The sequence below is a fragment of the Fistularia commersonii genome, chromosome 16 (assembly GCF_037954325.1).
Source record: "Fistularia commersonii isolate RoL2024-O1a breed Wild chromosome 16, RoL_Fcom_v1.0, whole genome shotgun sequence".
Classification (NCBI taxonomy): Eukaryota; Metazoa; Chordata; class Actinopteri; order Syngnathiformes; family Fistulariidae; genus Fistularia; species Fistularia commersonii.
The window spans coordinates 11,779,431-11,839,541 of NC_141299.1; the positions used below are offsets into that span (position 1 = coordinate 11,779,431).

General features: G+C 41.1%; 2 protein-coding genes and 1 long non-coding RNA gene across 6 annotated transcripts; 1 reads left to right on the plus strand and 2 right to left on the minus strand.

Moving 5' to 3' along the window:
* Positions 1-138: 138 nt before the first annotated feature.
* ncln (nicalin) lies at positions 139-12,376 on the minus strand. Of its 4 annotated transcripts, none has more exons than XM_086162263.1 (16): positions 12,111-12,376; positions 11,063-11,253; positions 6,813-6,957; positions 6,286-6,380; positions 6,060-6,140; positions 5,822-5,925; positions 5,170-5,258; positions 4,817-4,956; positions 4,487-4,665; positions 4,045-4,132; positions 3,918-3,956; positions 2,823-2,986; positions 2,684-2,737; positions 2,449-2,527; positions 1,827-1,890; positions 139-1,728 (listed from the first exon to the last, which is right to left on the minus strand). In XM_086162263.1, the coding sequence occupies exons 1-15, from the start codon at positions 12,283-12,285 to the stop codon at positions 1,828-1,830; spliced, it is 1,686 nt and encodes a 561-aa protein (XP_086018389.1). In that variant the 5' UTR covers positions 12,286-12,376; the 3' UTR covers positions 139-1,728; position 1,827. The 4 variants fall into 4 exon arrangements, with proteins under 4 accessions (XP_086018389.1, XP_086018386.1, XP_086018387.1 ...); XM_086162260.1 differs by having other exon boundaries at positions 4,439-4,665; XM_086162261.1 differs by having other exon boundaries at positions 139-1,731; positions 4,439-4,665.
* Positions 12,377-30,059: 17,683 nt separating this feature from the next.
* Positions 30,060-44,116, plus strand: LOC147225946 (uncharacterized). The gene is made up of 3 exons (XR_015107299.1): positions 30,060-30,192; positions 30,578-31,855; positions 38,458-44,116. It is a non-coding gene; the product is annotated as an uncharacterized LOC147225946 (long non-coding RNA).
* Positions 44,117-54,240: 10,124 nt separating this feature from the next.
* s1pr4 (sphingosine-1-phosphate receptor 4) lies at positions 54,241-55,617 on the minus strand. Its single transcript, XM_086162266.1, has one exon. The coding sequence runs from the start codon at positions 55,615-55,617 to the stop codon at positions 54,385-54,387; it is 1,233 nt and encodes a 410-aa protein (XP_086018392.1). The 3' UTR covers positions 54,241-54,384.
* Between the last annotated feature and the right edge of the window lie 4,494 nt (positions 55,618-60,111).

Sequence of the window (60,111 nt, forward strand, 5' to 3'; positions counted from 1 at the left end):
CCATTTTGTTCACTTTAAATTTGACCACTTGAGAAGGATATGTACTTTCTCTTTTATAATATGATTCTGCCAATGTTTAGTATAATTTTTTTTCCCCATAAAATAAAACATGTCAGTAAATGAGAAAATGACACCTGATTTTGTTTTGTCATTTATTTTCAATTATAGTTTATTTTCATTGCAAAGATCAAGTGTTGTGAAACAGTTTAGGCTGGAGGAGAGTTCATTCCAGTGCACAAATGAAATCCAGCCGTTTCAATAAATTAAAAAATTAATGTTCCACAAAATCTCGCTTGTGTTGCTAAATAAAACAGTTGCCATCGAGACGAGGGGGGGGAGCTGGGACACAGAAGTCATGCACGAACAATTAGAACAGAAAAACGGTAAAAAAAGACATCGTGTATCCGCAGGGTGAGAAAAGGCTTCACAAATGGATGAATTCACACAACTTCAGACAAAAATGTCTGATGTGTTTAAGATTTTCTCAAATATCCAGGTTACGTTCCAAGTATTGGTGTAAGTTTTATAGACCGCGAGGATTCACTGCTTTTATTGAGTAAAATCCCATTTCTTGGCAAAAGGGCGCATTCGACACGCTTGGACTGATAAGAAAGAGTGAAGGTGTCGCTTTATCTGGACATGATGTGTTGGACGTGGACTCTCTCACATACACGCTGATCACATTGGAATATGGAGAAGTCAGATAGGTGTACTTTGTTTTTAAGCCGCTGAGGGTTTTTATAAAAAAGACTTGTAAAAGTAAGACAACGAAGCAAAAGTTACAAAAACCAAACAGTAGAAAAATGTTAAGTGGAGGGATACATTTCTACAGCCATCTATATTCAATGGGGAGAAACTGGAGGATCACAGAAAATTCTTTGAAAATGCTTTTTTTTTTCCTTATTCAACCAAACAATTAATAAATTCTATTCCAAAGAAGATTATATCATAATGCTACTTCACATTTTATAGAAACGGGCTGTTTATTTTGTAAACAATTATGTTGGAAGGGTCCTTTTGACAATAGGTTTCTCTCCAAGCATGTTTTAATACAGTGCACACACGAACGCGAGTGTATTAAAAAGATCCTGTCGACAGATGATGTTTCCTGTGTTTACTGATCATGGAGTGTTCCTTTTGTTCTCATGGCTGCGCTTAGGTTATCTTTTTGTATTATTTAAATAATTTTGAGGCTTCGCAGTCAGAGGTTGAAATCTCCAGCCAATTGTTGTGGAGACAATTCTATTAAATGACCAAAAATAAATAGACCTCTTGGCGGTGCTAGAGGGAGGGAACCTAAGGGAACCCTTAGGGTCTTATTTTCCCTTTTGTTGTTCATCTTATATCCAGAGCCAATGAGGTGGATCAGCTTTTTTCAAAAGTACATCTGTGCATGGCCGACATAGAGAGACAGAATTATTCCGGCCAGCAGGAAACCCTTTTCAGACGTAATGTGTATTAAGACAGAGTAACAGTAATGATCGAAGAATTAACTTGAGGAGGAACGAAGAGTACAGCGACGTCACGACCTCTAACCTACACCTGAGGGACAGACACGGTTTCAATCAATCACCACGGTCAAAAGTTCCAACACCAGAAATGGTCTTTGCTTCTTTGTTCATGATAAAAGGGAGGCCAAGTGTGATTCCTGATTATTCTGGTCCGTGAGACCAGGTGGTTGGAGTTGGCAGCAACACAGGATCCGACAGTCGTTTGCAGTTTAAACACCTGCTGGTTTGAAAACCGTCATTAGTGTCAGAACATGCATTTTGGAAGGACAGAGGAAAAAACAGTGGCATCTGGCAAAAAAAAAAAAAAAGGTACACCTTAGTGGGTCTTTGTCTTGGGTTGGATGATTCTACGAACGACACTGTAGAGAACCCCAAAGTTCTGTAAGGAGAGAACAGAGGACAATATGTGACCCCTGAAACATCTGGACACACAAACACAGGCACTTTTTTTTTTTTTTTTTAAATCTACCCTTCTCTGTATTTGAAATTAACAAAATGAAACCATGCACACACGCTCTGATGAACTGCAAATATGTTGGATAAAATATGAGTGACATTAAAAACCTCATCAGATACAATTCTGCACAACTTAAGAAAAACAAGATCCGGATTTTGGATGAAGATAAAAAACAGTCCATTTCAACAACTTGTTCTAAAATGCCATTTATATAACAATAATATCTGGCAAGACAGATACCAACTAATAGTAAGAGGGCACGTTTAGTATTTTCTTCATTGTCAGATTTGTTTTGCGAGCAAGGACATGTTATATAAAGATGAAATAACAAAACAGATGATCGGATATGCATCTACTCTGTGTTTCCAGCCTTTGTGCTCTCGCAGATATGACTAACCTCCTTATTTAACTGCACTGAAGGCGCATATTCGACCGCAGACACAAATTTGGATAAATAAGGGTCATGAATCCGGTGCCTACCTGGATGGCCAGATACATCATCCCCAAATAGGCTGCGATGCAGACGGCCAGCAGCAGGTCAAAAATAGCCGGCTTCACCCTGCCAGAGACAGAACCATCATAAAAGGATTCAGAATTGGATAGCGATGGATCACATCTGTGCCATCAGTAGTAGCTGCGAGATGCAGAATTTCCACATCGGCGTGGTGAAGGCATCCCCTTTTTTCTCTGAACGGAGGGGCTGATTAAATGGTACCTGTAGGCGTTCATGGTCTGCTTGAGCTGGTCATAGAATACGAATTCTGGGTCCCTGAAGAGCAAAACATGAACAGCTGTCAAAACACAAATTCACAACCACTGATTTTTACAACTGTTGAGCAGCGATTCATCTTCACCTTTTGTCTGCTTTAACATAATGTTTCTTAACATCCTTCAGGTAGCGTCCGAGGTGATACTCCAAGGTGGACACCACACTGCTGTCTTTGTCCACCAGCTGAGCGGCACGGGGCTGGGCTGTCAGCCACTCTACCGTCGCTGATAAATGCTCCTCTTGTACCTGCTGGAGACAGTCAAAAATACCTGAAATGTTCTCATAGGGGACAATTCCTTCGGGTGAGTGTGGAGAATAACATCATGTGTCTTCTTGTAGCAACACAAGCTATCATTTTAGATACATCTGGCTTTCAGATGGGATTTGGTCGGGAGCATTTGGTGCGAAGATCCAAAAATCTTGCATTTAGTCCCGATCAAGTCTGACCCATTGATAACTTGTGGCCATCTGAAGTAACCAGATATTAATGCTGATTGATTTTACACTAGACAGCAAGTTGGCATGACTTGAGTGGGGTGCTACTATAGTAGGCAGGTCTACATACCATAATTTCTGGGCTACTGAGCACACCTGAATATAAGCCACACCAGTAAACAATAAAAAAAAAAAAAAAAACACAGGTACACATATAGGCCGCACTTGTCTATAACCCACAGGTGTCCATGTTGAAACATGAGATATTTACACAAAAACAACATTTATTTTAAACTTTTAATTAAATTCATATGGGTAGCATCCATATATACCTACTGGCAATGCTTTTTTTCCAAACAGTGCCTATAACATTGCTGATAGAAAGATTAATGACAAATAACACAAGGAAAAGTCCGTTCATCCATCCATTTTCTATTACTCCAGCTGATCGCTATCTTTGTCATCCTCCAGCGCACTAAAACCATTAAAGTTGTCTTCTTCAGTGGAGGACTTGAACAGCCTCCTTTCAAGTTAACTTCATTGGTCCGATGCGACAAGGCTAAATGTTTTGAAGCTTGTTGACCCAAAAAAATCCATAAATTAGCCGCCTCATTGTTTAAGCTTTTGAGTTCAAAGCGAGTGAAATAAATAGCGGCTTATAGTCCGGAAATTACAGTGCTTGAGTACTGCAAGAAACAGAAAGTGACATTTGCTGGAAAATTGGGGAAAAAAAAAAAAGACCTACCATTTGGTTAGTGAAGATCTGAAGTTCCCCAGGGGCCCCCTGCGCAGGAAGAAACAAGAAAATCTGTTAGTTTAGAGCATGGAAATAGGGATTTGTCTTAACGTGTGTGTGTGTGTGTGTGTGTAACCTTTTCTGTGAGGTTGTAGATGACTCTGGCCAGAGCCTCGGCCACCACCTTGGTGTTCCTGCTCAGCCTTTTCACATCTACATGAGGCCTGGAAGACACAAATGAGGGTCTGCAGCTTGAGAGAGAGCATGTCAAATGAATTTCAGATAATGGGGGTAAGTCATTTTAAACCATTGGGATGGGACATTTCCAAAGATGTTGCGTGAAGCCCCCCAACTTAGCAGAAGAACCCCAATTAAACACAAAATGACCTCATAAATCAGATACAGATAAACGGTCTATCGACAAACAGACAATCGGTAGATGGAAAATATCCGCCATTCAAGCTTCTTTCATTCTCTATAGACGAGACAAACTCTTATGGTGATTCAGAGACTTGCAGTAATGAACCCACCCAGCAGGGGGCTCTCCCGCTCCGTGGCGGGAGGAGTGGGACACTGACCGCACGTCCATGATGCTGGAGCGCTGAGCCAGCCGGTGCGACGGCAGGTGGGATAGCGTGAAGGCCGGCAGCCGGCGAATCCCAAAGCGCTCGTGCTCCCAGGCCAGCATATCGTCGGCCAGATTGATTTTCTTATGAACCATGGAGAACTTGATGTCTGGACGCTGACTTGTAACAACCTGGTCAAGGGCAGGGGGACAGAGGAGGTCTGAGACCTGGTGCAGCAGTGTTCACTCAAAAACGGTTGTTGGAAGCGCTATGGGATTGTAAACCAGTTAAGGAATCAATAAAGTATTTGTTTACATAAAAAATGGCAGCCAGGGTTCTTACCATCTCTAGCTCTTTGAGCAGCGAATACTGAGGAGTTCCTTCTTTGGGAGGTTTGGACACATGGAGGTGCAGAGAGTCTCCGTTCCCCAAAGTGTCCAAACACAACACAAAGGCTACGTTGTCTTGAAGGAGGCTGGAGTCTGTGGAAAAATAATTTCATTGATTTTTTTTTAAAGCAACAGTTTCAGGTTTAGATGTTGAGAAGAAAGCATTGCAAGTGAGGGAAAGGGACAAACATCTATGTCTGTATCTCATTAATAGAAAGACAAAATTTGTTGAAGGAGGATGGCTAAGATGTTTCCACCTCCCAGTTTAAAAAGAAAAAGCACTGCTGACAGGTGGCTGATCTCTACCTGTGTGGTCCAGATTGTCCTCTAGCCATCGTTTGGTGCCTTGGTAGTTGAACTTTCCTCCACCGGACACGAAGAAAAGCAGATTGTACCTGAAACACGCATTGCTTGAGTCAAAACAGGGACGCTGTTGACTGATCCGAACGTTGGGAAATGAGTGCTGTATTCCAATAAGGAGAATTAGCCGAACCCAATTGACAAATTGGGTGTAATTTTGGATTCTTTAACCAAAATCCATTCAATCACACAGCGCATTTGCAGTTAAGTCCATTTTCTTTGCCTTTCTGGCAGGAACTGATTCCTTCCAGTTAGAAACATTTTTATGCAAAGATGATGCTTTTATTAAGATTGTTCTGTGCAGTAAGTTTTAAAAGACAAAATTATTAGATTTGTGGGCAAATAATAATGTAATTCGTGAAAACGATATGCACCAGGACACTTTAAACTAGTTACACAACAGAAAGCTATGTTTTTTTAGACCAGATAAACCCCTGATTTTTGTGCAAAATAGTTCTACTATTTCATTGGATATCAAATGCTTGTGTATCTCCGAGTGCGACTTTCAGCACCAGTGTGATGTTGTTATTAATTTTACAGTTCAAATATGTCCTGACAGCTGTTTTTTGGCTCAGAGGAATTTGTCATCATGACTCACCCTGCGTGCGTCCTCTTGTAGGTGTAGAGTTTTGAGAAGAGACGAGCCAGCTCCAGTAACATGGACACTCCGCTACCATTGGAGTCTGCGCCATAGGATAACCACTGTACACAGGCGCACACACACACACACACACAAACGCATGCACACACCTCGGATTACGAACGGTGCATTTTTAAAAAATATTTTCACAGTGCCAGGAAACATTTTTTAAGAGATATGAGGCGAGGGAACGTACAGGGGCGATGCCGAAGGAGTCGTAATGAGCCACCACAACAATAGTTGGCAGATCCTCTCCTCCGACACCGGCTAGGCGTCCCTGGAACACAACCGTCCAATTACATTAAACCGCACAGCAGTGAAGTTATAAACAACAATGAAGTCTCGGGGAATACATTAGTCGCACTAAATTTCAGAGGACACACGAGATATATATTTAAAATGTCGACAAAGTGCAGTCTCACCTCCAAACTGGTGATGGCCCAGTCATTAATGGCTTTGCTCTGAGCTCCACTGGTGACCATCTGGAAGCCGTTTGCCGTGGCTGTGTGCAGGAGAACTGAAATACCAAACGATCACTTATTAAAATTGTAAATGTTTAACCTACACAATTGACTGGGGTATTGTATCAGCTTGTCAACCACGACGCTGGTATAATACAGTTAAAACAAAAGAATTCGTGGAGGGAGCCGACCAGGAAGTCTGCATGATATTTAGGTTAATCTGCAGAGACTGCAGTCAATTATAAATGAACCTGCAAAACGTGAATTTTTCTCTTGTTTAAGAGAACTAATCCCGGACGCACGCATATGTGCAAAATCATGTTCAATCTGTACGGTAAATCTTAGGGTGATATTCTTAGGCAGGACACAGCGTGGCTACGGGAGGAGAGACCAGAAAGGCAGATGGAACTTAGCCGAGTGATCACTGCTGCTAATTTCTCTCCGCAGAAGCGGACAGCTGGTCCAGTTTGGATAGAAGGGGTTTATACCTTCAGCTGCCGATAAGGATCCCTGGGAGGAGGAGGAAGTCAAGGTTTGGGTATAGATGGACAGCAACTCATCATCTTCCATCGCAAAGTAAACAGGGACGATAGTCTCCGTAGCCAACATCTCTGGCTCCAGCTCCATGAACTGCTATACGACAAACATACAACATGTTAAACAAGAATACATGTGATAATGTGTAGCATTTGAATCAAACAACCTCAGTTATGTTCACCTGCAGTAATAGTCCTCACCTAATAGAGCACTGATGATCATGTTGAATCTTAAAATGGTCAAGTTTGGTTGCGTCCATATGTTAAACACGGCATGATACATTTGCAAAAATGGATGAACAAAATCTGCTCACAGAATAACCTAGATTAGTAGTGTCTGCTTTCAAAAAGCATCAATGTTTGAAGTGTGCAATGATGTTCCAGCAGCAGAAATAACAGATTCCAGTGAATCACAAACTGGGTGGCGTGCCAGGCCTCAACCGAGCCCCAGTGGGCCAAGCAGGGTTTCTTTTTTTAACCACCTTCTTAAAACTAACCAGAGAACAAATGGAAAAAAAAAAAAGAACATTAATGGTTTCAAAGGGCCATTTATGTTAGCCAAGCCTCGGATTGACGAAGCACAGACCTTTAAACTTTCATCCACCACAACAACTAATTATTTTTTCTAGCAGAGGCGACAGAGCTTCTGGATTCCATCCTGAGCTGATGATCATCATAAGGAAAGAAAAGGGCTGGATGAGACAGAGCAGGTAAGTTAAGATAAATCTAAATGCTTTACTGGAGAATTGGATTTGGGTTTTGGCCTTGTCAAGCAGGGATATACCGCAATTACAATACTCTTCGTGTTTGACCTGAAGCTGCTTTTAATAGATTCACATCACATATCTTTTATGTTTGTTTTGTCGATTCTAAAACAACATCAAACAAATGTGACCAAAAGGGATTCTAAAAAGCCATCTCACAGCATGTAAAGACCCAAGCCAAATCAAGTTTTATTTAAGTAGTGCCAAATCACAACAGAGTTTGTTTCATGACACCAAACATTACAAGAGATGCCCTAGATAATCACTCACTCTTTACATGAGTGGACAGAGATAAAACAAGCAACACAGCACCAGATTAATTTAACAAGCCTTGGTGTCATTTTTTTTAATTTAATTTAATGAATGAGTTTTTATTGTTTTCACACAATTGGACCTGTTTTAAATAATTCCAACATTCAAGTTTTGTTGTAAGAATCGGCAGATATTTTAAAAGACTTTTTTTTTAATTCTTATGTAGAAAACCTTTGATATTAACTTTAACTTTTGTCATTGAAAACCGCATTCTAAGAAATGCATGCATTTCTGCCTATGCCATAAATAATTTCAAATGTCTTTCCTAATTGGGTTAAATATAACATCTGATAACTGTTTTATTTTCAAATAGCATTCGTTCTGAGTAACACCACCGAGTGTGTGTTAAAGCTTTTTGAAATATTCTGTTTTCAGACTGTCCATGGTCTCTTTGATGCTGCAAAGAGCCTATTGCTGCGATTGCTATCGAAAATGATTGCTATCATTATCCAATGGAAACTATGACAAATAAATTTTAGGCTAAAATCATATCTTGCAACATTTGGTAATGCACATCTGACTTTGTAAGCTGAGTATCCATGTTCAACTATAAATTTTAAAAAAGTTGTTTGGATGTGCTCTTATACATTCGCAGACATCAGAGTGTGAGCCAGTGGTGGTTAAAAATAGAGCCAGGTGGGTTTAAACAGAGGAGGAATCTCTGACACAACCCTAGCAACTGAAAACAGCCAGACTCACTGGCTGATGTTGAGCGAATTGCACTGAGAACCGGAGTTACATTTCTTAACATGTGATCAGAATTATGAAGACATAACTCGCAATGTTTGGGGGAAACAAACTAATGCAACTAAGTGACTAACTGATTTTGCTTTCCTCAAAGACGCCTGTTCCCATTAAGATGCGAGAGGTCTAATAAGTCACAACATGTGCAAAATACTTCATGGAGATAATCCTAAACGTCTAGAGTATTGGCGGTACTACACTGTATGGCGTAAATGAAAGGATTTGCAACAGTTATTTCAGTAAACGCACCTTTGTTTTCAGCCAAAACCTGAGTGGAATATATCTTTATAAAGTCACCTAGGTCAAAGAGAACAGTTTGTAACATTACCTAGTGATAGAAACATCACTTGCCTCTCCTTTTTCCGAACCAGCTTCTGAGTTGTTGTATAAGGCTCTTTACCTAAGTAACTGAACTAATAAAAGCCCGGGGTTGGAAAAACATGAGAGTGATTGAGAGACAGCACTGAGTACAGGGCTTGAGCCTATTCACAGTTCATCAGTGAGCAGCCCATCAATCAAGGAGGCAAAAGTGGTGCAGAGAACAGATTCAGCCATGTAAGTCATGTGAAATCAGATTGCTACACAGCACCTCATGCACTTGAGGGGCTGAAAGCAAAATGAAAATGATTAATGCACTCAACAACTGATGTCTTTGGAAAATGTTCCATCCGAGTGCCTTTACAAAAACAATAAGAGGTTGGAAATTGAACACTGACAGCCCTTGACTGGGCAAAAGAGCAGAAGTACCAAACAACCGGACTATTTCCTCTGAAATGAAAGCACCAAACTCAAGGGCAAGACAGAAGCAGATTTCCAACTCCACACACTGCTTCTGGACACTCCACATTAAATCCAAGGTTTGGAAGTTATTTATCTGTAGTTTAAAACATTGTCCAGAATCATTTCTGAGTGCCCTGAACATATGTTAAATGTTTTTCTTCACATTTCAAGTTGATACCATTTAATTTACAATTTAACATGTTAATTTTGAGGAAGCTTTCAGTAGGCAGTTTTTAAACAAAAATGGTAACTTGATAATGGCTGTCACCCTCCTTTACACACTGGAAATAGCTATCAGTTCTTAGAAGGAAAACATGTTTTTTCAAAATACAATGCTTAAACTCATTTTGAAATTATGTCTTCTTAACGTTTCCCAGCTTATTACATTCACTGTAAAAATAATGTGAAAGGTGTGTGAAATGTGAGAGAAGGTGAAAGTCAGCAAAACTAGGCAATTAATGTCACAAATGTAAGGATTATTGCTGCACACTTGATATGGATCACAGAAAGCCTAAAATTCAGAAATGAAATGTTGTTCAGAGTATCAATTGGCCTTTAGCCCAGGAGATCACGGTGCAGAATCTTATACAGTATTTTTTAACGACTATAAGGCGGACACAAAAGTCTTAGATTTTCTTCAAAATGTGCGGCGCGCCCTATAGTGCAGTGCGCCCTGTGTGTGTTGCTGTAAGGCGGACGTAGTAGAGAACACCATGAGAACGTTAAAGGGGGAAGTGTGGGCGTTGATTGTACATAAAAGTACGGGTATGTGCGTTATGTAGAGCATCGTTGTTTTAGCAACCCTGAAAACATGGCCAACAAACACATCCCGCCCAGCCACATCACTAACATGGACGAGGTGCCGCTCACTTTCGACATCCCGGTGAGTCACACTGTGGAGAAGAAGGGGACCAGCACAATAGCGATACACACAATGGGGTACGAAGTCTTCTTGGAGACCACAGTTTCTCTAAGAGTGGAAGGCAGCGCCGGGCAAGTTACGCCACAATTTGCGAATGGATTGTAGATGCTCGGGCTAACGTGTCTGCTGGGACTGTTGTTCGAGCTTTCGAAAAAGCCGGCATCATTTCCAAGGAGCCGCACGGCACGGAAAGTGACTCTGACAGTATAGAAAGTAAACCTGACATGTTTGATGGAGATTTAGCACAGCTGTTCAAATCAGAAACAGAGGATGAGGACTTTGATGGGTTTGATCGATGACAATTACCGTTAAAAAAATGTGAACACTAAACTCAGTTTTGCTCCCGCTCTATTTTTAAATACGCACACTTGTATGCTTGTGTGTGTGTTGTTGTTGTAAGGCGGACGTAGTAGAGGACATCATGAGAACGTTAAAGGGGGAAGTGTGGGCGTGGATTGTATATGAAACCCACGCCCTATAAGCAGATGCGCCTTATGTGTGTGTTAAATACAATAATGGCACACATAACTGAGACTGCGCCTTTTAGTACGGTGCGCCTTGAAAATACGGTAAATGCACTGAAAAGGTTCTGCAGGGCATCACTGCATTCCATTTGAACACACAATTAGTTCAGAGCACAGAGTTGTAAAATAGACACTTTGTAAAATGTAAGTGTTTACCTGCACTATGTCCTGAGGCATAGCTGACATGTTCTTAGGAAGGATGATGACCACAGCCCCCGCTGACTGGCGCAGAGCTTTCTGATACTTGTCATAAGAGAAGTCTGCTAAACGCATGATGACACAGCGACGACTTAGTACTTCTGCCTCCACAGTACGAGCCTCTGTGTTCAAGATGGCATTCCTGGTACCTGAGGACATCAGGCACAAGGTTCTTCAATCAAATCTCCAGGATGGAATTCTGACAAAACTTACAATACATTTGAACGCAATTGAAACTAATTCTCAGTAATCATAAACACTGGTGTTGGGATGAGGTTGAGATTTCACTTGTGGCTTTAAGTCACTGTTATAGATTGAGGTTAAGCTATATCCGAAATTGCCTTGACCCTTGGTTTCTCCCTTCAGGCCCCTTAAAACGAGTAGCTCTGTTGCAGTTAGCCTCCCACGTTTGTTGGGCCATTGGCTGTTGAATTTGATAACAATCGTATGGATTAATGGAGCACACGGTTACAACAGTCACTACGGTGACTAAGAACGGAGGAGAGGAATCAACGGTCGGAAGATTGTTCATTTCTTCAGTCTGAATGATGGGAAAGAGGCAGGTAAATTCACCTGCACTCAATAATGTCAGATGCTTTCACAATTCTGACCAGCTGTTTAAGCAGTGGTATGAATGGTCGATGCTTTCATCGCTCAACAGTAATAACGATAAAACTACCCGGTTGCTTAGCACTGTTTATGGCATGTTAATGACACAGTAACAGTGATACAATTTGAGTGATCATCTCTGGTGTAATTAATATCAGAAAAATGTGTCCTAAATAAAGGGGAGCTGTATCTTGCAAACTAGCAAGATATAAGCTACATTAGCAGCTAGCTAGTCAATGCTACCCTTCGGGCTGTCATTGAGACGCTACTTTACATGAAAATTCAAGTCAGCACGCTCCGACATCAGTTCCAGTCCGAGCTGAAGGTTGCTTACATATATACCACAATATTGGCATTTATCAGACTGTGACAATAAACTAGGAGTACAAAAAATTACCGTATGGCTGTCCTTGCAGATCGTACTGCTGCATGCGGTACACCGTGAACTCATGTGCCGCCTCGGCCGGGAGCGGTGAGACAAGAATCAGCACCGCGGGGATGAACACGATAAAGGTTAAAGGAAAAGAAGATTTAAACATGTTGTCGAACACTTCGCTTGCTTCTTCAAACATTTTGGCGTTGGTTTGTAACACACTACGGACAGGAGAATAATATTTCCAAGCCCGACTGCTCTTAGCATCTGACAGGGAGCAGCGTAGCCGGAGCTTCTGTCAGTGAATTTTGATCAGGCAAACGGATCTGTGTGATTTACAATGAGAATTACCGGTGAAAAAGAAAATTTAAAAAATGAGAATTACAAGTGACTCATTTTCTTTAATAATTTAAATAGATAATTAGCATCGTTAGTCATTGGCTTATGTTGCATTTTCTTCGGATATTTAAATTGGAAATTGACGGAGAATCGGGGTCCTTCTGGCATATTCAAGGATAGTCGTCACTTGTAGTGTAGGTCGAAAAATCTTGCTGCGGTAACTGGAGTTGGCCAGTTTGGCGAAAGTAAATGTCCTAAAAAAAGTAAATGAAGTGTCTTTGCCACGGTAAGACTGCTCATGGAGTTTCATCACCTGGGGGACTGGCAATATCCAGATATCTCACAGTCACTGGTTTTCTGAGTCTGCCTGCTTACCCGCAGTTTGAATACACTCCGCTAAATAAAGGGGTACATATCGTTCTTTCGACTTAACTTGGAATTTGATAACGAATTTAATTATTTAAATTCGAATCCCCAAACTGTTTATTAATCTTTTTTTTTTCTCAAGTCAGGCTTCTTATTTTGATCCTTTAAAACATCCGTAAACGATGGGGTTAAGATAACGAGAGATTAGCGTGCCACATAAAAAGCGGTTTCTGACCAATTTAAAAAAGACATAGATCCATCCATCCATTATTTTTTTTTAATTGTATTATCATATGCAGTTTTGCAAATCATAACTGTGATTGTAATTGTCATGACCTGACGATTTTGATCAGGCAGAAGAAAGTCAGCACTTAGTCCGCTTTAGGCGTCGAACCAGCAATCTCAATTTTAACCACTAGGGGGCGCCAGATCCCCGAAAACAACTGTTGACCAAGTCATCTGCTCTGGTCTGGAGAGCAAACACCTTCAGACCATATGGGGGAAAAAAACGTTCAGACCATATGAAATGTTTTTAAATTTCAAATTTAAGACCACCAGTCATTGTCCTTTGGAACTATAATTCTTATCTACATTATATATATACACACACTCAGTATATATATTACTATATTGTAGTGTTTTAGTCAGGGAACTGACTACCACTGACCTACATCTCTGATGGGAAATAAGTTAAATGAGACTTTGAAATGAATCAAATGTCAGCAATAAAATAAAAAAAGAGGCCCAATTGATTTAAGCCCCCCAGCCTCATAAAAATTAGTTTAGCTGGAGGACTTTATCATCAGTTGGACACCACTTTTGCTGTGATCCTAGCCTTAAAAATCAATGCAACTCCTGATGGTATTGTTGCGTTTTAGTCAAGGAAAACATCTGGTTGAAGGTAAAACGCCCGGTTAATAAGCAATAGCTGTTATTGGCCCCAGCCACTCCACAGCCTACAATAAAAGCCTGCAATACAACTAACTGTTCCCGCTTAATTCCAGGTATAAAAAAAAAAAAAAGAATTCCTTGCACCCCAAACTACACCCAAAAAATTCCCAGCAACCCCAAAATCACACAGAAAACAAGCATCAACATAAACCCCAACTTTCGCTACAATATGCATTGTGTATCAATATACATTATCTATCCATCTATCTATCTATCTATCTATCTATCTATCTATCTATCTATCTATCTATCTATCTATCTATCTATAGATATAGATATGTATGTACATATAATATAAATACATAATTCTATATGATGTTCATAAACGCAATGTCAATCTTGTAAATGCTTAATTTTACATATTTTTCATGTTATATTTCTATATCTGTATTGATTTATCACAATGTCTTTTCTCTTGTTTTTGGACTCTTTTGCATCCAGATTTGACACTTCATGCTCACAGATGGATCCCCTAAAGATGAGTGCAGGTAATAAGCTGATGTCCCCTGTTTGTTTTATGTAGTTACAGTTTCTTTTCTGTGTTAGTCTTCAGGGCATCTATCAGTCAGTGGGACATGTCACATTTTCCGCATGCCTGATAACGAAACAGTATTAGATAACAGTTGTTAATTCATCTTCGTATCAAGGGGAAAGAAAATGTATTATCTTGAGATCATTTTAATTGTCTTGAGAACATTTTAATGTGATATGTCACATTTTTCTCATGCTTGGCAAAGAAAATTAATAGATAATATTAGATGAATAAAATCTGTTAATTCATCTATGTATCGCAAGAAAACAATATGTGTTGTCTGTAATAAAATCCTCATTCATTTCTCTTTACAAACACTTATCAGTGACATAGCGAGTATCTGTGCTGCAGTTTTTCTCCTTGATATCAAAAATAATTAGAATGAAGGAAACATTATGACATGTGTATGTTAAAACATTTTTCTACTATCACATTATTATGCTCTCATGTCACTTCATTGTCAACAATAATCTCAACTTGAGTTATATGTTGGGATAAAAGGCAACCAGTACACATCCATACCAGAGCAGGAGCTGCTTTCAACCAAAAACCGATTTCCCCCTGGGTGATCAATAAAGTATTCCGATTCTGATTCGGACACAATATATTCAATACATTCTTTATGTAGTCCAGTATTACTAGTTAAATGTAACTTTCGGAATAGAAAATTCATGCTGACAAAGAAAGTAGGATTCACAGCAAGTCTGAACATTCAGTACTTCATCTACCTCTGATTAGATATGACAATAAAATCAGTGGGAGTTGCCATTTGGGTTTGATGCTAGCCTTAAATGATACAGCTAAGTTCAGCATGGTCTCTTGGTAAACTATTTTAATATTACGGAATTTTTAAATGTGTAAAAATGAATATTTCAAATGGTAGCCATATACATTTATAACTCATCACTTTCCAATACATTCAAGTATTTCTTATGATTTCTTCATGGTTATTAACATACACTCATAAAAATCAAATAATATCAAAGTGAACCTTATGTGTTGTTAAAAAAAAAAAAGTGCCACTAACCAACAGTTTCAGCAATTTCAGGACAGAATCTGGTCTGATCATGATCTTGGAGAGAAGATCATAAGATTACCCAAAAATCGATTTCTTTTCCTGACCCGACAAGGCCTTTTGATGTTTTATATCATAAAAAGAAACAGTAATAAAAATTAAAAGCCCAGGTCCATTTGGGAAGAGCTGAAAATCATATTCTCTCCCTCCTCCCATGTCTCTCTCTGTCCTGGGGCTGCTCTGCTAAGTGGGAGATTAATGCTGATATGATGTCCTTCTATCCCACTTAATGGACCTTGGCGTCATTGTTTCCTGCAGTATGAGTAATCCCTGCTCAAGCTGGTGAGAGGGTCAGCACCAGCAAACAAAGCACAAAACCAATTTGATGTGGACGTTAAGCCTGTCAATTGTAATCATTTCACTTTACCGGGGAATGATCCTTCGGAGATCCCCCCGGATGACCCTTCGAACTCGCAGTTACCGCCAAGAACGAATGTGCGGTGGAAGGAAGTGATATTCTCGCACACAGGCATGTAGGAGTCCACTTACATCAGTCTTAATTCCTCAAAAGTCATATATGCTCTTGTGAAAACCACATATTACCACACAAGTTTCACTTGAATGTCATGCACAATTGTGCATTCTTGCCAGACATATCGACGCACACCGGACTTGACTTTGCTTAAAAAAAAAAAAAGATAGGATACATGGATGTGAATGCAGACACATACAATGTATGAGCTGTTCAGTGTCCTCATTTCTTTCCTGGGAATGTCCTGATTCAGGCCAGTCTTTTCTTCTGACCCTTGGCCACTGAAAAACACTTTCTCTGTGCGACCACACAAAAGGTGCAGTCAATGTGTGCGGGGGTAAGTACCGTGGATTAACAAGAGATTAACTTCGTAGTAGTAAGCAATTTCTGTGTAGCATGCCTATGTAAATGCGCCCCCACCTCATTGCCCCTGTGAAATTCTCAGTGGATGCTGTCATTTTCTCACTGTGGTTACAGGTTGCTCAAACACTGGCCACACTTAAGTGTTTAAACCACTCAATGACAAGTTAGGAGACCCAAAAATACCAATGATGTACTGCTCTGGGGCCTGTGAACTGCGTTCGGACACCACAATCAGCACACAGTGGCAGCGACTGTAAGACCCGTCGCCAAACTGCTGTCTGTAACGCAAGCACTTGCTGAAAGAGATGCAAGAGAGAATTGGTGGACAGAAGAGAGCATGGTCATGACCTGAGAGTGAACCCAGTTGACTATTTTATCAGCTGCTGCTCAGCATTAAATTGCCTTATTTAGTCATTATTTACACACAAAGAAAGGGTGGGTGATTTTTTTTTTTTTTGTTGTAGTTCACAAAACACTACTGAATTGCACTTTTTGTGAGTCGCTTTGGATAAAAGCTTCTGCCAAATTACTGTAATGTAATGTAACCACTGGAGGGTTATTGATATAGCCAACCGACTCCACATTTTAGCAGAAATGCCAACTACAGGTTATTTGGATAAGTGCACCTATGCAGATACCATGCCCACGCCGATCTTGTGTGACCACGTTAGCAGTGTGCCTTAAAAATAGTGTTCAAATTTCACATGTCAGGATTTTTGGAGACTTGAAAATCCAGAAATGCTTTTGGTTGAGCTATTTCTTTTAAAGCGGCATGAGATCCTGCTGTATTTTTTCTTTTATGAGACCCCTTTTGAATATGTTCACGGTGCACACACTGGCCACAGAATTACAGAGAATTATAAGCCAACATAATGCATTTCTCATATGAGTGCAATTGCCACTTATCATTGGTATTAATAGGGATAATACTGCCATGCTTCCTGTTTTATTGCATGTCTGTATTCACTTGAACTCTCACTTTTTTAAAATGGAGATTATTAAAATTCAGAAGAAACAGTCACACACATACTAACTTATTGGTTGTATTAGATTGCTAGCACATACAAATCCAGTAACAGCAGAACCCAGAAACCATTTGTGATGAAAGAAGCTATGAATATGGACAGGGGTTGATTATTGATGGACACAACTGCTGTCCTTTCAAAGTAGAATTAAGCAATTTTAATATATTAAAGTGGAAATAAACCTTTCGTTTCCAATATGTAAATTGTAAACTGAAGTTTTGGCATGCTTAGCTGCCTAATCTCAATTTGAATGATGTATAGTGGCAAGGAGTTGAATTTACAAGGTTATTTAGGATCTCACTTATTCTAAATTGTCATTTTTTTCGATAATTTTGATAAAAATTCATGCACATATCAGGTAAAAGAAAAAAAGGAATATGTCAATCTGAAAAGAAGCAAAAAATCTTCGAACCAAAGTCCAATACGCTGTGCGGTCAAATGCCTGATATCTGGACAACAGATTATGGCATGCGAGTGCACGCGCACACACACACAAACACAGGCACGCACACTAAAAGGAAATCTCTTTTTTTCTGCGTCGCATTTCATGAATTCTTAGATGACGGTGAAACCGGAGAAACGTATCTTAGGGTCTGAACTGAACATGGTTGTTGCGCACGACCTGGTAATGATGCGTCTGGTGCGTGTGCGGAGATGGGATTTCTGCTCCTCAATACAAAATATAGTCGATCCTTTCCTTTCCTCTCCTCCTAATTTACAGTGATTTGTGGCCACGGGCCTTGTAGAGGCAATATTTCTCTGGCTTCTTTACATACCAAGCAATTGATTTACCAATCACTTTCATTACGGCCAGTGGAAATAAGACAAAGAAAAAGGGAGGAGATAGCGTATGACAGCTGAACTGCCGTGAGGCTATTTGGTTGCGTGGGGCAACAGTCAGATAATGGATGACGAGGCCTCTTGGAGCCAGCCGTTCCATTAGGTTTTGTTAATGCGGTCATAGGAGGTTGGCGTGGCTCATCCGCCTTCAAATCCACTTTCAAAGACACTCACTCATTATGGCCAGTGTATTTGACCCCGCTCTCCCTCTCTCTCTCTCTCTCTCTCTCTCTCATACTTTTGTTTTCTCCATCTTATTTTGTGTTAGCATCCATATGATCTTCCCCACCCCTTTTATGCATGCACTTTCCACAGGACTTATTTTTCACTTTTTTTTTTTTTTTTTTTTTTTTACAATTCTTTGAAGGCATTGAGCTCATGTATTTCTTAGAGGAGTAAGTGTTTTCCATTGTTTCACTGCAGCCGTTGCGCAAAAAGTCATTGGTACATACTGTGTCCCGAGTTACACGAGAGGTAGAGTCGCACTGCAATGCGAAACCTATTTTTAAATGCATTATAAGTCAGTGTTGCATGTGTGGCAAAAACCGGGAACTTGAATCTGGTGAAAGCGCAGACAGTGTCAGGAATGTGTGAACTTTACATCAAGTGGGCGGAACAGACAGAAAATCATGAATGGGGATGTTTGTCTGCATGTATGCAATCATGCAGTTCATTGCCATCTATCTATCTGTCTATCTGTCTATGTTTGTCTATCTAGTCAGATGCCAAATTCCTGACCATGTTCTTGTTATTTATTTCATTCAGTTTTCATTTTATAATTTTTTTCCCACTGTACACTGATGACAATTTCTCCTGTATTTTTGAGAAAACTGAATAAACTGAAATACAAATGTTTTGGCTAGAAAGCTTGTACGAAAAGAAAAAAAAAGAGGAAGTGCACTTGGATTGAATAATAACAGCAAGATGGGGAGCAATAAAACCAAAACAATGAACTCAAAGATAGGAAACATTTTGTTGAGAAGAAGGGAAATGTAGGAAAGAGAACTGAAATATTGCGTGATTCTCATGAAAAAAGGGGTAGAAAAGATACCGTGCTGAATTCATCAATCTGAACATGTGGTTTATTTGATTTAAAAATCATTAAGGTTTATCCCGCTAATGTGATTTATTAATGCAAACATTGTGTCATTTACAGATTGTAAAGTCCTCAGGGTTAAACTGTTTTGTGAATTGACATTTACTCGACTTAAATGTTAAAAATTGACCTTTGGGTGTATATCTATGTTTTGTAGCAACAGTTTATCCCAAAAGTTTCCACATCACTCCAAAAGTGATGTTTACACTTTGAGTCAACGCTGGCTCTGACCTTCTGCATGTCGTTCCTTCGCCAACTTGTGTTTTTACATCCACACGAAAGTGACCGTGATTTCCCCCTGGATCGAGGAGGCTTTTGGTTCCTCATCTTCACCTCCCCGTCTTGTTGTCCTCTGCCAGTTCATCACAATGGGTGTCTGTGCCTGCTCGGCTCCCTTTGACCTTCTCACTCACCCAGGCATGCTCGCTGTCTCTCCACTTGTCGAGCGTGAAGTTTCCTCCCTGCCGGCATAATAAATACAAAAACAAATTGCAGCAGGTTAGAAGTATGCAGCGTGGGCAGGAGCTGTTAATGTAATGAACTTCGCTTCATGGAAATACAAGGCAATTAAACTCCCACCGTGCCTCCCTCTGGCCCTGGCAGGCAGACTGAAGGGGGTTGTTAGGGACCCTGGCGGGAGAGAGAGAAAGGGAGCAAAGGGGGAGAGAGAGAGAAATGGGGAATTGACAGAGAGAATAGAGGCATTTAGCAAGGCCACAGGAGTGGGAAGTATGCACACTGATTGGGCTTAAATGCCAATTTGTCATGAGGCGGCCACGTCCAGAGGTCACGGCGGGCCGTTTGGAGCACTGTCCGACTATTGCTCACCCTCCGACTGTTTGTTTTTGTTGTTTGCCAGCCTGATTGGCCTGATTGCCGACTGATTGTTAGACGCGTTCATGTCGGATCAGGGCAGGTTTCAGTGTTGTGTGCGTGTGAGTGATCGTTTATTTAGACCACATCTACCAGATCATTATTATTACTCCGGGAGGCAAACAGAAATGTCAGCCGAAAAGGTCTCCCCATGGTAACAGAAGAAGAAAAAATATTTACTGTGCTATTTCCCCATCACCTTTTTTTTTTTGCCAGATCACAAAGATACATGCAAATACAACAAATTTATGACCTTCAGTGGCAGTTTGAGACGTTAACATCATGTCTTACTTTCGTTGGGTTAAATGAAGCAGGTCTCAAGAACTATGAATATAAATCACAACTTGAGAGCTAACAACTGGACATCATAGTCAGAAAATAAAAAAATGATGAATGTTGAAGTGCGTACCGGTCTGATTATATTAGAAAACCACTTGATAGCTTTGTTGCTGCTTTCAAGCCTGAAAGGAAAGCCTCTCCTGCAGTTACTCGCCTGCACTTACAGCAGTTAGCGAGCCACTCAGCTTTACAGAATCCCGCTAAACCAGAGGAAACGCAGCTCCCGTCTGTCAAGAAATGAGATTTAATTGTCGATCGCGGCTTTGGTGACTGGATTTTTCGACTGACCCTTCCAACAAGCAGCAGATTCGACCGCCATCCTTAGTCTGTTTGCTAACAGGGTGTCTCGAGCTTTCTCTTTGGCGGCGAATCCATGTTCATGACGATAATATGTATAGAGTTAACGGTTAATATGCTTTTTTTTTCATCCAGAACTGCTAAGAAAGATTCAAAGGCAATCAGTAAAAGAGTGTAGCATTGCTCTCCGCAGGCAGCAGAACCTGGGTAAGAAGCCAGACACAACCATGTGATCTGATCCTGCCAGGGAGGCCCGATCCCCAGGCTTTGGCCACATCTGGTTTGTACCTGCTTGTGCGGGAGTAATGATGATTCTGAGCAGAGTGCTGGGGGCTTCCTTGCCTGCCATTCATTCACCCCGATGGAGGGCAACCCCCTCTCCCCCGCCCTCCCCCGAGCTATTTGGTCTCTCATTCTATATTACTGTTTTTTGTTTATTTTCTCCTCATGTCAGATTCATTGTTTGTTATGAATATAAATATTGGCAGGCATTTGCCAGATGCATGAAATGAGGGGAAGAAATGATTGAAATTCTAGCGAAACTCCAGGAAGTAATCTGGACTTGGGTCGTGCAGGAGAGCAGGGATGGACTCGTTTGCTTCTTTGCACTAGAATGGTGCGCAATGAGGCCTCCTTACCGTGTGGCTCCGCCCTGTTTTTATTCCATGTACGTGCACGAGCACGGCTTATCAATTTAGATACTTAGGAGATATCAGCATGAAGCGTTAACTGGATCCCGCCATAGAAACACAAACCAGCTGTGCTGCTGACTCTCATAAAGCCGACTGACCTCCTCAACAAAACTTCAAGATCATGGAGAGGCTCTCCGGGTTGAGGGAGCTCAACGTCTCCCTGCTTTGAAGCTACCAGGAAGCTCTTCTCTTGCTCAGCACAGATAACACTCAGGTCTTAACCCACAACTCTGGTCCATCTGCTCGTTCCACACAGGAAATGAAGGAAAGTGTGAAGGTCAGGCAGTAGAGAAAAAAATGATGCTCGCGCTAAATGTAATTCAGCCGGATAGATTTTCAAATTACATTAATGTGAACTTTAGGCGAATCAAGGAATGTGTTTTCTTTCCATAAAGAAAAGGCGGTCAATACAATGTCAAATACATCTTTCTGTTTGCCCAAAGGCCCATTAGTCCATCAGTCATCCTTCCATGCCAGCAAAACCTCACATTAGGCAAAGCAGAACTGAAAACAAATTCACTTGCCATTCACATTCACAATGTATTTGGTTTTGAGACCCTCGGGTTCAGCTCTTCTATTTCACTTTAAATGTGGTAGATTAGGCCCATCTGTACAGTTAGCTCCGTTTTGATACAACTGTCCTATTTCTTGTTCCCTGTTTACAAATTACTGTTAAAACCCTTTACAGTTGGTAAAGCCAATTTCAAAGGGGATGTCAGTAGCCCCGGGCTATGTTTGTCAAAATGTGGGAAAATTCAAAATATGACACAAAATTCCCAAGTTCTCACTTGAACTCCCATTACAAAGTAAACATTCTACATTCTACTACTTTTTCAACTTTATTTACTCACTGAAAAACATTTCATTTTACTTTTCTGGTACTTAGTGTGTGTGCAATTTTTTTTGCTTTGTTAACGCTAGACAACTACACAATGATAGGAGAAGATGCCACACCGTGTCATATTTCCTCTTGGGAAAAGTCAACTATTCCAAAGAACAACAGAGTATTAAGATTATGCATCTCTCTCCTTGTGGCTGGATCCCAGGTGAACACGTGTTGGGGACCTGACAGGAGACTATTCATCATCACTCACGGGTCATTCATCACTAGCAACATGATGGGTGAGAGCCTTGGAGCATACACACACTTAATAGAGCTTCCTGTGGTGCAGTGCAGTGATTAGTTCAACATGTGCAAAGTCCACATGCTATCATGATGTATCGGTAAAAAATTAGAATTAATGCCTTCGCGGCAGCAGAAAAGCCTTGTGGCCAACGAATCCAGGGTTGAAGACATCAATCATTCAAAGAACAATGTGTGGGATTTGGTCCTGTCAAGTACAAACACAGAGTATTTTTTAAATGTTGGGGGAAAAATGCAATCGACTGCAAAAATTGCTTTGCAAGTGGGACCGTGCAGTGAACAAACATTGTTCACGATTGATGCATTCACTCAGAAGACCATCTCCCGAGACAATACCCACCTAACTACTTATAACAGAATACCGTGTGGAATTTATCAAGTACAATGAGTTTTTAATTCTAAATACTTGCCCCCCTCCTCCTTGCATTTATGTAGTGAACTGAAAAACCGACAGCTTGATGTAGCAGAACGGTACCTGCTCTGAATAGGCTGGAAGAGCATGTACCGTTCTCTTTACGCTGTGTTTTGACATTTTCTTCATGCGCAAAAAACATTTAAGTGGCTAAATGAATTTTCACAGCAACTCCACAGTCTTACTCTCTGAAAAACCAGCAGATCCGTGATGCGGCGATTCAGCAGATGAAGAAAAAAACGACGTGCTGACGAGGGGGGGGGGGGGGGGGTTGTGTTACCGCTACGCTGACCGTTAAGATCGTGAAGGTTTAACTTGCAGATAATCCCGACAAGCCATTTCACACTGGAAATCATGAGTGAGCATCAGATGATGGGCTGCCCATCCCGGTCCATCCAATTATAAATTCTTTAAGTTGCATGTCCTTTTTTTTTTTTTTTTTTTCAAGACTGAAATTATCTTTGCCACATGACAAACTTCACAGAGATATAATTCCGACGATTCAGGTCACAAATATGCATTGCAAATTAGACGGGTGTCTCCGTGCAGACCCCACCAATCAGCGAGCGGCTTATTCCATTTGACGAGTCTGGAAAAAAAGAGGACCAATTTTCACAAGTTCCCTCTGTGTCCTACAGATTGATGTGGTAAAGGTGAGGCAGAATAATATGCAGCTATTCAGGGCATCAGAGCTTTTACATGGGAAGGAAGAAACCCTGAAGAACTGAGGAAGCCCCTCGGATGAGGGGGTGAAACATCTTCAAGTGAAGAAACTCAAGTCCGGTTGCCAGGACGAGAAGATTTCGACAAGAATCCACCATGACCTGGATGACCGAGAACCTCCGCAGACAAGAAATACTGAAAGTCACCAGTTCCCGTAAGACTGCCAAGCTCGGAGAGTTGGAAAGCAGACCACTAAACACGGTAGCTTTTCGGTGCTTGTATAGCAGCTAAATCTAAAAATATAAATGTATTTTTACATAGATGTGTATCTTTTTTCGTTGCTCTGTGTGTGTGTGTTCCATTCATCATCCCTGCCACCTGCCTGCCTGACCATTCACTGCATCCCTCCCTTTGATGCCGGCCGGTGGTGTGTCATCCAGATGTGGAAGCAGATAAGTAAAGAGTTCAGTTAGTCCTGCAGGATTTCCCCCCTGAGCCCGTCACATTGGCTGCATTGCTTGAAAGAGCCGTACAGAGAACGTATACCATATCTGCTCCGCTTTCAATCTCCCTTGTACATTGTGACTCCCACTCCTGTGCCTCTTCTTCTTCCCTTCCTTCCCTTTTCATCCTTCACCCTTGGCTTGTTCGCCTAGCTCCTCCTTTTGGCACCCGTCCTCTCGAATCCTCAGCTGTAGCTGATTTTAAACATCCTCCGCTGGATTCAGTTATCACATTCACATCTCCTGTTTGTTGCACAATCTTACGGGGTTCTCATCTGTGGCACATTTGCATCGCTTCCCATTGTGAGCGTCGTTTTACCTGGGTTGTTTGATGTCGCGGCGCGTATTTTTTTGCGATAACGCCGGACTTTTCGACGGGGCTTCAGGATTTTAATTGCGTGAAATAGTGCATCTGTAAACAATCGCATTCATATCGCCGAGGCCTGTGTTGCTCGGCGTGCTGACTCACTGGCACGACTTGCAGAGACACTTAAATGGAACTGAATCATTGTTAATGCTGTTAGTTACACCTCTGTTTCTCCCGCTGTGACAAATCAAACTGTCTGATGTGGAAAATGCCGACTGAATGAATCCAAAAATGGTCTCATAAAATAAAAAACGTGTGTGTAATCCATCACATTAGAAGAGAGGGGAGAAGTGAGCGCTACGAAAATGAGCACAGATGTGGTTGTAAAGCACACAGTATAAAAACCCGAGGTAGAGATGACCTTTCTTCTTGAGAAGTATGAGAAGGAAATAGAGTGAGAACCCGAGCGGAGCAGCCCCGGGGCAGCATGCATCACACAGAATCCCCCTCTTTAAGGGCTTACAGCAAAAGGTACCCGAGCTTTAGGGAACATATGCGGCTATTTTCACACAGAAGACACTTCTAGGAGGCCTCCGTACGCGTTTTTGCGTTGGCTTGTATTCGGGATCCTCTCACCCACGACGTCTGATTTGAAATTGGTGGCAGCTGCTGAGAACGTGCTCTAACGCTCACTGAAGCATCACTCGCGTTAAATTGGAAAATTGCTATAAAATGTAAGTGAAGGGTGTGAAAACCTGACTTCGGTGGCATAATCTGTGATCCTCAAGGAGTCACTCGAGAGACGAACTCAACCGAATACTCTCATCTTCAACACAAAGAGCAGAAGATAAATGCTATCTCTATCACTATCTATAACTAGACATTTGATATCTCCCTCTTTTTATATGTGTGTGCGTGTGTTTTGGTGTGCGTGCATGCACAAAAAGTAACAAAAGTCAAAGCTCATTTAGTGAGAAAAAACAGAAACGCTAAAACTTTAAAATGTCCTCTTTTTTTTTTTTTTCAAGCCAGCTCAAAGAGGAAAGTCTCTGGTTTGGTCTCGAAACAGGATGTGGGCAGGATTTCTGGACGTGTCCCACATGCCGCTTAACCGCTGGAACTCATTTGCATAGGTTATGTGCGTCTCTGTACAAGTATTTGGTTTGTAGCTGGGTGTCCAATCAAACCCTTGTGTTTCTGGGTTATTGTCAGTTTGTGTGCATGTGGATGCTTGCAAATTTTTCAGTTCATGCCCCGGTAGTGAAATACTTGTATAACAAGTCCTTGTGTGTATGTGTGTGTGTATTCCCTCCCCTCTCTGTGACTTGTGTAGGCCTCTTTTCCCGGCACAGCATCATGCATGGCATCCCTGCTGGCACTGTCTTCAGCCCACCCTGGAAAAGTCAGACAGGCAGCCAGGCTGTCTGTCTCCCTCAGGCTGTCATCAGCTTCACCTCTCGATCTCCTCCCCGCCCCCCGGCAATGTGCGGTTCAATATCCAAACACTAAGATGTTCAGGACAGGAGCAACACTCAGCAAATATTTACACAAGCAAGTAAATAAATCTTGCTATAAGTCGTGCAAGCTCCGTCTTGCTTCAAACAAAAACATTTCTTTTCCTGTAATTTGCACAATAGATAGATAAATTATGTTTTGGAAAGCGCTATCGCCCGGCTCATGATGTGAAAGAAATAACAAACCTACCCCAAAGTCTTGTGTCTTGAAAAAAAAAAGTCATGTTGATTTAACATGAAAACAATATATAGCGGTTGCTATAAACAAATAGACTGTGTTTCATCTTCAAAAATGAAACAGCAAATCCAGCAGAAAAAAACGGATTCCATCCAACGACATCAGCGCGCCCTACGCTTCAGCCGCGTTCGGTTAAAGTCGCTGAAAATCAGGTTACGTTCGCTGTCGGGTCGCCCTGTCTCTTTGCTTTATTCTGGCTCAGTTTGCTGGAAAGTCTGAATGTCTCTGACTAACTTAAATAAACATACAACCCCAAAGGAAAAAATGTGGGAATTCAGACGCACATCATCGCTTTGGCTTGAGTAATGAGCGCCTATTGCTGTCCTGAAAGATGGTTTTTGTTTTTGGTTTGTTTTGTGCTGACACAACATCACCTATGAGATCTATGATTAATGTAATCATGCCACATCTGTTTTCGCCCCGTGAAGCTTGTCTCTCACAAGTCCTGATCAATTTTCAGCAAATTTCAGAGTGGGTTGTAATTTCATGCTGACGATTATTGTTGGCTTTCAGATCCCTGCTTTTACACAAACACAATGGGAGTGTGTGAATTTGGGGCTCTCCCGGCCTTGAAAAATGACATTCACGATGCTGTTTGCTTTCTCTCAGGAAACGTGCACAGCAGACTGTAAGCACTTTTTTTTAACCGGGACCTTTTTATCCCTAATATCTGATTTACAGCCCTTGTTTTTTTTTCTTCCAGTGAATGAAATAATGAACTAGTTTGAGCCAAGCTGAGTTTTAACAGAGACATGGAGCAAAGCAAACGGTGACAATAATGACATACCGTTGGATGATACTGACGGAAAGAAATAAGCCGTGAAAATAACTATCATCGGTTTGAATTAAAGGCAGTTTCGATTCAACTCAGGCACATTTACAACTCAGCAAATGATCGTACGCAATTGAGCTTAACATTAGTTAAATATGCAAAGTCAATGCTCAGGATGTTACATAGGAAAACACACACTTTGGCAAGGATCAGGTTGAAGATCGATTGTATTAAAATCTTGCTCGCTACTTAAGAGAACAGTGATTTGCTTCTAATACCGAACGTTATCTTACATCTGCGCTCAGGTCGCGTTTTATCATCGCAGGGGTTGTTGCTATCATGCAGTTAAATCAGGAAATCGGATGTTGTGATCTTGTGTATCCAGGTTGCTGTAGTTACACATGCTGATAATAAGCACCGTCGGCCTGATCGCAGAACACCTGAATATTCAGTTTCGAGAAACATAACACTGACTGTATAGTGAATATATAGTTGGACAGAAATACAGCATATTTTGCCTTTAAATGTCACAACAGCTCTTGGAAATTTTGGATGTACTTTCAAGTGTTTTCACAGTACTCCTGTTGAACATTAATCCTAAAAGTCAATAAGTTAGTCTTCCTGTCACTCCCTACACTGGCAATGTAGCGATTCTGGCATATACGGGATGTGCTTGATCTGCGCTCGCCGGCCATGTGTGTTTAAAAAAAAAAAAAAGAAAATGAAATATAGACTGACATTTAGGCTCTGGCCTATTTAATATTACAACCGCAAATCTGAAAAGTGGTGTAGCTTGACTGTACGGCGGTGTTAGTGTCAGACATTAACTGGATCTATCCTTTAAATATCACAAGTCAAATTAGTAACATTGTTTACATATTCGGGCAACGCACCGAGAGAAATGCGGGGACCTGAAATCATGGAAGCTCAATATTTACGCGTAGGCTCGGATAAATGTGTCGTCCAATTTATGGCTTCATGACGCTAAGTGGGTAGGCATCAATTCATCTTAACTCCGTGGAACATGACCGAGGTGACAAACAGTGAGACCAAAGAATATTTATTGCCACTGCTGCAGCAGGTCAAACATGGCATCCAGTGCAGGGAATGACCAGAAGGAATAAACAAAGCAGACTTCAGTGGAAAATATGGGCCAGAGGAAGAAGGGCAGGGAAATTATAGAACTGGTTTTCTTGTTTGTGAGGCTTTTTCAAGGAGCGGCAGTGTTATTGTTCCACATTAGTTAGTGAGTTAGTGGCGTTGACAGAGATGCACGATGGTTTATGGTTCAAGGAACAGCAGCCCTTCTCCTGTCCTGTCCTGTTTGAGGGCTGATTTTTGTTCCCAGTCCAATCTTCATGGGTGTAACTTCAGTGACATCCGTCTCCTATGACGTCATCCTCTAAAATATTTTCTTCAATCCCTTGGGGAAATGTCTTTTTTTTTTTTTTTTTTTTTTTTTGTTATTTTGGTTGCTTATCTGATATTGCTGTGTTTGTTTTGCTCCTAAAATGTGATTAATCATTTCTAGGATTAGAGGTAAATTCCAAGATTAGGATCGGGGTTAAACATAATCATTTTGTGAGTTAATCCAGTTAATCCCTGATTTTTTTTTCTCTGCCTTTTTCAAATGGGCAGGTGGCAGGTAAATCACATTTGGTGTTTTTTTTTTTTCCATGAAAATATGCTGTGGAGATCAGAAGGAAGCAAATAGAAAAACTACAGGGTGTAATAAAAAGGGCTAATCTTGGAGAAGCTAAAACGCCACAGAACCGGGAGGAACAGCTGACGGTGGTAGAAAATTACAGCTTGTCACTATCACTCACTGCGTGCAATGGGATTAGACCAGCTTTGTGCAACAATTCATTTTCTACCAGCTTTTTGGCAAATTTGACAAAGATCTATATCTGGAAATCTGCTCTTAAAAAAAAAATCCAAAGTATCTTTTTATATATAATTTTTTGTTGTTATTTGTCCTCAAGTGCCCCTGCTCATGTCAAACTTTATTGGCTCAAGAGAAAAATAAATGAATCGGTAACCTGCTTTGTTATTAGCTCTATAGAAATAGAGAGAAAACCAAGACACTAAAGTTTAATTTTGTGTAGTGGAAGAATAGATAGCACTGATAACGTCGCTGTGAGTTATGAGATGGATAGACGGCTCGAAGAACATTGCAGGGGCTGCAGTTCTGGTCCTCCAGACTGCTTTTGTAAGATATTATCTGGCTTCAAAGAGAACACAAAAGTTTAATTAATGAATGTTATGTCTGGACATGTAATGTTCTTTGAAATACAGCGTAATCTTTGCTGCTGCCCTCTAATCATTTTAGATTTACAGCAGGGAACAATCGGAGCCACTGGCAACCATGGCTCTACCTCAGGGACATCATGGAATATCTCTACATTGTTTTCACTGATTGTTCATAAATGATAATCTTTTATTAGTTCGACAACTGGGGAAATTGCTGTCGTACACCAAACTACGTTAAGTAATCGCAGTAATTTCTAGCAAATGTATTTGGGGGTGAGAGTGTTGATATGAAAGATTTTTTTAGGACACTTCAACATAAAAGCTGAAGTATTTCGGACACATTTTTTGGGAAGAGGATTGCTTCCTGCTCTCCGCTGGGCCTCCTGTCAGGCTCAAGTGTCAGACTTAAAGGCCAAGTCCCAAACTGCTGCCTGCTGATGAAATCCTGTCACCCATCTGCTGGCATTGTTGACAGTCTGATTCGATGGCTAGAATATACTGATGTGGCTGTGACTATATTTTTTTTCCTATTTATGCGTTTAATTAATTGTAATGTCATTATCACCGAGCCAGCATTATAATCTCTATTTTCTCTGTAATGCATGATGAGGCAGAATTCTGGTTTTACTTTTTTTTTTTTGGAACGATAAAGCGAGGCGATGGTGTACAAACCGGGCTCTAGCTCGCTTTGAGCGGTGCAAGTCTTGATTTGCAAATTCAAAATTTTATTCCATGCTTCAGTGTACTAAGTAAAGCTGGAAAAAGCGCTCAGGTGGCGACCAGATGAATCTGTCCGGTTTGTGTTGCCTTTCAGCAAGCGGATCTGTCTGGGCGTCTCCAGTTTTGTCTGATCTCCTCTGGGTTTGCAAAAGCTGAGCCAATCACGATCCATTATGTCGGCCAGTGAATATTTTCGTCCACACAAGATGACTGCAGCTGCTGCAGTGGATTGACTGAACTTAACCTGTCATGTACTTGAAAAGACAAACAGAGACACATTGGATGACGTCACCTACCAGACCTTCTGACCGCATTTGGTCGAGGCATGTATCTTTAGCATTTTTCATCTAATCACTGTATTCTCACTTCTGTTTGCTTGAATTGATCGTAGGTTCGGCCAGCTGCGATTGCTCCGAGTGCTGGATCTGTGGCGGTCGTGAACATTTCTTGGAAGTGAACCGTGGGAGAAAACTTTCCTCATTTCATGATTAAATCTAGGGAATGTTGACGCCACATTTACATATTTGAACGTTGATTTGAAAATGATGTTCAAAAACTCAAAATCAAATTAATCTGATGCTTCCTGGCGGGGACTCACTATTCTCTGCTGCACGTTGCGAGAATGTGCATCTTACTACAATATCAATGCCATGATCTAGTAAAATGATCTTTATGCCTTAATATTTTCAATATATATCTATCCTGCAGGACAGAGCCGACCGCTACTTCTGTATTAGTGTGTCAACATCTGAGACAATCGCAAGGCAAAGAAAAGACAAAGTGATGTGCCTCCACCTTCAGAAATTCAATCTTGCACCTGGACTCCAAAGAAAGAAAGAAAGAAAGAAAGAAAGAAAGAAAGAAAGAAAGAAAAAGCCCTCTGTAATTCAAAGAGCAAAGAAAAAGAGAGAGGGAGAGGGAGAGAGACACCATGTCCCTTTAAGGGATAACTCATGGAGGAAGAAGAAAAGCTGCAAAGAAGGGAGGCGAGGAGGTGTGTACGTGTACGTGTACATTGCAAACTGATAGAGACTTGGGAGAGAGACAAAGAGAGGTAGAGGAAAAAGAGATAAGAGAAGACAGAGACAAAGACAGATAGACTCAACATTGCATTAAGCACTAAGAGCCATTCCTGGCTTAGTGAAGGCTAATGCAATTGCTACAATAAGAGCGTCTCAGCGGAGGATGTAAAAAAAAAAAAAAAAAAAAAAAAAAAAACAAGAGTGGGGAATGAAGGAAGAGAGGCAGTGAGAGAGGGAGGGATAGAGACAGGGAGGGAGGGGAGAAGGAGTACAGGCAGCTCTGCCTTCAGACTCTCATATGGACAGTGGATCTCATGGGATAAGTGGTTGAAAGTCTCTCTGTCTCTACTCCTGGCTGTGTTGTGTGTGTGTGTGTGTGTGTGTGTGTGTGTGTGTGTGTGTGTGTGTGTGTGTGTGTGTGTGTGTGTGACTGGGTCGCTGCTCTGCCGAGTATCCAGTGTGATTTATCAGGTTTTGCAGGGAGGAGAGACAGAGGGGGAGACCACTTCAGTAGCAGGCAGGCAGGCAGCAGTTACCAGCCAGCTGGCTGGGTGTGTTAACTCCACATCTGACCTCTATGGGAAAAGAGCAGCCTCCCCTCCTGGCAGCCTGTGGGAACAAGGGGACTGATCTTATTTTTCCAGCACTCGCTGTTGTTGGACTGGTAGGCTCTGGGAACTGGCCCCGGACAGAGCAGAACAGGACAGGACAGGACAGGACACGGCGTCTGCTGCGAGACCTCGGCTCCGGAGGTGTCCATCTTGGATCTGATGAGTCCACTACTGTCAGTCAGGCGACCTCCCAGTTGTCTGGCCGGTCAGTCATCAGCCGGTCAGATGGTTAGGTACTCGGCCAGTAAATCAGTCAGGGGGGGCCCTTCTCATGGGTCAACTGGTGTATATCCTCATCTGAACTCTGAGTTGACTCAGACTTACCAAGTAGCGCAAGTGGACCCGTGGGCATGGTGAGTGGAAAACCCCTCTCCGACCGCTTTTTGTACACATTTTCATTACTTTTCTCCGCGCCTTCGTCGGGGTGTCACCTTCGGAATCGCTGTGGCGCGTCTGTTTCCGCGCACATCTCATCTCTTTGGCGGCTGCCTCGTCACAAACGCAAGAGAGCAGACTTGATCAAAGCGTTAATGTATTGTTGTCGAGCCTTGATATTTCATGTGATGAGACACGTGCGTCAAACAAGTTGTTATTTTTTCTGTCCAACTCATATTTCTTGTCCTTTATGGGAAAAATAAGGAAAATATTCCTGTCGGTTTCAGTACAGCTCTCTGGATTCTGTCATTGTGAAATTCTATATTCAAGAAGAGAATGTTTCAATCTTTTTATGATCGTTCATTATGCTATACATTGCTGTTATTTGTCCCTTAGGTTTGACTGATGACAAGTTTATGTTCCCCTGCAATATGAGAAAACCTTGGCACACACACACACCCACACAAACACACACCTGCTCTCTTTGTCCGTCACTTCTTCTCGGCAATGCCCCACGAGTGTCTCTTCAAATTTTTCTCGAGGGCAATAATCTCAAAAAGTGCACTCCGGCACGGAGTTGGACACGATAAACTGACCCTAAATTCAAGCGCGCTGAACATTTTTGGACAAATAGTTCAAATATTTGAGTCCGCTCCAAGACTTTATCTGGGTCTGCTGGATACATGAGTTGTTCCCGTGTGCCGTAATGGACGAAGAACGGGAGAAGTTTTATACGAGACACAGAATATACGACGATGGAAAAAAATAGCAACAGCGACGCAAGGAGGAGTTGCGCTCGTGTTAAGGTATAATTAAATTCTCATCGGTCATAATTCCTTACGGGCTAAACGTTAACAGAACCCCTCTGGTCACATGCCTGGTTTTAGATACTCTTTGTGCTTTTAGTTCATCAAATGTTGCAGTGGTCTTGTGTACGCAGGACAAATAGTTTGCATGAAATGCCAGCGCACATTCACAAAGAATACGCATTGTTACAAAAGCACGCCGTGTATCAACCGATAGTCGGATATGCCTCGGACTGTTTGCTATTACATCTTAGCATATCAATTACTCAAGGTGATATGACACTTCCTTTTTTGGCATTTCCTTTTCAACGGAGCGGTGACTTTACGGTGAACCTAGGAACGAGCTTCTCACTGCAAAGTCACCGTGGCAGATTTCAGCAAGGGCGTTGTCTCGAGAACAGTGCGCAGATGTTTGTTATTTGGGTTTGGCTGCTAATTTTGCAGCCGTCCACGGAGTTTAGTTTGTGTGTAAATGTGTTCTGATTTCCATATGGGCACATGTATCTTTCCATTCCCATTATACCCGTGTGACTTTACAGTAGCCTGCTATCTACGTGGGTGTCCCGTGAGAAGGCGCATGGCCCTCCTCTCTCTTGTGGTTCTCCTGAACGTTATGTATCCTGCTCTTAAACGTCCGAGTGTTCAGGTGGACAGGACGGTATGGTTTTCCTCAAGCGCTCTCAGTCTGGCATGTGTCCTCCACAGAAAATTTCAGCTTCAGCCGAGGCAATCACTGCACATTTCCAATAGCGTCCCGGCCAGGAACTAAATGAAGGCGCCTTTATAGGCCATGAATGATGCATATTTGCTTTTTTTTTTTACAAGCAATCAAGTAGTAAACAGCTTGCCTTGTTGGATTTGGCGCAGGATGTTAAATACAGGCTTATTCACGCACAACATATAAACACGCACATGTATGAACCCATAAACTAAACTTCAAGAAGTCTTTTTAAAAACGACAGTCCACGTCGCCCCTTCCAGTAAACACGAAAGTAATATCCAAAATTGGTGGCTGGCAAAACCATCTGTTTGCCAGTCACTCTTCTCCTAATCAGGTTTGTCAAGCAATGCCTGGCTGTATTTTTTTTTTTTTTTTTTTTCTACAGAGCTGCAGACACAGCAGCAGTAGCCTCCAATTGAAGCCATGTGTGGTGGAAAAACAGGCCTCAGTTTGCGGAGAGATTGCATGCTTGGAGTGGGAGGGAGCCTGTCGGTTACAGAGGTCACAATCCAAACACACCAACTCCTCTTGACTTTCTCACACGCCACGCTGATGAATGCATCTCAACAATGAGTCAGGGATCCCTCCGAAACCTCCTTCTGTCACTCCTTAATTAAACTGGAAATGCCAAGGTGTTCGCAGCTTTCAGCGCGGCGCACACCTTCTATTGTACCATTTTTTTTTTTTTTTCTCGCTTCCACATGACGTCTATGGTAGATATGCCGAGCAAATAAAAGCTTCTTTTGTAATGACTCCTTGAGGGCTCTCTGTTCTCTAAGGTGGTGTTCTCGTGGAGCTGGAACGTTGCAAATAGGGTGTGTCGCAAACAAAAAAATGCAGTTGGTGGATTGAACTCAGGCATGGTCTTCTATTACAGTTCTCCAGACTAATAGCAGTGCTCAAGCTGCCAAGCGTCCTTGGATGAACCTTGCAGTCTGACGTTGTTGTGTCTGAGATTATTTCCTTCATCATTACATCAGCCGAACACTGTCTCACGCATGTATCATCGCTTTCATCTCCCACACTTATTTTTACCTTCTTTGTCAGTCCTCCCTGCCTCGCGACCTCACTTTTCCCCAGTTCTTCTCAGGTTCAAGCTATTAGCTAATAGCCGAGATATATCTGCTACTATCAGATTCAACGCTGGCCAATGCCAGGCTTTAATGCAGCTGTGCCATTTCCTCTCTTGCATTATAATCGATTCCTGTCAGAGGCGGAGGGGAGGCGGGTGCGGATCGTTTTTTTTTTTTTTTTTCCTCTCTCTTCGTGCCTCTGTTCGTCCAATAATAGGTGAGTCAGTGCCCCTTAAGATAACCAAACAGTCAGATCATTCAGCGTCGGGCTCCTTTTCATATAAAATTTCAGAATGAACCAAATTCTTTTCAGTCTCGAATGCCTTGTTTTATTTCAGGAAAGGTTGGTAATGATCGATTTAGCATGAAATTACATGCCACAAATTGCATTAACTCTTTGCAAAGTGGATTATTGTTAATGGGGCATGAGAAAAGGACCCCGCTTCATGCCAGGCCCCTTTGTGGTTCACATATGAACGCTGCTTTATCAAGACCGGGAATCTAATGAGCTAAATAATGAAGCCTAGAACTGAATAAGTCCTCGCAATGACTTTTTCATATGCAGGCCGTCTTCGCTTACGTATGATCGTGCGGTTAGCAGGGGTCTTCTTGCTGGAGGTACAGGGTCGTAAGAACGTTTAATGTCTCTGCTGTAATACCGAAACAGGGAGTGTGAAGTTAGCAGGTGCACAGAAAGAGAGGGGGAGACACCAAAACACACCTGACTATCTTTCACCACAGTCATTTCCGATCTTTCGACGCACAGAACGTGGCAAAAGTAATAGTGAGAGGACTTATATGAGAACTTAACAACGTGCTTCCGGCCACGAGTTTGTGGATCATTAAACGGTTAAAAAATATCATCAGTTCCTTTTTTTTCACCGATCAGTATATACGGCGTACTCGTGTAAGAAATCACAACGTATCCATTGAAATTCTACATTGGTAGATGTACGTCTGATTGGTTTCAGAACGGTACGGAGAATATTGGACACACGTTTATCTCTTATTTTTTACCATCAGACAGATGCTTCGTATAAGACCGTTAAACGTTTCCCTCTGAAAACTGTGTATCAGTAGCTTCTGATAACTGGTCCAAAGACTCCACACTTCAGTGCGCTTTAACGCTTTTCTGATGTGTTTATGTACATACACACACACACACACACACACACACACGCTATCACTATTACTCCAACTTCATACTTCAATGTCTCGTGTGTCTGTTTCCCTCTCAAAGAAGAGTGACTAATCACATTGGCACTGATGTGTGAGATGCACGGTGATGTCAGTACTACCAACTGTGTACGGAGGGGAATATTCGGCCTGCGGTCGTCGCCGCATACATCACAACATCGCCTGAGTAAACACACAGCCGAGTGATAAAAGCAGAAATACATGAGAAAATGCTCCTCTGCAAATGGCACCTGTTTGTGCAATGAGAAAAAGACAGGGTCCTTGCAGCTTGAATATGTTTAAATACATGTCTGGAACCCGCCAGTTAATGTATAATGGATATGTTCTGATGCATCACGCCAGACCCAAGTTATTTCCACTATCCCCTAGGCTTTTGTCCAGCAAGCAGTTCCTCCAGGGTCCACGAATGAGGTCATTTTGTTTGGCCGAGAGTGCGAACCTTGCACTTTCTAAATGTGGGGACTTGTTCACACCTTCAGTGTCATGTACAGTAACAGGCTCCATCGGGCTGAGGCAGATTTCAGTCGGGCCTCGCCCGAGATGAAATCGTTGAAATCGTGACCGCTCGTGTATTTATTCCAACTATGAGCCGGCAAACGGACCCTAAGTCGCCATGGACGTATGAAAATAATGTCAAATTGAGCTCTATAGGGTGAGCTGTTTTTATTAATGGGAAGATAATCTGATAAAACTGTTTGCAAGTGTATAATTAATCATCGACATTGTAGGTAAAGGTAATGACGAACGATTAGTCATTTGAATTTGATAGTTAAACCTTTATAAATGTCACATCTGATTGTAATTGTAGGGTGTTGGACTATTAGTGAGATAAGCCATGGCATTTAAATATGTCAGACTGGAATTGGGATTTTGTTACCAGTTATTTGATTGCTGAACAGTGAAAAAAATAATAATACATGGAATAGAGCAGGACAGATATTATACCAACTACTTTTTTTAAAATAGATTCTTTCTTGGATATGTGCTAATGGGTGTATTCATTTGTTCACATTACCTCATCCAAACTCCATTTGCCTTCACTGAAATGTCATCTCCTTGCCAAAATCACATCCGATAATCACCCGAGCCATTTATTTCCTCGTATCAAATCCTCACGCCCAACGAACAAACCGACTCTTAGAGATTTCAGCGGGATAGACCACTCCCTGCCATTACACGTGCCCTCCTCTTTTTGACGGTGCCATGTTCGCACATGTAAATGAGTAACACACACACACACACACACACACACACAGTCCCTCATTTCACCACCCTACAACTGTGCAGTGAAGCACAACCCCACGTTCCTTATCTCACAACCAAGACAAATATATTTATTCATGATTCTTGGGCAGAGGTTGGAGGGTAGCGGCAGACTGTTAGCACGGGTTGACAGGACAGAAATGTATCTCTCTGGAAAGGATTCTGCACACATTCAATTTCTTGTTGTACGTCGTAGCTCTGCACACCATTGCTCGGAGCGATTTCTCAGTGGTGTAACTGAAAATATGGAATGTGTGTATTTGTATCCTATGATTAAGATGTCTAAATACACTGGTGACAAGACGTTAATGTAAAAAAATTAAAAAAATTTAAATAAATGGCTCAAGTTTGTCAGCCATTTTTATCCTTTCCGCTCCATTTTAAATCCTCCCGAAAAAAATACAGAGAGAAATGAAGCACACGGTTGAAAAATACATTCAAGCAAGGAAATGTAGAATGCCTTTCACGTATGTCAAGGAAATTTATGCCTATGGCCGTCGGCTTTGCAAAAGAAGGAACCTGTTTGTCTTAAAATCTAACCAATTACATTTCTCAGCCCATAAACGAACTCTTCCTTAATGAAAACGAAGGCATGTCCTTAAATTTTACGATTTGCTGTTTCGGGACGATCACGAGCTGAAATTGTTCTTGGCTCTGACAGACCGGCAGGCGACGAGCAAAGACTCCAGAGATAGCGATCTAAATCTCCTCTTGACGCTGAATCCGTGAGCCTCCTGAGATGTTTGAGTTTGCGCTGAAACCAAAGCGTGAATTCCTAATTGAATTAAATGCGATTATCAAATTAAGGGAGAAACTCACGATGAAAGGAAACGCGGATACAGTTGATTCTCAGCTCGAACACTCCTTTTCACAGTTTGAAAACCCTGATAATATTCCTTGTCAGGGAGGGCCCGGATTAAAACGAAAACAAAAGATGATAACAGAGGGCCACTTTCTAATTTTGCATCGGAGGAAGTTTTGTAAAGAGCCGGAATTTGTTTTTGTAACGCCCCCCCCCAATCGTGATGGACCCACCCAAACCACCTACAATGGGAAACCAAATCAAACAGTCCTGAAACCCCCTACTTTAAATCGATACCGAGACCAAACGGAAATCATAATGTCCGGATTATTCGGCAACGAGAAAAAAAAAAAACAGCACCTCCCATGATGTTGTGATGCTTTTTATTCCTCAGCTGGTATTTGAAAGTCGAAGTATCGTCTCCTCGTAGTTCACATGACTCTTGCCGTGTCAGTCAAGTAATGTTTATATAAATCCCCCCCCCCCCCGCGCCAACAAACTGATCAGGTATCCAGCGCCACGTGTTCCGACGGGGGTTCGGCATTTCCTGCTTCCAGCTGATGTCTGTCGAGTCATTCCTCACATCCCGCTAAAACCCAATATCTGCTGTATCAGCTTTCAACGCAGGGTTACATCACTGGACGGGCGCGAAGACTTTGACAAGACACACCTACGACGGATGCGTTCAACATCAGTCTTTCTTTCTGGGTTTTTGCAGGTCGTAGTTACCATGGATGTGGAGCTCGGGAGGAGGATGGAGACATTGCGGAGGACCAGAAAGGGCGGAACCTCTGCCTCAGCTGTGGTGGGGAGGGTTCCTGGCACCGTGATTTGATGCAAAAAGAGAATGAAAAATCACATTGCCAGGGATTTCCACTCCTCTACAGCTCAGCAGGTGACCCATCTGTATGTGTGTGTGTGTGTGTGTGTGTATTCTCGCTCGGACGGCTTCCGTGCGGTCGACGGTTTTGCCTCTTCGTCGGAAGAACTAGTATTGGTTGAGTTACAAGGATATTGATATCAATCTTTTCAGTTGACTGCAAGGGGTCAACTTACAAAAAAATGATTAATGCAGCTGTCTGAAATTTCACCCGACTTCATGAATCTCTCCTTACAATTATCTGCGAGGCCGATGTAAACCGAGGAGAGCGGTAAGGCCTTACACAATAAAACATATCTTCGCCGGGAGATCATACTTTGGTTTGGGTTTTAGTACGATAAACACGACGATGACGATGACGTGATACTGAAGAACGAGACGGGCATCCTCATCCGCCGGCGAACCCCGAAAGACGATACGAGCGAGCTCGGTCGGGGTAAAACAAGCTTCGACGTCTTAAGAATCGCGAGCTTTGGAAACCGCCGGCTTCACAACCGAGTAGTCACGTAAAGGTCTGCGTGAGTCTTTGTTCCCTCAAAAGCCAGCCACCCAATTGCTAAAGGCACAGAGCTTAGCTAATTGGTGAGCATTGATCCCTGCTATGTGTTGTTCACAGTGGCTAAGTTCAGTGCCTGAGGTGAAATAGTTGATTTGACTGAGGGGATTTGTTCTGGTGAATGGAAAGAACTTGATGATCTCGCATATGAAGAAGGGGAGGAGGGGGAGGAGTGACGAGAGATTAGGTGTAGAGGAAGGCAGGCTCAGGAATGGAACAAGAGAATCCGTCTCATGCAGGAGCTCTTGGGTGTTCACTGTCTAAGTGCAGACTGAATGCGGGTCCTTATTGTGCGTTATGATCTGGATGTGGGTTTTTTTTTTTTTTTTTTTTTTTTTACATTGTCTGTTCAAATGCAGCGACTTCCACTGTCTTAACATACGTCCGGCTAGATTTTAGATTATTTTTTCCAATTGCGGTGAGGTGGCATTAGGTGTGTGGTCCACCTGGCTGTGAACAGCCTGTCAACAAGTCAACGTCATCTTGACTTTTGTTACATGTGCGTGAGTCTGAGAGTTTAATGACGTTTATAGAATTTTCAAGATACCATGTTTTCCTTTCCTGTCCAAATCAGCTGATCATCAAATACATTTAAAACTATTTTGTTTGATCCAAGGAAAGATGTGATCTTAAGAAGGCTCACCACTAAACCGGTAACCGCATGTTGACCAACATTTGACGACATTAGTTTTTACGCGTAAATGTAAAATTCAATGTTTTGAGTCCCCGCCATCCAGATCTAAAATGAATCAAGAGACGATGGTTTTACTTGTCTAGCATTATCTTAGCATTTGAGATTTTTATATTGATATAGCTATCTATGCAAGATCCATGTTTTTCATGAACCGCTCTGGGTTAGACCGACGGAGAACAGAGGCTGCTGTTTTTATACGACGATGTAACAGGTATTATCTACTGCTCTGAGCTACAGTATAATAAAAAGAACAGTTCTGCTCTCTAAGTAGAAGACGATATTTTATATCACACCTGACCTTATAGGCGTTAAAAAGTAAAACTGCAGTTTCACAAAAAATCCGACCCAATCACAGTAGGAAATTCCTTTTTGTTTTTTTTTTTTCTCTTTGAATAAATGTCGATTACGACAGGGGATAATTCACCCATTTGACTCGACCGGTCAAAAAGGTCAACTTGCGAGCTGGTCTTTTCATATTTACGAAAGCATTTTTTCCACCTTGTATTAGCGGGAGACAGCTTTAACCGTTTAAATACCATAAGAGCGATGGCTGTTCGTTGACTTGTTGTGATACACAAGATCCACGGTGAGTCTAGACACGATTAGATTTTGGTCAATAAGTCTGGTTTGCCTACCGCTGTCCCATTAGTTTAAACGATTTCAGTGAAAATGATTTCTAAAGGTAACGTTGCCCTTGTTGTATAAAAGACGGGTATTTTCGATCGGATCCACACCCAGTTGACTGGAGTGCTATATGGGCTGTGCCCTCCCGTGCCTACTGAACTGGTATCAGTGTTTTACCAAAAAACTGGCTCAGTTCAGCAGGAACAGGAGTGGAGCCTATTGACTAGCAGATTCTATGCCCCCTCGCTATCTCTCCAAATTCCAATGACCACACAGCCAAACAGCCTAGCCCAGACTTAACATTTAAAATATATGTTCACACACACACTGCGGAGAAATGTGGGGCGTTGGCCTGTCGCCCTGAGCAGACCTGAGGATTCCAACCTGTCAGACAACCGCACTGAACCCAGAAATGCATGCAAGGTGGCGAAGCTGGAGTCAACATTTATGAATGTTTCATAACCAGATTTACCATTTTTTGCTTGATAGGTAGACCCTGGGATGTTATGAGGATACGGACGCATACTTATGCAGTCAGTCTTGTTCTGCTTTGCTTTCATGTTTATTTCAGCATTCCTCACTTGACAAGGCTGCAAACGTGTCTCTGACCCTTCACAGTCTCTTTCCTCAGTCTCAGTGAGCTGTCAGAGGCCAGACTTAGACTGGAGTTCATTGTAAGGTAATTCCGTTGAAATGTCTGCTATGCCTGTGTAATTGATGTCGTCCGACAGTCTATCACTAGTGATCGGGAATGTGTGCAATGCCGCTTCCTCTCCTCACATTAGACGTCTCGCCCGTCAAAATAAAACGCGCTAAATGCCGAAGACTCCATATCCGCGTGAAAATCTGATACTTCTTAGAAATCTAGAATAACATATGTTCTGTTTTGCATTGCTTTGATTGCCCTTTTGCACCAATAAAACGATGCTTTGAATTTGACTGGATACGCTTTACGCTTCTCGATCAGATCATCATAATAGATATTATGGTTGACTGCGACATAACAGCGGGTCAATAATATGTAGGTATTTAATTCAGTAGCGTGTGCAAACAAAGAACATGCACTGAATTATCGGTAGTGTCAAAAGTTTTCCTCTCTACTTTCGTCCGCTGCTTATTACATTACAGGTTCTAATATCTGTTACCTTTAATAACTATTCCAGCCACAAGTAAATAAACCTGATATGTCTGGGGAAAAAAAGGAGCCATGATTCTATTTTAACAGGAAAATCCTGTTAGCTTAGGAAATAAAGCTAACTCAAGAAGCTAACTAGGTTAACCAGTTAACAAAATTAATAAATACCCAAGCGGAGAAAATGAAATCAGAGCTAAACTATATTTAAATGTTTAGCTAAGAACTGTTTGACTATTAAAATCATCTAAGCGTTATTTAAAAAACTGTGTGTTAAAGCCACATACAAAGCTTTTGATTTGTTTTTGGGATGCACCATAAGACTCATGGTCCTATACATCCAAATGTAATGTCTTTTTTTTTTTTTTTTTAATCAAATGCAAGTTCATTAATAAATATTCCTCCATCGATTGCCGTCGTGGAATTGTACATTAAAAAAACGTGATGGGAGATTTTAGTGCTTCTAAACATCGGCCAAAAAGCTTCCTGAGTTTGCATAGAGCCACACGCCTGCAACGCCGGATAAGAAAAATAAAAAACCCCGGCCTTTATTTCGCCGTCCAAAGTGATACCAATTTAAAAATCATCTCCGAATCCAAGATCAGATTTTATGATGTCGGTTTGATCTGTTTTTCGTCGCCCGCTTCACCATTCAGTCATCATCTGGGTGGGCCTGGCCCGTGGCTTTTCAATGTGGCCGTGCAATTTGGTATTGAGCTGAGCGGGAAGGGGAACATCTGGCCCATAAAGCTCCTTCTGCTCCTCAAGCTCGATTGGAAAAAAAAAAAAAAACCTGAGGCCAGAAGTGGGGCGACTGCAGAGGCTACGGGCATCCAAACACGTCAGTTTTTTTATTATTTTTTATGAATTTATAGCGTTCATATATTGAATACGGCTACATTCTATTCCTGTGATATCTAATGTTATATTATCTTGCGTCGTATGCCAAGCGAAAAAATGTTAATAAATAAAAAACAGAATAATGTATCCTTTCCTGCATATTCCAAGATGTCTTAAAAACCATGCACACCATCTTCACCCCACTAAACTTTAGAGAGCATCTCTGCCGTTCGTTATTAATTCAACATCACGACTATTATATGTACATATTTTCTTTCTTTTTTTTTTTTTTTTTTTACTATCAGTCAGTCTAGCAGGGACTCATCAACCAGCTAACAGTGATTCAATCTGACACGCAAAGATTCGAATTATGAAAGCTGTGTGTCTTAGAGCAAATCTTCGTCACCGTATCCCATTTATCCCCGCTGCTGTTCGGTAACCCGTTAAAACAAATTACACGTGCCAAAGCAACCGAAGGACATTAGATCATGATAAAAACACCTTTGGAATCCTGTCTCCCTCTGGAAACATTTGCACAGGTGCTCAGGTGAAGTCAAGCAGCGAAGACAGAAGGGATTAAGAATAATTAAAAGAAAAAAAGAAAACGTTCACGTGCCCAGATACATGTATATGTTAGAAAGAGGTGTCACGGCAAAGGTCTGACATCAAGCCCTCAGAGAAAAAAAACGCCATTGTGCTCGATAATTGTCATCTGCGGAGAGAGAGCTCGGCTTACAAACAGTTGTGAGCCCTGGTCTTATCCGGGATAAAAAATATCTTTATTTTATTTGATAAGGAGGACACGGCCGGCCTCGGAGGAGATGCCACCTCCGTCTGCGCGTGCCCGAACCGGCATCATAGTGAATCTCAAAGCGTTTTCCTCCGTTGAGATCCGCAAAATGAAGAAGACATGAAAGTACATTCTCCTTTAATTGAAACGCAGCAAAACAAAATATGTCTTGTCTTGTTCCCTTGTATTTACTTCAGAGGTTCTTTTCCATCCATGTGTCTTCAGTTTACAGACCTGTTTTGTGTGGTGGAGAACAGATATGTTGGGTATGTGTTTATGTACAACTGCGGAGAAGCAGATGTAAAAATAACAGACTTGAATGAAAGAAGTGGACGAAATCGCCCGGATGACAAAACGGCTTCCTGAACTACCATCTTGAAGCCTCATGCGTGGGTCGCTGCCGGAGCATCCAGTCCCAAAAAGAACCAGACTGATCATATTTAGCTTGTCCGAACTCTTCTAAACAATTCATATGATGAAAACATCATCTACCGACTTCGACCGGAATCTCATCAGTGTAACAGTAACCAAAATTAAAATATACCTGGATGTGACTTTTTGGATTTAGCCTGCACTTTAAAACTGCGGACACGGGCGAAATGTATTTACCTCCGGTAAATACGTCTCGCCGGGTTCTTGAGTCACTCGCTCAAAGACAAACACACAAGAAGAAAAAAAAAGGTCACGCATTGTCTTGCAGGATTTTCTTCATGAGGACATGCACCAAGTACACCCTTAGTTTGTTCTTGCCAAAAGCGTATTGTCAGTTGTTGCCCAAAAGAAAAGCACAATTTCCTAAGCTATCCTTCATGTGGAATTTGTTTGACTGTTTTAGCCAAATAAACAAGCTGTTTCTCCACAGAGTGAGTCCACTGGGTTAACTAAAGCTCCCAACGCATTAAATCATTTTTCGTGTGTAAATGAGAACAAATGACGTGGTTTTTTTTTTTTGTCTTTTTTTTGGGGTCTACTTTTGCATCTGTGTGAACACTCCAGGATGAGTCAGCGGACAGACACGCGTGCACCGGACTCGCCGTCGTTGCAATTACACACACACACCCATACTGTATTCATGATATGTTGTATGGAGTTAAAAGTCTGCAAACACTTTTACACAACATTGTGAAGATGGAAACTTTGACCCGGTCTCCCTTGTTGTCTATAAAAAAGAAAGAATCCGACAAAAAGGCGAGGACGGTGTTACTCCATGGAGGTTCTCAGTTGTCCAGGTCGTGGTTAATTCAGGTCGAAATCTTTTCGCGGCGACCGGACTTGAGTTTCTGCAAAACAACTCTCTAATTAACACAAAAAGACATCGAAACTTAGACCAGCCCTCAACCCTGGCGGCCGTGCACGGAAAACCGGAGCCTCTGCAGATGAGAAGTGAAACGTCCTCAAGAAAAGAAAAGTCAAGTCGCCACGAAAAGATTTGGACGGGAATGGTATTACTCTGTTCTGTTCTGTTTGTGATGGAGTCTCTATCTTTGGACTTTGAGGACTATTTATTTATTTACTCGCAATCCTCGGCGATGGCTTTGGAGAATCAAGGCCGCATCGAAAAAAAAAGCCATAATAGGTCACACTGCCATCCGAGGGAGAAAATAGCCAGTGGAAAATATTTTTTTTTTTTTTTTTTTAGTGCAAAAGAGCTTCTAGTCTGTAGCTGAACATAAACTGCAATCCTCCGGAAACTGTGTCCCATTCCCAAGAACATAAATACCTTCACGCTCTGCCTAGAAGTGTGCAGAGAGCAAACGAAGAACAGATCGTTCTACTAAACAGCCCCTGCAAAACAACACAGCCTCTGCGTTCATGTGCCGCCGGCTTTTTTTTTGCTGAACTTTGAAACGCTTTTCAGAAATTCACACATCTGGATTGATAACACGCCACCTTTGTTCGACAAACATGTAGATTAAAATAACGTCAGGGGTCGCAGATGCAACAATATTCCACACTCTCTGTGTGAAAACCGACAACCGTCTCAATGCGTAACCGGTTAATGTATTTTTAGTTTTGTGTATCGTCGTGTGACAAAAGACAAAAACCGAATCTTCCAAGTATGATCATGAAATGGAAAAAAACTATCACTCGGATCAAATGTAAAAATTTTTTTTCTAACCATGGATTAACAATGAACAGTTGAAGAACGTGTCAAACTGACTTTTGCTGAAAATCTGCACAGTTTCTCATCTCCGCAGGAATGATGTTCACCCGCTATTTTCCCTGCGATGAAGGTACGGCAGAAGCCTCCGCCTTTTTCATGGATTTGTTTTCATTTTGACAAGAATCTCTGTGTGACGACACGCCTGCGTGACAGGAATGAAAATGGTTCCGATGAATCTCAGGAGTGCCCAGGAGCTTTTTTTGCCTTGACATTTATTAGCACCACATCTTTACTCAGGGGATGACTTTTTAATTATTTTCACAATTTGGTCGACTTTCACTCTTTCCTTTGAGTGTCACTCTTAGTTTACACAATTGTGCACCGTACCTTTACTGCATATTTAGGAGAGACGCTACTCCTTGTTCAGCAAGCTAAATAGTCACATCTGCACTGCTGTGTGCTGCAATGTTTCCCCACGACTACCTTCTGATCGCTTTTCTTCTAAACGGCTTGACGGCCTCACACACCTTGCGCTCAAATCTGTTGCAGAAGGCTGATTTTAAGTCAACCCCACGCTTTGTAGTCAAGTAATGTAGCTTTAATTTCAGATTTTTCAGCATTCCCCCCCCCCCGAAACGTCTTCGACATGATTTCTCAAAGCTCTTTTGATATAAGCTGTAACGCGTCAGGCATTTTGCCACTGACTCTGGAAATTCCCAGTGATCCTCTAAACGGCCTACGCACGTCATGAGGTATTTATTCATTTGGCGCCACCTTAAATTAGAGGAGTTTGAAACTTAAACCCCGCACTTAAGTCAAGGTGTGGAATGGAAACTACCACGGATGTTTGTTTTTTCAACTAAACCGTTTTAAAAACAATCCCCGCGACATGTCAAATGTGAAGATCTCCTAATATTCCGTGCGCGTATATCTGCCGTCTGAATTTGTCAGGACTTGCTGTGCGCATGCTCGATCACTTTGCAAGCAAGTGGGGTCAAAGTGGGCTTTTGAGGTGATGTTTCTCAGACGTTTATCGTCTTGTCAAAACATTCCTCTGGCCCCGAGCCGGGAAATAGCATGAAAGCGTAACAGATGTGACACCCGGCAAGTCGACACCTGCACATCTCAAATGTGTGCCAGCATGCTGACAGCTACAAAAGGTGCAAACGTCGACGTGATGGCCCCGCTTCCCAGGATCTCGGGTTATTTGTCGGGCGTGCCAGCGCACCGATGCAACTACTCTTTAGCCAAGGCTGATCGGATCAATACTTTGGTCAGATCACAACCTATATACATCTGTTGATGTCTCGTGTATCCAGATGTGAGTGACAAAATGTCTCTGATTTTGATGCTGTTCCGATCTCATGCGCGTGAATAAATCTGTTCGAGAGAACATTTCGAGAGTTCGAGAGAAAACTCACTGTCAGATACCAGAATGTGTTGCACTGTTGGTTACATACGCAATAAAAAAAGCAGAGAAATCACAGATCCTGTGGACACGTGAACAACTTCCTCTAGATGTGTCAATGCAAAAAAAAAAAAAAAAAAAAAAAAAAAAAAAGGGGATGACACGATGCGTGAATCCACAGCCAAAAATCCTAGTATTCAGCATTCAGCCAGCCAAATAATTATGTATGGTATATATTATGCATAACTCTGACGAGGGAAAACTTCTGTTGTTCCTGTAAGGGGATTTGGTTTGAACTGTAGCAGCCGGCTTTCATATATAACGGACGTGAATATATTGAGGGCTTTGAGCAGGTCAGATGTCAAGATGAGTGGGTGTCATAAAAGTCCCTACGCCGCATCACTAATGGTGGAAGGAGGTGGAAGCCCATTACATCCATCACTTTGTTTGAGAAAGTAAACTCTCAAGGTTAGAATAAAAGCACAGCAGTAAACAGAGGATCTGCAAAATACTGACAAAAACAAAACAAACAAAAAAAAAAACAATATCAAATCTTACACCACTGGTGTGCACGGGATAAAAAGTGAGGTGAATAATAATCATTTTTGAGTAGTTATGTACATACATGTTACATTTAATAGAGCACATTTAATGCTGAGAGCACCTTTAATTTAAAAGGGACTCCCCTTTTACGGGATTATATTTACATTTCTCCCAAACACATTTGGAAAATTAGAATTTCACCTTTTTATTTATTGAGGAAGGATCATTTGGATGTAAAAAAAAAAAAAAAATTGGGACGGGCTTCAAAGATACACCATAAACTTTCCCAGGGTACAGAGGATACATTATTCCCCTCTATCTGAACATGTCCTTGAATACAAAGTCTACAATGAATGCATTTAGAGTTTCACCACTATGACTTCTGTCCTACTTCTGCATGTGTGTTTGTGTGTGCGTGCCTGCGTGCATGTGTGTGTGTGAGTTGAATCAGTTGTGAAAGAATGTGAAGATGCTGAGTTGATCCACTATAATGGTGGGTTGGAAAACCAGAATCTCCGTCTTATCAGTACTGGTTCAACGAACTGAAAACAGCTATGAACAGCTCCTCTACAGCCTGACTGACAGATGGGAAGATTGCAATCTAAAGTTTGGGGTTAAGGGCCAGTGCTACTTCACATTCCCTTTCGTTTTTCCTGTTGATTTCATGAACAACTTTAATGCCCGTGCGTTGAATAGTTAGGAATCGTTTCATCTCTTTTGTAGCCGGCGTGGTTTGTGTTGTCAATTGATACGCAATACTTAGTGTGGATCAAATGCTTGTGGTTGAGGGACATGGTTTGAATAAAAAAAAAAAAAAAAAAAAAAAAAAAGATTACCCTCAGGCGTCAAATAGACAATAAATAGGAAATTGTGGCAGAACAGTTTTGAAAGGTTTTTCTTTTTCCATCATTCTCCAAAAATCATTTCTATTTATTTTAAATAAGGGTGCTATACTTACAGAAAACACCCCTAAAGATGGTTGGCGAACAGTGTAGCCACCAGGCCTGAAAGATTTGTGTCTATTTAAAGTCAATGGCGTGTCTGTCTTTTGTAAAGATGTCAGAGCAAAATGCAATTAACTTTGCTTCAACGCAGGAAACATGAACCGATGTTTTAAATAGGACTAAATATAAAACCATTGCCAGCTCTTTGCTGACCCTATTTTGTGTAAATGTTTGTTCCCGGTAATACAACACTGCTTTTTTGGATGAAAGTTCTGTCATACCGCTCGAAGGAACCAACCAAATTTTCTCTGATTTACACTCTCCAGACCTCACCTGCCTGTTTCCCTTCTCCTCCCCGACAGCGCGTCATTATCCGTCTACCGAACACCTGGAGGCAAAATCGGCCAAATAATTACAGACGAAACGTCGTCTTCATACAACCCATCATTTCTCATTTAAAGCAGAACATGGCCGGGTTTTCTGAGCCGAGAGAAGGATTTTCAAACCAGCCCTTGTCACGAAAAAGTTACGATCCAAAAAACTGCCTTACAAAAGGCTGGAAGTTGTTGTTTGATCAGGCATGGAGTCGTGCCATGAGCTGAATCAGGGAGGATGCAGGAATCCTTGGGAAGAGAACACAAACAGACGCAGGATGAGCAATGACCGACAAGAAAATATTCAGAGTTCAAGTATAAATGTAGTATTTATCCAACGTCGGGTGAAAACAATAATCTGCCGAAAGCATGTGTGGGTCCAAATGACATTGATTTATTTTGAAGCATGTATTTATAAAATCGCAGTTTGATCAGGCGAACGATGACAAAGTCCATTTTCTTGATAGTAGTTTTTTTATTTTTTATTTGTGTATTTTATTTGCAGGAGGTTGTTCAAAGCAGCCACCGGCCTCCCGAAATAAAAAAATTCTCATAAGACATGTACAGTGGTTGCAATGCACCCCCAAAAAGGCTGATCTGTTTGCACAGTTTAGAGGTCTTGAACGTTTTCAAATGTAAAACGTCACAAAATAGAAAGGTTTATGTCTCCCTCCTTTGATTCCGATGTCAAGGATGAAAACATCATTAACTGGTCAAGTGACAGTTTGTGAAAAATTTCACAGATATTACAAGTATTCGAATAGAACAGCAGTATCTGAAAGACTCAGAGGGAAACATAAACCATATCATTTCGAGCTCTTATTAGCTAAGTATAGCTTTCCTGCACGAGATGTTACCCTAACACTGTACTTGTATGCTAATTGGTATCGGTAGAAAACACATAGTTTAGATTTACAAAATTTTATAAAATTTACTTTTCATGTAAATAAGATATACATAAATTTATTTTAGTGTTTGCAGTTATTGTATTTTTCCAAGGTCTGCAGTTGAATGGAGAAACTTCCACGAGTGATACTTCTGAAGTATTCGAGCGACGGGTCGTATTTGGGACTGGAGAGATCTTTGGGTACTCATCTGCCCATGAGATGCACACAAGGACAAAACACCCTGTGTTTTTGTTGCAGACCTTCCTCTTTCCCCAGGCAAACATTGAATACCTGGCAACAGAGGCCTTCATGCCACTACGAAAGCCTCCAAAAAAGCACTCCAGAAGCGGTTGTGGTGGTCTGAGCCCTTCCAAATCATCCTCTCTGAGGTTAGGGTTAGCATTTAGCAGCCAATCACCATCAATCAGACTTGCTGAGTGTTTTGTGCACCAAAAAAAAAAAAAAGTGGACTAAATTCCCCCAACTTAAAAAAAAAAAAAAAAAGCTACTGGAATAACATCTTTCAAACTCTGTGTCAATGAGTGCATCATCAAGCGCAAGCACATGAGATGGCACCAAATGTGCAAAGTCCAGCAGGGTGGGAAAAAAAAAAAGATGGAACCGACTGGAGTCCATCCTCGAACAAACATGCTGTGGTTACAGAAGCAGCTCTGGCATTACAAATGCAAAATAATTGGATATATAATAAAGAAAGGGGGAAAAAAAACCTCCCCTTTCTGTTGCTATGCTCTTTACTTTTGTGGAAAAGTTCCCAGAGGCTCTAATGGAGCTGAGTCAGGCACCGCTGCAGATCCCGGAGCCCGGTTGCGGCTGCACTAAAGACTGTCCTGGGCTGCGGTGGCGCTGGAGACTGCGCCGTGGCTCGGGCTGAGTTCATGCTCGGGAAAACACTCCCCGGTAAAAACCTGACGGTCCAAATGGTATGATGTAACTACAAACTGTCAAAACACAAGAAAGCACTCAGAGAATGTCGGTGTGCTTATTAGGAGAGACCTGACAAACTGCCGTGACGCAAAGGGAAAAGGTGGAACTATTTAGTGATCAGATAACATCACCGGGCAGAGATGTCTGCATCTGAAACAAGAGAATCACTGCAGCGTTAAAAAAAAAAAAGCAACACTGAACAATAATCAACAGAGAAATGTGACAATACCTGTGAGAGTGATAAACCCATTTCAAGCTAATGAATAAAAATCATAAAAATCCTACAGAGCCTCTGGAAAGGGATTATCTTGGCGTTTAAAACGGGAAACGATTCTATATTCCGTCATTTGCGAATGCCATATCGTGATCCACACCAGGGGCTGCATAAAGGGACTGGGAAAAATGAATAAATAGATAAAATAAAAAAATTAAAAAATACCTCCACTCGCTCAATCCAAACATCCCTTTTTTTATGGTCTAACTCAATTTCCATCTGTTTTGGGAGCTGTTGCCAAGTACCTTTGGCAGCCACATTGGATTGTTGACTTTTACCCAATGATGTACCCAGTCTCTATCATCTCCTGCGGGCCTTGATGGGGTCTGAACAATTTTACTATGTACAGTTGTTTGAGTAATGGTGTTATGTCAACAATTACGGTAACATTACAACTCTTGCTCCTGGTTATTGGGCCAATCGAAGCGTCAACTCACACAGAAAGCAACTGGAGCTTGGCTTCCTGAGCTATTTCCATTATTGTTTTATAGCTTTGCTATACTAAACATTTGTTTTAAAAAAATAGATTCCTTCTAGATCGCTGTTTTTACAGGAAATTCATAAACATGCAGTAATACCTGATTTTGTTTGAAATGATCTCCCTTTTCTCTTTACTGGCTCTGACACAAATCCTCCCTAGATGTCTGTCTGTAAACAATTTATACCAACTGTACGTTTGTAAAAAAAAAAAAAAAAGCTCTTAATTCTACAGTCCATCACATAACATGATCAGATAATAATTGATATGCATCACTTAAATATAGAGTTTAACACACCGGTGGACCAGCTTCACTGGTTTCAGCATTCACTACTTTCAGAAATACTGTAGTTAGTCACGAATGTTGGGGTTTATGTTGATGCTTGATTTCTGTGTGATTTTGGGGTTGTTTTTGGGTGTGGTTTGGGGTGCGAGGAATTCTGTTTTTTGTTTTTTTTACCCGGAATTAAGCAGGAACAGTCAGTTGTATTGGGTCTAGTGTGGCGTGGCCTTGGCCGACAACAGCGATTGCTTGGTAAACGGACGTTTTACCATCAACCAGGTGTTTTCCCTGACTAAAACGCAATAATACCATCAGGAGTTGAACCAATTTTTAACCCTCTTATTATGTTAAGGGTCAATTTGACCCATTGGCTCAATGGGTGAAATGGGTCAAATTGACCCTTAACATAATAAGAGGGTTAAGGATAGGATCACAACAAAAGTATTGTCCAACTGACGATGAACTTCTCTGGCTATACTCATTTCTATGAGGTTGGGGGACTTATATCAATTGGGCCTCTGATTTTTTTTTTTTTTTTAATATCACTGACATTTTGATTAATTTTAAAGTCTCATTTTACCTAGTTTCCCATCAGAGGTGTAGGTCAGTAGTAAGGCCTCAGTTTTGGCTAGAAAATGTTTGCATCAACTGTACAGGACTGACATTCCGCTTCACACCTGCCTACCGATTTTATTGCTCAGGTTTTATTTTTGATTTTTTTTTCCTTTTGGTGCTCTCACTGAAAAAATAAAACCGACTTAAGGGACTTTTGTTCTTAAAGCTTTGACCGGAAAATCCAAGGATCATGATTGAACTTTTTAAGTCCGACCTCCTAAGGAGGCTTTTGGAAGAAAGGTCACGATGAAGCGTGAGTAGAGTTTCGGTATTCTATATTACAGGGACACTTTTCGGGATTCACAACATTCAGTTGCCAATTCTAGCTGAGAAAAAGATATTGATTAAAGATATTGTTACTCCATCGCCATCTTACTTCATCTCTTTCGCCATCAGAACAGGAACATGATTCATACATCCTTGAACACGTATGTAAAAAGTCATCGGTTGTTTTATCCATGTATGATTTGTATTCATCCATCCCATAATAGGACATGGTGTAGCAGTCACGTCAGAATGCAATGATGTCTTACTATTTATGAGAGGCAGGACAAATTTATCTATAAATCATTTCATCCTTCACAGGGCAACTTGAAGTTCTTTGAATTTAAATGCATTAATATCATAAGCGCAGCCTGTTCTAAATGTGTTTATATGGCTCTAAGACTTTATCAGATTTACTTGATCCCTTTAGTAGAAACCAAACTAGCAAACACAGTTTGACCAACAAGATCTTTTTGCCCACGGCCTTACATAGAAATATAAAACTGGATCCATTTTCAATAAAAACCTGAATTTCTATATTCACTATCTCTGCTGTTTATCCTTCATTTAGGGTCATGGAGGACCTGGGGACTTTACCAGCTGTCATTGGGCGAGAGGTGGGGTTCAGCCCGGGCCGGTCGATCACACAACCACAAACACAAATGTACAATTATTTACACAATCATTCTCATCTAGGCTCTTCAGTTGACCTACTGCATGCCTTTGGACTGCGGGAGGAAAACAGAAAAACATAAAAAAACATAAAAAAGGGGAACATATACTGTGAACGCCATACATATTTATTTACAAAGCCTGCTGACGAGCTGCGTCCAGGCAACAACTTTTACTTTTTGCACACTTTAATTACTTGGTGCATATATTCATTTCGTTTTTAAGAGCTTTATCTTGTATCTAATGACAAACTTTTGATTTTTTTTTTGTTTACTGTATCACCCTTGCCTATCAATTATTCCTGGGACGTGGCTGGCTCTGGCTCATGCAGGGTAGCAAAAATGTTGAATTCCTATTTTTTTCTACTCCTCCTTTTTAATTACCTAAAATGGAGCTGGAATATGGATCTGCCTTTTAATTCAGACAGAAAATGTTTTTCTATTTTTTTCAGAATGATAACACAGAAAGATTTTTTTTTTTATTGCACTGCCTTATCACACATGTATTTTTTTTTTTTTTAAATTTTTTTTATGTACGTCATCTATTCCAGCTGTCTGCCGCTCTGGAGCATCTCAGCTAATTTCTGAAACAGCTTGAGGTTCCTTTATGGCCTCCGATTCCAACGCTCATCTCTTTTTGCACAGAAAAAGAACTTCAACTGATCATCATGCAAAGAATGAGCGATGCAGCAACATCGATAAAATAACCTCCGATATTGAACACATTTTTTGTTAAATAAAAGCAAATAAGAGGAAAAAAAGAAAAATCCAACAAATAAATATAAAAAAAATGACAAACTGCTCTGAGAGATTGCTCAAAACTCACTGCGTATTTTCAGTTCAAGGGTCTGAGAATAGTTTGATTCCTATAGAATGGCTGGTGAAGAACTCAATGACATGTCTCCCTCCAGAGGAAAGTAGATGTAGCATGCATTCATTTATATCATTTTTAATTTGTCAGAAAATAGTAAATTCACATTACTACAAAAACATTACAGAACTATGAGACAAAAAATACAGTAGAGATATTCATGTACAGTTTTCCTTTGCAATTAAAAAAAAAAATTCATTAATATACAGTTATGAAAATAAATGATTTTCTTTTCCCTTTAACAAACTTATATTCAGATCAGTGCAATAAAAATGTAGATGGAGTACAACAAAGGTGAAATAATCCATATAATGCGCAAAAAAAAAAAAAACGTTTTTTTTAAAGCACATTTTCAGCAGTGCAAATGCTAGATGTTTAATCGCTTGTACATACCAAACCAAAACTCAGAGGAAACAGTTAGATACATACCATTTCCCACAACATTTGCAGTTTGGTTAGTGGAGCAATCTAATCAGATGAAACTGACAGGCAGGTGGTGGTGGAACTCAGCCTGCATTTTTTGGGTGCCCTGCTCGGTTTGTTTGCGGGCGGAGAGGATACGGACAGAACTCTATTCTTGCTAAAACTGTTCCTCAGACTGTCTCGCCTGCTCCCAGAAGTGATGCTGCTCTCCTTAGATGACGAGATGTCCACATGACAGGGGCTACTCTTTGGACAGAGGTAACACAGCAGCTGAGCCATTGCTTTTCTCATCTCACTACTGCCGAGAGCATAGATGATGGGATTCAAGCCGGAGTTCAGAACAGCCAAGGAGATGAAAAAGTCGGCGTTGAAAAGCATCACGCACTGATGTGACACGCAGAAGAAATCCACCAGTAACAGCAGGAACAGTGGACCCCAGCAAAGCATGAAGACCCCGACTATTGCGACCACGGTTTTAAGAAGAGCCATGGACTGGCGGCGGTTGCGTTGAGCCCCCATCTGTGTACTCTTGAGAACATGGCAATAAATGGCACCGTAGAGCGCGGCAATAGTAAGAAGAATGAGAAAGAAGATGATGAGAGAGAAAAGGATATATGTCTTGGAGTACAGAGGGAGGACGGTGGAGCATCTGTCTAGGCTGCACAAACAGTTCCAGCCCAACAAGGGCAGGAAGCCAATCGCCAGTGCGAAAAGCCAGCAGAGAACCACCGAGTTATAGATCCTATAATAGGTGATCCTGCCTGACTGCTGGGGCAGCTGCTTCATCATAGTGTTGTAACGTTCCACAGCGATCAGCAATAAACTAAAAATGGATGCTGCCAGGGCAACAAACAGCATGCCCTCCCTGAAGAGCCAGAGGGCAGGGGTGAGGCGGAAAGTCTGGCTGCCAGACATACAGATGTTTACCATGAATGCAGCACCAGTTAGGAGATCACTGAATGTGATGTTGGCAATGCAGACATAAACCCAACGTCTTTTGTGGAGGATCCGGGAGATGACGGCCACTAAGACGAGGAGATTCTCCAAAATGATGAACGCACTGAGGAAGAGGAAGACAGCCTTGGAGGCACCGATGTGGGTCTTCGTTTTCGAGATGGTCCTGTTCTGCAGGCGCCCGGTGTAGTTGTAGTGTTGTAAGATGATGTGGCTAATTCCAGAGCTTGCACTTGTGATGTTTGAAACGGAGGTGTTGCTCTCAAAACTGCGGTACAAGTCAGGGCAGGGGTTGTAGGCGGTGAGTGGGTAAAAAATGGCCATACTAGTAGCTAACCTGGTCAGGTTTAGCCTTATCCTAGCAGGTTCAAGCTGCAGAGGCCTTGGTGTGAAACTCCTGTGACAAATAACAGGCTATCACCCCACTCTCACCACTGGGCCTCTGCTGTGGACACACCTGAAAAGACAGAATTTAAAGAAAAAATATTTACCATTTTAAAAGGAGCGCATTTTTAGAAAATAACTTCAAATGTAAAAAGAGTAGCCAACCAACCCACTGCTGGTTGTTTCCTCTGCACAGTGCTATCATTTTTAAAAGGCAACATTTAAATGCCACCCTCCCAGTGTGACAACACTCCACCCTGCTGTGGTTTGCATTTGAATACACAGCTGCAGAGTGCATTTCATTCTTGTCATCCAGGAATCAAAAGCACTGTTTTCAAAAAATTATATATGAAATGCATGGAACGTAACTTTGAATCCAGAAATATCCTATTCTGAAATATAGACATGTGTAATAAAATGGTTCAACAACAACAGAAATGCCCTATCAAGTCATTCTTCTGCCATTTAATCAATTACCCACCTTTAAAATATCATTATCCTGACAATTATAGATCAAAATATATCTGAAGAAATTAAATGATTTCTTCCTTTTTTTCAATGAACTAACCAACAGAAGAAAATGTCATTGTATATGATTATTAAATCAGCTGGACAAATTACATTTCTCAAATATGGGAAAGTGACGGAGTCATCACTTTTAATTATCAGACCTTTAGAGTGAAGTCAGATGTCAGTTCTACTTACTCTGAATTCGGGTGGAGATGCTGAGTGTGTGAGATGTAGTTGTTACTAACTACAGTCTTTTTCGCTGCACTTTTTTTTTCTCCTGCTGAGGAAGTAAGCTATAGACAGTAGTATGGGACACACCCATCCATCCTACACCACTAACACCACTACTACAAAAACAAATGGGCACACACACTTGCAATAGCAAGATTGTCACATTTGTTACATCACCTTGCCTGTGAATTTCACAATTTCAATAAAAGGGATAGAACTTCAAAAATAGTTTGCTTCTTACTTCGGGAAAGCCATTATCCCTTAATTCATTGTTGATTGTTTTCTATCATTGAAGATAATGTGTCATTTTAATAATAGTATCACCGGAACCGCCTCTTCAAGCTCAAACAGGAAGGGTCTTTCAAAACACAATGATGCTCAACTCAACTCAAGCTAGTTGTAAATGCAAATGCTTGATTATGTAACATAACCCTAGGTTTGACACTTAATATTTCTCACAAATTGTAAAAAACAGGAAGTTTTCTACAAAAAAACAGCCCCTCCCTGCAGATATACTTTACTTTCACTCCCTCACCCCTGTTGGTACTGATATGGGTCCAGAACAAAGTTAAATTGCTTTCACAGTCACATTGCTTTAGCAGTCACATTGCTTTAGCAGAACCTCTGCCGCTTGTTACAGACAATTGTGGCTCTAGATCTCTTTGAACGTGACCGACCCGACCAAAAAAGTACTCTATCCCACACTGTAAACCACCAACACACACCTCAGGTCTCAAGCATTCAAAAGTCAAGCGCTAAAATATTCAATATGAGGTGTATGGCTGCACTCATGCCAACCGTGAGAGTTTGATATAAACGTTTCTGATTACAGAACTAGACAATAATTATGCATTCTACGATGGTTTAAATGTTTATAAGGTAGTCTTGACTGAAAGTATATCAAAAGTTGTTGTTTTTTTTTCACGCTGACAGAAAATATTTTACTCAATCAAAAAAATTCAATGCCAATATTAAATGCTGATGTTACTATCTGACCATCATGAACTGCTTCTGTTTGTTCCTCTGAGTTTCACCGTGATGATAAGAAGAATAACAAATTGAGACTCCTAACCTACATTGTATGCAAGACCGGTGAAGTGTGAAATTCGAAAGAAACCACCTTGAAATAAATGAAAGTAGTTTATATCAAATGCAGCATCTCCTTTTTTTTTAAACTTTATTTAGAGGTAAAATACAGTCGTTTCTCTAATTCTTATTTTTTGTTTTTTTGATGAGCCTGTTATTCAACATGAGAGGTATAAAATTAAAAACACAACAGATAACAGTTTGAAAAAAAAGGTACTGTAACTTTGGGTGTATCGACACTTTTAACTGAAAGAAACACCCTTTTTCAAATAGCCACCACAATGTGCATTTACCACAGGTGAAAAAAATAAAAAAACAATAAGCTGAGCGTGTAAAGTGTTGCTTGTTCTTGCAAGATATCTTGTGATATCCATCATTAACTCTGTGCAAAATACAAATTTATATAATACAAGTCTCCTCTTTGTAAAGTCAAGTCAGTTGAAACTCACAGTTAAAGATTCACCGTCCCAGTTTGAGTCATTGCAGTAAAGACCTCACTGTTACCTTTCAAATTGTGTTTTTATTTCCACCCTCATCACTTGAAAACGTTGTATTTAAATATTTGTCATTATTAACATCCTGTATTCTCATGTCATAACCTCCTTATTCAACAGAACATTTATGCCAGATTTAATAAAAATGATCTCATGGTTTCAATAAAATATCTGGTTTGTGAGAATATAAGCAATTGATTTACAAGCCTGGATCATAATCCCTCCGTTGACATAAAACACCATACATTGGCAGAGAACTAGTAACAGTTCAGTTATTTTGTATTCATGCATCCGTCTCTATAAAACCTTGTTTTCTCACTACCATTGGCACCGTGGTGCAGCGGTTAGTGTTTCCACCACACAGCAAGAAGGTTCCTGTTCTTTTCCGACGGGGGGCCTTTCTGCTTGGGGTTTGCATGTTCTCCCTGTGTCTGCTGGTGTTTCCTCTCGGTTCCCTGGTTTCCTCCTGCACTCCAAATCACATGCAGAAGAAGGTCAAAGGAAGACACTAAATTGCACAGACATGTGAAACAGAAAGGGAATGGTTGAGACTGAAAGATAAGCGATCTAGATAACAAATGAATCAGTCATTTTCAAAATCATGGTAAAATTCTGTGTGTCAATGAGCAAGGCTTTGGCTAAAAATGAGCAACAAAAAAATCCAAGATAACCAAATACTGTGCAAAAAAAACATCTGATGATCAGCAAAAAAGAAGCACATAAAAAATGATTACACAATAAAATTGAATCTCCTTAAATGACTGGAGATTCAGAAGATACATGAAGTATAATTTGAAGATTTGTGCATCTTATAAATTTTGGAACAATATATGTCGGCCTGAGTCATGTTGTCATACAATAAAAAACAAAATAACACTTCACTTGTTTTTATATCACCAATTAGGGATGTCATACCAGGATTCCTACTAGTTTCTGCTAGTTGCAACGTGCAAACCTCTGGAACACCTTTACATGTCTGCATTCACTAATCCCTTATCGATACTGCTCATCCTGCACATGGGTGTTATGGTTTTAAATGGTAAAAGAAATATCACATTGTTCTATTTTGGTTTTATCTGGTGAAGTTGTTGGGGGAATCAACTTTTGTATGAATAGGGCTTTTAATGATGTCTTTTTAAGTCATTAATTCTTTGTTTTATTCCGGGGTTGTTTTGTTTGGGCCAGCGTCAGTTTTTGAACTTTTATTGATTCTGAGTCTTTTCTGGGGAAAAGAAAGATCTTAATCTCAACGAGAATGACAATGTTTGAAATTGAGAAAATAATATAATAAATTCATCTCTAATGAAGAAAATATTGATGTCAAAACAACCAATAAATATGAGGAATACTTGTCTGCTGATCTGCTTTAGGCCTTCAACATCAATTACAGTTGCAACAGTTAGAAGACTGTGATATAAAGATGATTAAGTTGATAGAACACAGACAACCGGATTGTCTCACAAATCCCCGGAGCCTGAACAAAAAAATGAATTACAAAAAAGGAAAAATTGATTATTTTCACGTGGCTCTTGTTTGCAGGCTGTCTTACAGTTTAAGAAACATGGTTGGGTGAACAAGAGGGGGCGTAAGTCATGGAAAATGTCTCTGCATTGAGCATTCCTGGTGGACATAAAGCGGTATGACAATCATTATAGTGGAACAAGACATGCAATTGCACTGTGAAGGCATGATGAGATTATCAATTATCAACGTTCGTTTCACCATGGGAATAATTATTTGGAATCTTAAGTGGTGATCTGCACTTGAGATGTGTGTCTCTATTAATAGGGCAGGGCAGTTGCTGTGATATTATTTTGTTTTCTGTGATACTGTTTATTTTAATAGTCATCGTCTTACGAGTCTTTCTAGTAAACGTTTCTTCACATAGTGACGTGTCCCGATAGTTTATTGAACAGTGATGAAAAGACAGGAGGCAGAGCAAGAGGTAGGTGCAGAGATGAAGATGTTGAGGTTCTCTTTAGGAGTGACCAGGATGGGTCAGAGGGACAGCACATGTTGGATGTTTTGGAGAGAAGGTCAGAGAAGCCAGACTGAGATGGTTGGGTCATCTAGAGGAGGGATAGTGAATATATTGGTAGACGGATGCTGGAAT

What these genes read in the sequence shown, in the direction of transcription:
- ncln (XM_086162260.1), bottom strand. Translation starts at nt 12,285, where the DNA reads ATGTTTGAAGAAGCAAGCGAAGTGTTCGACAACATGTTTAAATCTTCT. An exon ending in TGCTCAAAGAGCTAGAGATG is followed by an intron (nt 4,666 to 4,816) that starts GTAAGAACCCTG and finishes GCCCTTGACCAG; the next exon opens with GTTGTTACAAGTCAGCGTCC. An exon ending in AGATCTTCACTAACCAAATG is followed by an intron (nt 2,987 to 3,917) that starts GTAGGTCTTTTT and finishes GACTGTCTCCAG; the next exon opens with CAGGTACAAGAGGAGCATTT.
- s1pr4 (XM_086162266.1), bottom strand. Translation starts at nt 55,617, where the DNA reads ATGGCCATTTTTTACCCACTCACCGCCTACAACCCCTGCCCTGACTTG.